General features: G+C 45.0%; 4 protein-coding genes and 1 long non-coding RNA gene across 5 annotated transcripts in view; all 5 read right to left on the bottom strand.

Moving 5' to 3' along the window:
* The window catches only part of LOC148431230 (TOG array regulator of axonemal microtubules protein 1-like), a 23719-nt gene extending 16197 nt beyond the window's left edge, over nucleotides 1–7522 (bottom strand). Inside the window, exon 1 of the mRNA XM_088466190.1 lies at nucleotides 7397–7522. Within this exon, the coding sequence (XP_088322316.1) occupies nucleotides 7397–7522 (126 nt within the window). The remainder of the gene's footprint in view (nucleotides 1–7396) is intronic.
* Nucleotides 7523–12618: 5096 nt separating this feature from the next.
* Nucleotides 12619–22826, bottom strand: LOC148431229 (TOG array regulator of axonemal microtubules protein 1-like). The gene is made up of 6 exons (XM_088466191.1): nucleotides 22821–22826; nucleotides 22351–22586; nucleotides 21423–21581; nucleotides 19746–19822; nucleotides 15124–15239; nucleotides 12619–13415 (listed from the first exon to the last, which is right to left on the bottom strand). The coding sequence occupies exons 1-5, from the start codon at nucleotides 22824–22826 to the stop codon at nucleotides 15127–15129; spliced, it is 591 nt and encodes a 196-aa protein (XP_088322317.1). The 3' UTR covers nucleotides 12619–13415; nucleotides 15124–15126.
* On the bottom strand, nucleotides 22525–59289 carry LOC148431227 (TOG array regulator of axonemal microtubules protein 1-like). The gene is made up of 9 exons (XM_088466188.1): nucleotides 59164–59289; nucleotides 55676–55787; nucleotides 32675–32767; nucleotides 31142–31277; nucleotides 28767–28872; nucleotides 25729–25964; nucleotides 25449–25607; nucleotides 24893–25053; nucleotides 22525–22586 (listed from the first exon to the last, which is right to left on the bottom strand). Exons 1-8 carry the CDS (start codon nucleotides 59287–59289, stop codon nucleotides 24933–24935), a joined length of 1089 nt encoding a protein of 362 aa, XP_088322314.1. The 3' UTR covers nucleotides 22525–22586; nucleotides 24893–24932.
* LOC148431228 (uncharacterized) lies at nucleotides 33657–45590 on the bottom strand. The gene is made up of 3 exons (XR_015877236.1): nucleotides 45475–45590; nucleotides 44241–44347; nucleotides 33657–33735 (listed from the first exon to the last, which is right to left on the bottom strand). It is a non-coding gene; the product is annotated as an uncharacterized LOC148431228 (long non-coding RNA).
* Nucleotides 59290–67335: 8046 nt separating the features above from the next.
* LOC148431226 (TOG array regulator of axonemal microtubules protein 1-like) overlaps nucleotides 67336–72089 on the bottom strand; it is a gene marked incomplete at its 5' end in the record, with an annotated part of 8726 nt that continues 3972 nt past the window's right edge. Inside the window, 2 exon segments of the mRNA XM_088466189.1 lie at nucleotides 67336–67446; nucleotides 68233–68359. Coding sequence (XP_088322315.1) covers nucleotides 67336–67446; nucleotides 68233–68359 — 238 coding nt within the window.

Genomic DNA, 72089 nt, shown 5'->3' with positions numbered 1-72089 from the left:
CTGAAGCAGCTTAGCATCCGGATAGACGCTCGTGTCGCCGTTCTTCTCCCCGGCCGCAATGCTGGTGTGGGTACTAGAGCTTTTGGCGGGCTTAACCAGCCCAGGACTGCAACCGGGAACATCTGGGATGCAGGTAAGGGGTTTCCCGCGGCCACTGACATGAGAGACTATGTGTGGCAGTCTGTGCCTCTGACAGTGGAGACCGACCGGAGGACGCTGTAGTGCAGAGCCATGTGTAAACTGTCTCCGGCACTAGACCACCGGGACAGGAGGGATCCTGACAGCCAGGTGCTTGATGGCGGCGCCCATGTCAGTGTGTTAGGTGGATACGTACAGCATAAGGGGAGGTACACTATCCCCTGGCAGCCCCTCCCCCGACCTGGACGCTGGTTCAGTTGCAAAACTTCCCGGGTCCTGGTTGCTCCTCCCAGCCTCCTTCTATATGAGTTGGCCGGAGACCACTCTCATGTGCTCTCGGTGGCTAGGTTCTCAGGAGGTTGGGTCAGTCTCCCTGTATACCTCTCTCTATGGTGATCAGGTCATACAGAGCTCAATAGATTACCTGGGCTATACAGTAGTTGCTAAAAGAGCTTGGTGGATATAGTTATAATATATATCAACTATGTATCTATGTGCATTGTATGTGACTTTGTTTTAAATCTGCTGTGTTTTGCTGCCTTTTTCTGAATAACTGTCAGTCATAATCTATCACTGCTGTTTCTCCTCATTAACCCTCTGCTGCAGGTGTGGGATATATTGGGTGTAAAACATTGTCACATTTATACTCAGACTTTGCATATCAATAGAGATATTGTTATGTCCTTGGAAGCTGAAAGACAGGTGGCTGAGTCTCCTGTGCTGGTGTCATGTATGGCCTGTAAAGTGGGGTTGTCGCCACAAGATTTCATACAGGATGGATTATGTGGCCACTGTGTTAAGGAGTCGCCACATCTGTCAAATTTACCAGCTTCTGGGCTGGAGCCCCCGTGGGCTTCCTTTTCCCAGATTATGGCACAGGTTGTGGATAGATTGGCGGCCCCTGGGCCAGCCGCAATACTGGGGTCCTCTCAGCAGCTGCAACCTGCTATATTTTTTCCCCCGATGCATGCATCCAGGTTGGATATGTATGCTCACTCAAGTCAGAATGTGGCTTCATCTTTAGCAGCTTCTAAGCAGCCTAAACAGACAACTAAGCCGATATAGCCAAAGTCTTGGAGATGGTCGGCTTCACACACTGTCCAGCCTTCAGATTCTGGTACATCTTCTGATGAGGGGGGATACACAGGGTTCCTCTCAGGAATCCCCCTCAGATGAGGGAGACCATTTTCCAACTGCAGATGTTCCTTATCTGATTAGGGCGGTCAAGGCAGTGCTAAACATTGATGAGGAGGAGCCAGTGCAAAGAAAGGCTCCAGGATTTAAACATCAGAGGGTTATAAAACCTGAGTTTCCAAGATCTGAGCACCTTTTCGGATCTTATGGGGGAAGCGTGGAAGTAGCCAGATAGGAAATTCCATATTACTAGAAAGGTTGAAGCCTTATACCCCTTTCCAGTGGATCACTGCACTAAATGGGAGGTTCCTCCATCAGTGGATGCACATGTGGCACATCTAGCTTGCAATGCCACATTGCTTATACCGTCTGCATCCTCACTTAATTGTCCCACAGATAGGAAACTGAAACCTGCATTTAAGGCAATATTTTCTCTGTCGGGTACTGTTACTCGCCCAGCCATGGCTACAGCTTAGGTCTCCAAGGCCATTGAGGAATGGATGAAGACACTGGAAAATGCTCTTCCAGAAGCTTCCAGGGAACAGCTGACAATTATCTCCTATGTTAAGGAGGCAGCATCCTACTTGGGAGAGACAGCTTTGGATGCTGGTATATTACCCTCTAAAGCACAGTTTCTCAAACTTGGTCCTCAGGACCCCAAACAGTACATGTTTTGCAGGTCTCCTCACATAATTACTAGTGAAACAGTTAGCTGCACCTGTGGATCTTTTTAAACGTGTCAGTGACTAATGGATACACCTGTGCACCTACTGGGTGACCTGCAAAAAGTGAACTGTGTGGGGTCCTGAGGACCGAGTTTGAGAACCACTGCTCTAAAGCATCAGCAGTCTCAGTTGTGGCTCGGAGAGCACTTTGGCTGAGGGACTGGAAAGCAGATGCAGGATCTAAGAGAGCCCTGGAATCCCTTCCATTCTTGGGGGGCATTTTGTTTGGCACAGAGTTAGACAAGGTTGTTGCTACGGTGGCAGCCTCTAAAATGGCTGGTCTACCTTTGGCATCCACTGCTAGACCTAAGCGGTCAGCCTTTTGGGCCTTTTGGCCCGCAAGGAAAAGAAAGAGGTCAGGCTTCCGCTAAAGCCAGCTCTCATAGGAAACCACAGTCTAAGAAGTCCTGGCCAAACAGACATCCGGCTGTCAAGTCTGATGTTAAGCCTGCAGCTTGATTGGACGTGCCTCCCTCTGGGGGATCCCAGGATAGGAGGCTGACTTCTTCAATATTCAGACACCTGGCATTTTACAACAGATGCCTGGGTTCGGGAGGTAGTCTCCCAGGGGTACACCCTTACTTTCTGGAGTCCCCGCAAAGGTTTTACAGCATAACTTCAGCAGCAGATTCTGCGAAAGCCCTGGCCCTCCAGCAGGCTATAAACTCCCTGCTGGTGTCAGGGGTAATAATCCCAATTCCAGTGAATCAACTAGGAAAGGGATATTATTCCAACCTCTTCTTGATTCAAAAACCCAACGGATCCCACCGGCCTATTCTAGACCTAAAAGGTCTCAACACATTTATTGAGTTGCCCAAGCTTCGCATGGAAACTCTGCGTTCGATAGTGTTGGCCATGGAACCAGGGTATTTCATGGTATCCTTGGATATTCAAGATGCATATCTTTATGTACCAATTGCACCGTCCCACCATCAATTTCTGTGATTCGCAGTCATCAGTAGACCTAAAGTGGTTGACAGCGAAGACGGTTTTTCTTCTGGCTATTGCTTCGGCCGGCAGGGTCTCCTATTTGCAGCCCTATCTTTTCACTCTCCTTTTTTAATATTCCTAAAGTAGGATCCCAGTTTCATATGAATGAAGAGATTGTGGTTCTGGCTTTGCAAGCTTCTGGCCTTTTGGCTGGTGAAGCATCACTGGATGTTGTGCAGGCTCTATGTAGACAGCACCAACTCCATTAGAAAGTCAGATTCTTTATTTGTGTTGTATGGCTGTCACAAGCGAGGCTGGCCAGAAAACAAACAGACTTTGGCCAGATGGTTGTGTATGACAATTTCTCAAGCTTATACACAAGCTGATCTTGTTGTTCATGATATAGTCACGGCGCATTCCCCGAGGTCTGTGGGACCATCATGGGTGGTGCGATGGGGTGCCTCTGCTGAACAGATTTGCAAGGCAGCCATGTGGTCTTCCGTCCACACCTTTGTCAAATTTTATGCGTTTGACACGTTTGCCTCTCAGGATGCTTCCTTTGGGTGTAGGATTTTCCTTTCTACTGAGACCCAGGAGCATCCCCACCCCTAGGAGGAACTGCTTTGGGACATCCCAAGGTAATTTCTGTGGACCCTATGGACCCTGAAGAAGAAAATAAGAGTTATGGTATAACATACCTTTGTTAACTCATTTTCTTCGAGGTCCATAGGGTCCACAGAGCACCCACTCTAACGCACATGTTGTTGTTGGGAAATTCTTTTCTTTTGTATTTCTATGATTCCCTCTTCTTACAGAGAGTGTGTCTGAAATGCAAGGGTCCTTTCTTCGTTTTCAATTTTTTCTTTCCTGCTCCTGCTTGGGCTTGATAACAAACTGACTGCCTGTAGCTAGAGGTGGGGTAGGTATGGATGAGGACCCAGGGCATCCTGGGAGCTAAAGCTTGTTGGCTGTTTGGTGCCAGGATCACTCCAGGCACGAACTCCAGCTACATAACCAAAGTCATTTCTGTGGACCCTATGGACCTCGAAGAAAGAGAGTTAACAAAGGTATGTTATACCATAACTCTTATTTTCTTCGATGAATCCCTTTTTAAATTGTTTGGGGCATCAGGAAAAACGCTTGTCCGGAGAAGAAAAGGTGAGCACTACCATCAGTCCTGTGTCCTGCCAACAGTAAAGCATCCTGGAGACCATTCATGTGTGGTCTCCAGGATGCTTCTCACCATTTTGCCTAAGGACACAGCCATGAATAAAGAATGGTACCAAAATATCTTCCAAGAGCAACTTCTCCCAACCATCCAAGAACAGTCTGGTGACAAACAATGCCTTTTCCAGCATGATGGAGCACCTTGCCATAAGGCAAAAGTGATAACTAAGTGGCTCGGGGAACAGAACATCAAAATTTTGGGTCCATGATCAGGAAACTCTCCAGACCTTAATCCCATTGAGAACTTGTGGTCAATCCTCAAGAAGCAGATGGACAAACAAAAACCCACAAATTCTGACATACTCCAAGCATTGATTAGGCAAGAATGGGTGGCCATCAGTCAGTATGTGGCCCAGAAGTTGATTGACAGCATGCCAGAGCGAATTGCAGAGGTCTCGAAAAAGGAGGGTCAACACTGCAAATATTGACTCTTTGCATAAACAATGTAAATGTCAATAAAAGCTTTGACACTTATAAAATGCTTGTAATTTTACTTCAGTATACCATAGTAACATCTGACAAAAAGGTCTAATAACACTGAAGCAGCAAACAAAGTAGGAAACGTCCAGGTGCCCTCCAATAGGGTCACATAACAGTCCGCCCAAATATAACTCTGGTCTGGCAGGACTCTAGTCAAAGATAACAGCTGGACACAGAGATATCAACGTTTTATCGCTCCATCATCAAGGTCAAGATTACATGACAAACAATAAACATTTATAGATACACTTGTGGTCATGTGTAAGTATCTATAACTGTTTATTGTTTGTCATGTAATCTTGACCTAGATGATGGAGCAACAGATAGCTCCGAAACGTTGCTATATCCCTGTGTCCAACTGTTATCTTTGACTAGAGTGCTGCCAGACTGGAGTATGTATATGTATATATACACACATACATACATATATATATATATATACACATACAGTATATATATACTGTATATAATGTATATACTAGCTGATGAACCTTCAAGTTATTATGTTATGTGATGTTGTCCAAACCCATCCGGTGTAAGGCCCAGAACAGGCTCCCTGGGTCAAAGTACTGACCGGCGCACTCCGCTGTGAGGTCTGACTGGGACCCCAACCACTGAATTAGGGATCCCAGATCATCCAAATCCATCTAGTGTAAGGACCAGAACAGCCTCTCCGGGTCAACATTTTGACCAGCGTACACCAGCGGGAGGTCTGACCGGGAATTCAACCACCTAGTATGTATTATGGGGGGTTGTGCATGGGATTCCGGCGGCTGTGATGCCACCAGTCAGAATATTGACAGTGGCATCCCGACAGCCAGACTCCTGATACAATAAGGTAAGTATCCTACTATTAACTAACCCTTACCCATAACCCTCCTCCCTGGTGCCTGAACCTAACCTCCCCCTAGTGTCTAAATCTAACCTCCCCCTCCCCACACCTTAAACCTAACCCTCCCCTCTTAGATCCCAACCCTTCCCCTAGTGCCTAACCCTAACCCTCTTTCCCCGATGCCTAAACCTAACCTCCCCCTTCCCACACCCTAAATCTAACCCTCCCCTCTTAGATCCTAACCCTCCCACTAGTGCCTAACACTAAACCTGACCCTCCGCCTAACCCAGCATTTCCCAAACTGTGCGCCGCGGCACCCTGGGGTGCCCCAAGACACTTGCAGGGGTGCCTCAGGTCAGTTGTCCAGCATCAAATCTAATTTTTTATGGTCAATGTAATGTAAATATGTGGATAAACAGAAGTGCAAACCTGTCCACCACCACATAACTGACCCTAAGGATGACAGGAAGCACAATTTACTTAGCTTTACAAAAATTTATTCTGAATTTCTCATTAACAAACTACTGGCTTAGGGGTGCCGTGAAAACAATGATGATACTCTAGGGTGCCGTAATTCAAAAAAGTTTGGGAACCACTGGCCTAACCCCTGATACTTACCTTCGGGAAGCAGGCGGTCGAGATTCGGGAGCCGGGATCCCGACGCTGTATTCCAGCGTCGGGATCCCGGCTATTCCAGTATTTTGACCATCGGCATCCCACCTGCTGGGATGCTGACTTCATCCCCTTCTGTGATCCAATGTTACCACTCTATGAAGTTTTCATCCAAATCCATCCAGTGGACGGCTCAGAACAGGCTCCCTGAAATAACAGAATCTCCCTGACTCCCTGAAGAGTCCAGCATCTCCCTGATTACACCTTACCCCCTTTATGTAGCTGTTATATAAAGAAAAAAAAACAGAGCTATATACATTCAAGTGGGATAATTAGTATAATTTCCCTGCATTGGTTATAAGGCACAATGGCCCTCATTCAGAGCCGTACGCTCTGAGCAGAGCGCACGCTCTGAATGAGGGCCGCCCTCCATGAAAATGGAGCGTCCTCCTGGACGCTCGTATAGCTGTGGGTCACCACCCACAGGCTATACAAGCGTGCAGTTTGATGGCCGCGATGGTCTTGACCATCGCGACCATCGAAACGGCGAGCCGGAGCCTGCGTTTGAGGTTTTCAACCGCAAGCTCCGGAGTGATTTTGGTTCTATCAGAGCCAAAATCACTCCCACTGACATCACTAGTGATGTCAGTGGGCCGGCTTCTGACGGGAGGCGTTCCCGTGGGAACGCCCCCGTCAGGGAGGCACGCCCCCAGCATGCCCACCAAAGGGGGCGTGCTGTCAATCAACATCGACAGCACGCCCCCTTTGATCAGACACAACGAGCGAAGGACTTTCCTTCGCTCGTCGCGTCTGGCGCATGCGCACGACGGAGCTCCCACCGTCGTGCGCATGCTCAGTGCAGAACATCGACCCACTTGCGAGCGGACAGCCGCTCGCGAGTGGGTCTGAATCAGGGCCAATGATCCCTATGGTTACATGCATTTTCTGATAAGTATTAGTGTGTTTTCATCAACAAGTAGATCTAACTGCTTTGGGGCTTGTTTACATATATTTAGTTTAAGTACATTTTATGACACGCCTCTCAGATGTAGCAGTACACGCCCACTTTACCGCGCACTCACAGCTGTTGCTTTCACAATCTCCCTGAAATGCTTTTGCAAAAGTAGGAAACTATGTTTATGCTGCAATAACGCTGTAATTGTGCATTACTATAGCGCCATCAGCCCGTGCTCCACAGTCATTACAGTCACTATGTATCATATATCTATGGGGTGAGATCCTGCCCAGGTCACAGACATATTGTTGTGAGGAAAAAATAAAACCAACAGGGGAAAGACATGAAATGATCAGGACTCACCTGGTCACAGGTCTGAGGGCCTGGAAATACATCAGCTGCCTGTCCTGCACGATCCCAGGGAAATGCATATTTCCCCTTCGCAGTGCTCAACATTCGATGAGCATTCGGCTTAATTTGAGGGAACATCCCTCAAGCACAGTCGCACTCTCCTTTCTCCTCAACTCGACAACTAGCACTGACCTATGCTTTGGCAGTTGGTCAGCTGATTCCGTGACATCACAATGCAGTGACATCACCAGACATTCTATTCCCTGGCTGTGTGAGACACATTATACAGCCATCTACTTAGCACCATGTAACACATAGGGGCAGATTGGGAACGTAATATAGCCTTTGAAAATATTTTAAACGTGATATCATGTAGGCAAGAAGGGCTGCAATAGCTTATTATAAGAAATCCCCCTGATCGCCCATCATCAACAAGGTTATAGTCAAGGTACTATACAAAATGGAGGCTTTTGGTGTCCCAGACTCTACCTCAGTCTCTTGTCCTATCATTATTTGGCACAAATTAGTAATGTAAGGAATACTCTATGGTTAATCCACCAAATAACAGCTCTGACCCCTCACTCATTACTGAAATTGCATTTCAATACACTTACACAGGTATCATGGATTGTAATGTTTGGATGTATGGGACATAAACATCTCATATTTTAGCACAGTTATAACTTTGGCCCTGTTCCCCCCCCCTGTATCCACTTTTTCCAGAGTTATTATACTTTTGCCCTCTTTTTGTTTTGTTGTCTTCTGTAGCCTCAAAACTTTGAGAGGTTTATCAATAAACAATATTGATAATACAGATTAATAAATACGATTTTATGGCTGAATACATATTGATCCAAATTAACATTAACACTGGGGGAAATTACTAAGTGGCCGAAATACATTATAAGACGTACAGTAATTACTAATTACCAATGACCATGTGATTACTAGTTTATGATCCATCTGAGAGCTGCACTCTCTGCCTAATATCTATGTAGACATTATTAATATATTAGGTAATATATTTTATATAAGAATCATGATTGATGTAAATACATTGCTGACATATGATATTTTGAATCAGATCAAGAGAAGGATACAATCTCTGATTTATATAGTTATTAGTTCTTAACAGGACCTTAATTGCATTTGAAACCTCATTAATTATCATTTGGGGATAAGGATACAAAGTCTTATGACAAAACAGTGTTTTAGAAGCAAAGTTACACATACGTTTGTCACACAAAGGGGCAGAGTAAATTACGCACAGTCGCTGTTGCATCGGACTCCGGCAGCTGCGCGCGGTAACTCATAGTAACTGATTTCTGTTTGCAGCCTATGGAGGTGCGAGCAGAAATTCGCTACCGTAAACAACTGGAAGATTCCAATTAATGTCCTTATAGTAAGACAGTCCACGTGTTATTGGCGTTTTTCTTAGAGTGCAGCTTCCCATTGAGATTTCTATCACCACCAAAATCTCCATTGATAGATAATTCTAGGAAAGAAATATAGGAGCGCACACTGTAGTAAAGTTGTACATTTTATGTAATAAAAAAAAATAAAAAAAATCATAAAAAACGTACATTGAGGAAAACATTAATGAACTCACGAAAAAGCCTGATAGCCTTGTGGATTGCCCGTCACTCCATATACTGCCGTTTAACCGCTTATTCAGCTCTAAGCCAGACTTTGGCTCCGATACTCAACGGGGATTCTTTTCAGCAGCCGCCGTCAGCGCAATAGATGTGTCGCTACGGAGTCCTCACATACAGTGCTATAGATTATATATATATATATATATATATATATATATAGCTGTGTTCCCAGGACGAAACTCCTATCTTTTAAACCACCAAATAACAAACCCACTGGGACTGAGTGGTGTATACAGTGTAATATATATATATATATATATATATATATATATATATACACACATATATATACAGTCAGGTGCACAAATATTGGGACATTGCCGGAATTTTCTTATTTTGGCCTCTATTCACCACCACAATGGCTTTGAAATGAAACAAACAAGATGTGCTTTAACTGCAGACTTTCAGATTTAATTTGAGGGTAATTACATCCAAATCAGGTGAACGGTGTAGGAATTACAACGGTTTCTCTATGTGCCTCCCACTTTTTAAGGGGCCAAAAGTAATGGGACAAACTAAACAATCCTAAATCTAACTTTCACTTTTTAATACTTTGTTGCAAATCCTTTGCAGGCAATTACAGCCTGAAGTCTGGAACGCATAGACATCACCAGACGCTGGGTTTCATCCCTGGTGATGCTCTGCCAGGCCTCTACTGCAAATGTCTTCAGTTCCTGCTTGTTCTTGGGGCATTTTCCATTCAGTTTTGTTTTCATCAAGTGAAATGCATGCTCAATCGGATTCAGGTCAGGGGATTGACTTGGCCATTGCATAACATTCCACTTTTTAGCCTTAAAAAACTCTTTGGTTGCTTTTGCAGTATGCTTCGGGTCATTGTCCATCTGCACTGTGAAGCGCCGTCCAATGAGTTCTGAAGCATTTGACTGAATATGAGCATATAATATTGCCCGAAACAATTCAGAATTCATTCTGCTGCTTTTGTCAGCAGTCACTTCATCAATAAATACAAGGGAACCAGTTCCATTGGCAGCCATACATGCCCACGTCATGACACTACCACCACCATGCTTCCCTGATGAGGTGGTATGTTTTGGATCATGAGCAGTTCCTTTCCTTCTCCATACTCTTCTCTTCCCATCACTCTGGTACAAGTTGATCTTTGTCTCATCTGTCGATAGGATGTTGTTCCAGAACTGTAATGGCTTTTTTAGATGTTGTTTGGCAAACTCTAATCTGGTCTTCCTGTTTTTGTGGCTCACCAATGGTTTACATCTTGTGGTGAACCCTCTATATTCACTCTTCTGAAGTCTTCTCTTGATTGTTGACTTTGACACATATACACCTACCTCCTGGAGAGTGTTCTTGATTTGGCCAACTGTTGTGAAGGGGTTTTCTTCACCAGGGAAATAATTCTTCGGTCATCCACAACAGTTGTTTTCCATGGTCTTCCGGGTCTTTTGGTGTTGCTGAGCTCTCCGATGCGTTCTTTCTTTTTAAGAATGTTCCAAACAGTTGATTTGGCCACACCTAATGTTTTTGCTATCTCTCTGATGGGTTTGTTTTGATTTTTCAGCATAATGATGGCTTGCTTCACTGATAGTGACAGCTCTTTGGATCTAATATTGAGAGTCGACAGCAACTGATTCCAAATGCAAATGTCACACCTAGAATCAACTCCAGACCTTTTACCTGCTTAATTGATAATGAAATAACGAGGGAATAGCCCACACCTGTTCATGAAATAGCTTTTGAGTTGATAGTCCCATTACTTTTGGCCCCTTAAAAAGTGGGAGGCACATATAGAAAATGTTGTAATTCCTACACTGTTCTCCTGATTTGGATGTAATTACCCTCAAATGAAATCTGAAAGTCTGCAGTTAAAGCACATCTTGTTTGTTTAATTTCAAAGCCATTTTGGTGGTGAATAGAGGCCAAAATATGAAAATTCTGTCAATGTCCCAATATTTATGCATCTGTGTATGTATATATATATATATATATATATATATGTACACACACATATACACACACACACACACACCATTTCTCTATTTTCATTTACTAGTATACCTTTCTGGTCATCATTTGAAATAAGACGCCAAAGACAACAGACATCCAAAAATATTCTTTATTATTATAGATCATTAAAAATATATAGGTAAAACATACATTGAGTGTCATTTTCACATATAATGAACTGTGCCCTGTGAAGTTCGACATAGATGGAAAAAAAACAAAAACACAATATAAAAAAATAAATATAAAATACACAGCCCAAGTCACAACATGTAAAAATAATATTTCTGTTAGGTGCACTCCAAACATTTCATAAGTACAGATGTGAAAATGTCTCAGATAGTAACAATATACAATATAAGACGAGTAAATTGAGCTGTCACAGATTGCAAATAGTATCCAATACTCATAAAGGAGATACATATAGCCATAGACAATGCTACAAAGAGCAATAAGGCTTTCTGTACATATGTTCATTCACATTCGGTTACTCTGCATCTCTTAATAAATGATTATGGGTGGGGTACATGCCGCCACTCACCAAAAGCATAACAGCGTTTAGTAATACCGTATAATTAAAGCAAATAACACAGGACATCTCTCGGTAAGGAATAGTCCTTTGCGATAGAAGGATGTCTGTGTTTAGGACCCGGGAGTCACGCGCCATAGTGGATGCTGGGAGGGTTACTTTTGGATCCCCCTCAGGGTGAAATGCAAACAGAAGCCCATAGGCTTCTATCAGGTAACGCCATAAAAAGATGGCGTTGCCCCCAGCATCCAAGCTCCGGGAATCTATAACATTCCAGGGCTTGGTGCATATATGGAAAGCGGCCAAACCTCCAAAAATGTCATTCTTCCGTGGTATGACTGCAAAATATGCTTTCATATATCCCGCCCCCTAGGTAATAAACTCTGTAAGGAGATGGAATTATGTATATATGTGCTATACATTGTATGGTCTGTTCTCCTTTGTATGTTCTGATGTAACATGACACCAAAATAGCAAGTTAGGAATATAAGTAATTCCGCTATGAGCCAATATGGACTGCATGCCATTTAGTGGGAGACAATGCCTGAGCCTGAGACTTTAACGTACATCACAACCGATGTGATTTCTGCCGCACAATCTCTATTTCTAGGGACGTTTGTTTCCGATTTCTGGGGGTCTATTGTACACAGCGAAGGCTTCTCCTTCCTAGTAATGGGAATTAGAACTTGCTAAAGTGCCAGTGAAAACCGTATTGAAGCTCCCCAAATTCTATAGCAGGGAGTGGGGTCAGACATCTGGGGTATTTTCCTGGTTTTGACGGTGACAGGGAAGCTCACAGTGCGGTTTCTTTCCAGCTAAATTAAAATCATAAAATGCTAAAAGGGTAACAAATGTAACCTAGTTATTGTAAAGCAGATATTCATTCTTATTGAATATAATATTAAAAAGCAGCTTGTGTCATGCACCATAAAATGAGAGATTTCTACAGTTTGTTACAGAGTTTCCCATATAGCATGGAAATAAGGACAAGCCGTATAGATGTTACAGTAATCGGGTATCTTCTGTCACAATGAGCCCAATCCACTGTGTACCATGAGAACTTGCCAGTAACTACTTCTAACTGCGGGGTGTTGCCTGGCAAAACATCCAACGGATCACGTCATAAGGGTGACAGCCAAAAATACAGCAAGAAGCGCCCATGGCCTATTTGGGAACTTCCAAAACTACAGTAACATAAGTCATCATGTAATTCAACTTTTTGACGCTGTCGCTTTGGGAATAGGAAGCAAAAGATAATTACGGACATTTATACTGTTGTTTTAAACAGAATGAACAAAAGCTATTATGTTGCAAAATAATTACTTGAAAGGCACAAATCCACATGAACGGTGATAAACTTCCCTATACAAAGGGCACAATCAATAGTTTTTGTTTGCTTTTGTACAGCGTGTTAGCTTGGTTTACGTTCACCATTAGTAAAAGTTACTTTTACTTGGTAGGCAGAAAAATAAAATACCATGCAAATAAGAATAAAAAAAATAGTCCCAAATATGTACCTATATAAGCCTTGTGGCTACTGTCTGGTTTAGGAGAAGGAGTCTAGAAATCTCTACATGACACAAAACAGTCACAGCAACACGTTGTAAAAGGAGACGTTACAGGGTCATCACCCTTTAATACTCTTCTGGTTATTTTAACAAATAAGAGGACGAATGTGAAAAATATTAGTGTCTCTTTAATAGTGTCACTTGCTGATCTATCTTTATCCATAAAACATGTGGCACACAGATTGCCAGAGACTGATTTCCACGTACGTGGGTTGATCACATCATCTGCGCCACCGATTGTCAGTCCAACTGTATATAGCAGGAGCTAGCTATTCACTGCGATGTCTTCTCTGTGTGACGCACTGTACACAAATAAGAAAGTCATTAGTAAGGGGGATGAATGGGCAAAACAGCAAAAAAAAAATGTACAAGAAAAAAAGGTTATTCATAACAATTACTCTGCAAATGACTAATATCATAACAGTCAGAAAGACTAAATCAAACTTGATTAGGGAGTAAGAACAAATGCGTAAACACAGAAAACTCCCCGTGGATCTAGAATTCAGCCCTGGTGTCATTACGTTAGTAGCAGCCCTTTAACTGGCAGCACAGGTGATCAGTGCTCATGTGACTAGCTCTCAGCGCTTACAGTGTCTGCTTTATGCAGGCAGATGGGTTCTCTAAGCACTGGGTATTGCAGTACAGGGTTACACAAAGCTGTGCCGCCATATATGATAGATTATTTATTTTCTCAACAATTATCGTGAACCATTTCAATTGAGAAGGAGGAGTATATTATTTCATCAAATATGCTAAATCGATAATCAAAGTCACGGGCTGTGCGCCTATTGTTTATCAAAGTCTGTCTTTCTTTTTTTCAACGTAATATAAATCCAAGAGGAAAAAAGAAGATAGTACATTGTCCGCAAGTATACAATGAGCGAACAGGAGAAATAACATCTCTTTCTCTAAGGACTCTATTTACTAAGCAGTGTTAGGAGACAGAGTGAAAAGTGATAAGGTGCCAGCCAATCAGCTCCCAACTGTCATTTTTCAAACACAGCCTGTGAGATGACAGTTAGGAGTTGATTGGCTGGCACCTTATCACTTTTCACTCTGTCTCCTAACACTGCTTAGTAACTAGACCCCTAAGTCTTTTGTATTGTGCACATTCCTGAAAGTGGCTGAAGGGAAATTCCTCTCTTTGGAGGAATGGGATTGAAATAATGGCGGATGTTTAGTCACCGGTTCAAATACCGACAGCGGATGCCCGACAGGATGAAGATCACGACTGGGGCAGGTAAGTACCATAACCCACCCCTGCCCCCGCTCTCCCCCTTAACCCTCCCTTAGTGGTGCCTAACCCTAACCTCCCCCCTAGTGCCTAACACTAACCTCCCCCCAAGGGTGCCTAACCCTAACCTCCCCCCAGGGGTGCCTAACCCTAACCTCCCCCCGGGGGTGCCTAACCCTAACCTCCCCCCAGGGGTGCCTAACCCTAACCCCATCTTACCGCTCCCTAACTCTCCCGGGGGGGTGCCTAACCCTAACCTACCCCCTAGTGCCTAACCCTAACCTCCCCCCTAGTGCCTAACCCTAACCTCCCCCCGGGGGTGCCTAACCCTAACCCCCTCTTACCGCTCCCTAACCCTCCCGGGGGGTGCCTAACCCTAATCTCTCCCTGGGGGTGCCAAACGCCCCCTTCCCCCTCCAAAAAACCTAACCCCGCTAGACTCCCTAATCCCCCCAGCCCGCAGCTAACGCTATGGGTGCCCCGGACTTACCTTCGTTCGGTGCTGGCGTCCTTGGCGTTCTGGCATAGGGATTAAGATAGGCGTCAGTATTTCGATGCCTATCTTAAATACCTTGCCAGGATTCCGATGTCGTGATTGAGACTGGCAGGCTTGCGGCCGCCGGTCTCAGAACTTGCCTATATACAGAGCACATACTTAAAAGGGATATAGTTATGAGTACAAATCTCTGCAGCTCTAAAGGTTTCTGTAATAGCTGCTATATAGAAGGACTAAGCAAGTCCTCCTACTAGCTCTTAATGATAATGCTTCCACCCACCTTTCAAGTGTAACGTGAGCGTTCTGCGAGACGGAGGAAGCTCTCAGGCAGCCGACACTGCCATGGTAAGATCTTCTCCCTCGGGCTGAGGGGGCATCTTGGATCTCCCCGACACCCTGTAAGATATAAAGATAAGGAATGGTTAGTGTATGTCAGGACAGTACGAGCAAATCATCTGTAAATTACTGATTAAACACAAGGTTATGAAGAGAGGATGGAAGTACAGATGTATGTGGGAGGGTGGGCACAGTTCTGTGATTGAAAGATATCACCCTACGACCAGTGTAATCAGTTTGCCAGATATGGGGAGGCTGTGTCGGCAAATATTGAAACTGGGACATTTAAGGGTTGATTCAAGTAAGTTTAAGGTACCGGTGTAGAAACGTTTCTAAGATAATGCAGTAAGAAATATTGATTATTTTTGCCCAAATGATTTGTTATTTGCTATAAATCCCAGAAATGTGCACAGCTGTACAATATGAGTGAGGTTCTAGCAGGAGCTAGCAGCTAATTCATACTGCCCCCTAGAGGTCAGTGCAGTCTGTGCAGCAGGAGCGTTTAGCATACAGGCGTATCACATTTTGTGAGAATTACAAATTTGCCAAGAAAACCGTTGATGAACTACAGCTACAATGGTGGTCATGTATATCATCAACTTCAAAGCTGAAGGAAGCCATTTAGTGTACTCTTATTTATTCTAAATGGATGAGTGTATTGTATTCTGAGCCTTAAGCACACTACACAATGTGTACCCAGAACGACATCGCGGGCGATGGTACCCTGCATGCGGCAGTACATACACACTTGCCGATGCCGGGTCAGACGGTGGGAAGCTAAGTGTCATGGTGCATTCTGATTCTGCAGCATGGCATAGTTAGCGACATACCCCGGCGGCCCTGCAGTAGGGTCGACAGGCGATGACGCTAGCGCGCATATCATTAGTATACACTAGACGATGTATCAGATAGGTTGCTCTGATCCGCTGGATTGAACATCATATCGTCTAGTGTGTCCCCAGCTTTAGACTATCTGATATTACATCTACACCATTATTCATTTCTAGAATTTCACTACACTGTAATATTAAAAAACAAGCGAGAAAGGGAGCAGGTGCTGTGTGACAGCGAGGCAGAGAACGTAGGGCTCCATTTACAAATAAATATGTCCTGCTATGTTATTTAGCGTTACCGCTCAGCTTTTGGTTTGTTGTTTTTTACTGGAATTTATTAATGGTTTGATCACCGGCGAGCGGTAACGTAAAAATCCTGTCAGGCTGGTTTTTTCTCTCCAAACAGCGCTGATGAATGGAAGTTCTATATATTTCTTTACTGTAATGGGCGCACGTGCCCGCCGGCTGCAGTGTGAGGGTGGAAGGGGATGCTGGCTGCTGTGGGAAGGAGGGAGGGAGGAAAAGGGGGGGGCAAGCCGGCTGCTGAGACCTGGATGCTGGCCAACAGAACCACAGCACTCGTGAGCGCAGTTTAGCAGAAGCATGAGGCTGGAGAGTTTCAATTAAGACAACGAGCGGTAAGTGAGAAATACCGCTCGTTGTTCAATAGTATCACGCTGCTATTTCTTAGAGAGACATGAAATTAAATAGCGCTGCCTAAAAACCGCAATATCTGTCATGATAAATACCTCTGGCTATAATTAACATACACAACGAGTTTGTAATGATTCAAACTCGTTAGTAAATGGAGCTCTTAGATGGCCAAGTAGCAAGGCAGGGGCCTGAGGCGGTCCAAGTAGCAAGGCAGGGGCCTGAGGCGGTCCAAGTAGCAAGGCAGGGGCCTGAGGCGGTCCAAGTAGCAAGGCAGAGGCCTGAGGCGGGCCAAGTAGCAAGGCAGGGGCCTGAGGCGGGCCAAGTAGCAAGGCAGGGGCCTGAGGCGGGCCAAGTAGCAAGGCAGGGGCCTGAGGCGGGCCAAGTAGCAAGGCAGGGGCCTGAGGCGGGCCAAGTAGCAAGGCAGGGGCCTGAGGCGGGCCAAGTAGCAAGGCAGGGGCCTGAGGCGGGCCAAGTAGCAAGGCAGGGGCCTGAGGCGGGCCAAGTAGCAAGGCAGGGGCCTGAGGCGGGCCAAGTAGCAAGGCAGGGGCCTGAGGCGGGCCAAGTAGCAAGGCAGGGGCCTGAGGCGGGCCAAGTAGCAAGGCAGGGGCCTGAGGCGGGCCAAGTAGCAAGGCAGGGGCCTGAGGCGGGCCAAGTAGCAAGGCAGGGGCCTGAGGCAGGCCAAGTAGCAAGGCAGGGGCCTGAGGCGGGCCAAGTAGCAAGGCAGGGGCCTGAGGCGGGCCAAGTAGCAAGGCAGGGGCCTGAGGCGGGCCAAGTAGCAAGGCAGGGGCCTGAGGCGGACCAAGTAGCAAGGCAGGGGCCTGAGGCGGGCCAAGTAGCAAGGCAGGGGCCTGAGGCGGGCCAAGTAGCAAGGCAGGGGCCTGAGGCAGGCCCGGTAGCAAGGCAGGGGCCTGAGGCGGGCCAAGTAGCAAGGCAGGGGCCTGAGACGGGCCAGGTAGCAAGGCAGGGGCCTGAGGCGGGCCAAGTAGCAAGGCAGGGGCCTGAGGCTGGTCAAGTAGCAAGGCAGGGGCCTGAGGTAGACCAGACTTTGCCATTGCAGTCCAGGTTTTAAGGACATCCATGCTTGAGTCCAGATCGTTAAATCAAATTGACTGGTGAACTAATTACGACACCTGTGCTCAAGCATGGTTATCCTTAAAACCTGGATTATAATGGCTGAGTTTGAGATTCACAGATGCATCTTAAAATTTAGAGCAAGAAAAACAGTTTTAATCTCCATTACCATGTGCAATGATAATGGTAGCGCTGTTGTAACTGGTCTTTGAATTTTGAAAGGTATCCTTGCCAAAAGGAAGGGGCCTGAGGCGTAGCAAGGCAGGGGCCTGAGGCGTAGCAAGGCAGGGGCCTGAGGCGTAGCAAGGCAGGGGCCTGAGGCGTAGCAAGGCAGGGGCCTGAGGCGTAGCAAGGCAGGGGCCTGAGGCGTAGCAAGGCAGGGGCCTGAGGCGTAGCAAGGCAGGGGCCTGAGGCGTAGCAAGGCAGGGGCCTGAGGCGTAGCAAGGCAGGGGCCTGAGGCGTAGCAAGGCAGGGGCCTGAGGCGTAGCAAGGCAGGGGCCTGAGGCGTAGCAAGGCAGGGGCCTGAGGCGTAGCAAGGCAGGGGCCTGAGGCGTAGCAAGGCAGGGGCCTGAGGCGTAGCAAGGCAGGGGCCTGAGGCGTAGCAAGGCAGGGGCCTGAGGCGTAGCAAGGCAGGGGCCTGAGGCGTAGCAAGGCAGGGGCCTGAGGCGTAGCAAGGCAGGGGCCTGAGGCGTAGCAAGGCAGGGGCCTGAGGCGTAGCAAGGCAGGGGCCTGAGGCGTAGCAAGGCAGGGGCCTGAGGCGTAGCAAGGCAGGGGCCTGAGGCGTAGCAAGGCAGGGGCCTGAGGCGTAGCAAGGCAGGGGCCTGAGGCGTAGCAAGGCAAGGGCCTGAGGCGTAGCAAGGCAAGGGCCTGAGGCGTAGCAAGGCAAGGGCCTGAGGCGTAGCAAGGCAAGGGCCTGAGGCAGACCAGACTCTGCCATTGCAGTCCAGGTTTTAAGGACATCCATGCTTGAGTCCATATCGTTAAATCAAATTGACTGGTGTACTAATTAAGACACCTGTGCTCAAGCATGGCTATTTTTAAAACCTGGATTGTAATGGCTGAGTTTGAGATTCACAGATGCATCTTAAAATTTAGAGCAAGAAAACCAGTTTTCATCTCCATTACCATGTGCAATGATAATGGTATCGCTGTTGCAACTGGTCTCTGAATTATGAAAGGTATCCTTGACAACAGTAAAGCAGATTAAACCAGTTAATAAACTTTGAATATTAAGCAGGATCTATACAGCATGTCCTTAATGACAGGGAATGTTTTCACTGGTGAGCTGTAGGGATATGTAGCTTAGAGAGATAGATGGGTAGGATGAAATCCAAAAGGACTTTTGAAGAAGAGTGAAATAAAGTAGAGTGGTGGTTCTGGCTACAATAGGAGTTGTGTTGTATACATACAAATATAACAGATTTAGCTCATGTGCACACAGGCATCAATCACTTTCATCTCTTCTCTGTTCAATTGCGGACCTCCAAATAAAAAGTTACACACAAAAAGCACCATGCATCTTTAGAGAAAAATGATCTCATTCCAAGATTATTCCAGACCTCAATCGACCGCACAAAAACACAGCAGAGGAGCGATGGAAAAATATATTAATGCCCGTGTGCACAGGCTTATATACACATATATATGGTTAGCATTACTGCCTTACAGCACTGAGGTCTTGGGTTCAAATCCCACTAGGGCCCTAACTGTGTGGAGTTTGTATATTTTCCCTGTGCTTACATTCGTTTCCTCCCACAATCCAAAAATATACTGGTAGGTTAGTTGGCTTCTGACAAAAACAACAACACTAGTGTGTGTGTATATGTACATGTAGTAGGGAATATAAAGTGTAAGCTCCACTGGGGCAGGGACTGATGTGAATGGCTAAAAATTCTCTGTACAGCGCTGCTGAATATGCGTGTGCAATATAAATAACGTAGAAGACCACTTTGTCTTGCCTTGATTTGTATATGTCTAATAATTTCCTTTATATAAGGCAAATCCTTACTTGGGACATATTTTTCCAGCATTTTGTCAAAGTCCGGATGGGACATCAGATAGTGAAGCATCTTTCGGCCATAGAACCTGCAATAAAAAACACATTCGTGGAAAGAGGTGTTACGTTACGCTAAATAAAAAAGACCGGATAATTAAAAGAACACAATAAAAACTGTGGGCAGTCCCACCCCAGCACTGCCTGTGTTCAATGTTTTCTACACATTAGCACATCGGAAAGAGCATGCCAGAATGAAGGGTGTGAGATATTTTGTTGACATGCATGACATGTTGACTTTGACCATGTCGACATGATTCGAATGTTGCCAAAACATCCCTGGTGGTCTAGTGGTAGTACAGGGGGGTCCTGCTGCTCCAGCGGCGTCTTCCAGGTCCGGTGGCTATGTCCCGATGACTTTCGGCGGATCCTGCTACTGGCGGAGAGTATGGCTAACCCTAACCCCTAATCCATATCACCTAATGCTTAACAAACCCATAGCCTAACTCTAACCCTTCACTTAGTGCCTTACCCTAGCCACTAGATGAGCAACCTACATGTTTTCGGAGACAGATCAAGGCAATTATACGGCTTGTCATATTTTGTCTTTTAAATTACTGCAGCTTTAAATCTAGCAGCCAATATCTGATGGCTGCCTGCAACTTGCAGGACATTGCATTTACCCCATAGCCGAAATGTATTGTGATGTTCGGGTTTGGTCCACACATAATAGAGCAATTCCTATAAATGTGGGTAAGAAGGAAAGTAGTGCTAGTCTCTACAGATTCCTCGCTATCCTGGATGTCTAGTACCCGGGGAACTGCCCTCACAGATACATCCATCCGATGTCATGCAGAGTCCTCTTCAATCTGCCAGGAATCCTCACAGTCATATACCTCTACTACCTCACCCACTTGGGAGGAGCACTTAGAATGTGACTGTCCGCAGGACTGGATTGAGACACAACTAAGGCGTTTGCCTAACTTAGCCAGTGAGGAGATCCCAGCATGCCTTGCCACAGTTTCAGCTTGGCCACCTCTATCAGATGAGAAGCGACCTCTTTAGGTGTGCGCGACAATGGACTGCCCAACCCGCAAGTTGCCTAGGTCTGCGCCCATCACCCACAGGGTCTAGCACATCAGCAGCCACTGCCCCAGAGGATGGCGGCCCCCTCTCCCCATCCTCAAATTGTGCCTATGCTCTGCAGCCTCGCAGACCATGAGTTCCACCAGAAGCCAATGGTTGCTTTCTTCCAATAACAAGCACCGGGAATGAGGAGGCACTTGGCTGCTTACGGTACTTACAGTCTGAGGCAGATGCACTTGGCTGTTGGCATGGTAGCAGCGCAAGACAGCCTGATCCCTACCAGAGATGCCAGAAATGGTCCCAGGAGACATCCCACGTTGGCAGTGGGTTACAGAAGCTTGTACTGAGACAGTAGTGAGATTGTCTGCTATATGTAACTGGTGCAGCAGTCAATGCAAATAGGTGGGAAATAAAAATAAAAACACAACATCTCATGCAGCCTAACCTAAAAACTTCCCTGAATCCCCTGAAGGATGGGAGTTCTGAGAGGTAAAAGCATAACAGACTTTCTATACCCTATGGACTGGTGTCCCCCATGAGGAAGAGAGAAATACCAGGATAGAGAGAGAGAGAATGAGAGCAGAAGACAATTAGCGGAATACTAACCTGGTTTCCTGAGAACTATCCTGTGCAAATTTTGTTATAGCAGGAAGAGTTCTATCTGTGATGTCCTTTATCCCAGACAAAATCCGCCCTGGTCCCATCCTCTCCACCAAATCACACATGTGCTGTGCCGTACATTTTTTGACCGCGGTGTTCAAGTGGCTACAGGTAAAACATGAACCCAAATAAGCACCAACCAGACAAAGGTCCTCATTCAGAGCCGTTCGCTATTTGCGTTCGTTCAAAAACAAGGGGTGGCTATGCAAATGATCCGTTCGCACATTGCAGTCTGTTCACACCTCTAAGTCTGAACGAGCGAGCAAAACATACGCTCGTTTATTTGATAAAAACGCCCCCTGGCCGCTCGCACCATACGTCATGTCCGCTATTTATTAGATTAATCGAGTACATCGAACAGGATATAAACTGCTCGCTATTCTTGTGGTTGGTTTTTTCAACCGCTATTTTGCGAGCAGTTCTGAGTTAAAAAAAAACAAGTGACGTGGTCATTGACACTGCTGTATTAATTATGCACACCCATAAAACGCCCGTTTTGACCTTTAAGCACGCCTGCAAATGGATCTCCACTCCCCATTTTCAAGCACCTTCCCCTGTTACCACCCACATACGCCTCATTCTGTCACTCAAAATAGCAGGCACTCGCTATATAGCGTACAAATGATTTTCGGCCGCACTGACTGGTTCGCGCATGCGTACTAAAAACCGTACGCATGCGCAGATGTGCGAACATCGCTCGGAACGAGCGTACTGCCGCTAGCGAGTGGCTCTGAATGAGGGCCAAAGTACCAACAACTAAACATAAAAAAAATTATAAAAGTGTAGAAAAAAAAAAAGAAATAAAAAAAAAAAAAAAAAAAAAAGGGGGTAATTTTACAGAATAAACGTTAAAGGTTACCCAGTGTAACGTTACCTGTGCCCTCCATTTGTGAGGGAGGTGAGAGCTCGCACTGTTGTGACATTCTGTACCATTGCATCAAGCGCCTTGTCCACATCCTCACGCATGAAGAGATTTGATTCCCCCGCCTTGGATAGAAGGACACGTACACAATTGTCCAGTTCGTTGTCCATGTTCTTCTTCAGATGTGTGAACATGTCCCCTAAACAGCCAATTGCTGCTCGGGAAACACTGGAGCGCAAGTTCTTCACCTAAATAAAAGAATAAAATATAAATAACTTAAAAAGGTTTTTACTACAAACGGAACAGAACAAAGAAATTCATGCCAGGTTTCTTTCATATGGGGGATGGGGGAGCAGAGGACAGATGGATTTTGATTAAAAGCAGAAAGCCCCTTCCCCCAGTAACTGCCTAGCAGTGGCAGTAGCTCCCTAATCACTTGCTGGACAGGTAGTCCCAGGGGAGATGATTTATCCCCCTGGGACCGTCATGGTAGAGAGTGCTTCAAATTGGAAGCCACTCCCCTGGTATCAGGCCACTCCTACACAGCTTCTAGGGGCTGCAGCTCAAGCAGTCCCTCGAAGCCGGCCTGCTTGTTGAATTGTGCATGTGTGGGATCACATTTACAGACCCCTCTCCCGGCCAGACAAGGTAGGATTTGCCACTGGGCAGTAGAGTTTTGACTGTTAATTTACTGCCGAACAGCTTCCATACGTTTAAGACTCTATCTTAGCGATTTAATTCCAATAGGTGGCAGCAGCTCACATGTGAAGACCCATAGATACAGATAAACAAAGAAAGGATCTTCTAGAAGAGTCTAGAGGCTTTATGACTGACTACGTCTCCAGAAAAAGTGATTAAGAAAATGTTTGTGTGAACGTGCAGGATCTGCGTTACATGAAAAATAAAAAAATACTAAAAAAGATGCATCTAGGAGCAGGGTTGGATTAACAATGGGGAATGTGGAGCTGCAGCTCCAGGCCCTACCATTAAAAAAGGGCCAGAGGATCCAGTCAGTGCTGCGCAGACCAGAGAAAAAAAACTTTCTCTGTCACTTCTCACAGCATTCCAATGCCCTGCCCATGTTCAAGGGAGATAGAGCTGATGGTGCATGCACAGATTTAGCAGGACAATATAAACTATAACAATATCGTTTATCATTAGAATGTCCATATCACGATTTATATGTGTAAATATATCTCTTGGAAGATGTATATTAAATAGCCATATTACAATCCCAATACTTATAGTATCTTGTATCTATTAAGAACCATGAGATGGACAAAAATAACAGTGAGAGGGAGTGAGGGTAACCAGTGAGTGTGGTGTGATGGTGATGAGGACACAAATAACACTAAGAGGGAGTGAGGGTAACCAGTGAGTGTGGTGTGATGATGGTGAGGACACAAATAACAGTGAGAGGGAGTGAGGGTAACCAGTGAGTGTGGTGTGATGATGGTGAGGACACAAATAACAGTGAGAGGGAGTGAGGGTAACCAGTGAGTGTGGTGTGATGATGAGGACACAAATAACAGTGAGAGGGAGTGAGGGTAACCAGTGAGTGTGGTGTGATGGTGATGAGGACACAAATAACACTAAGAGGGAGTGAGGGTAACCAGTGAGTGTGGTGTGATGATGGTGAGGACACAAATAACAGTGAGAGGGAGTGAGGGTAACCAGTGAGTGTGGTGTGATGATGGTGAGGACACAAATAACAGTGAGAGGGAGTGAGGGTAACCAGTGAGTGTGGTGTGATGATGGTGAGGACACAAATAACAGTGAGAGGGAGTGAGGGTAACCAGTGAGTGTGGTGTTATGATGGTGAGGACACAAATAACAGTGAGAGGGAGTGAGGGTAACCAGTGAGTGTGGTGTGATGATGAGGACACAAATAACAGTGAGAGGGAGTGAGGGTAACCAGTGAGTGTGGTGTTATGATGAGGACACAAATAACAGTGAGAGGGAGTGAGGGTAACCAGTGAGTGTGGTGTGATGGTGAGGACACAAATAACAGTGAGAGGGAGTGAGGGTAACCAGTGAGTGTGGTGTAATGATGATGAGGACACAAATAACAGTGAGAGGGAGTGAGGGTAACCAGTGAGTGTGGTGTGATGATTATGAGGACACAAATAACAGTGAGAGGGAGTGAGGGTAACCAGTGAGTGTGGTGTGATGATGGTGAGGACACAAATAACAGTGAGAGGGAGTGAGGGTAACCAGTGAGTGTGGTGTGATGATGGTGAGGACACAAATAACAGTGATAGGAAATAGGTACAAAGTCAGCAGATGAGTAGGGAGTGTCCAGCCAATGCAAACATCAGCTGCACGAGGTGGAGGCTGCAGGGACACACAGGAGAATGGTGGATGGGGTCCTCCTGTAGCAGTGGTATCAGGTACAGTGCTCCCTCTCCTTTATCTCCTTATTGAGCACCTCAGTAACTATTGCCATGATATATAAATCTGCACACACAGTTATAACAACCCCACACCAGCTATACAGCCCTACACTAGGGTCACAGCCTACACAGAATGAGTATTTAGGTTAATGGACACTTACCACAACAACACATGAAACCACAAGTTATATGAAAAAAAATCTACAGATGTTTTATTATATTCTTTATGTATGGCAAATCCTTGCCGGGGACATAGGTTCCCAGAGATTTCTCAAAATCCGGATGGGATTTCAGGTGGTGCAACATCTTCCTGCCATAGAACCTGCAACAGAAAAACGTGTGTAAATAAGTAATAAGCCATTCTGGGACCAGGGATGTAACCTGACATAAGCACATGAAGGCTCAGGCCTGGACCATCACCTACAGACAATACATTCTTTATGATTTGCTTTACATTTGCTCCAAATTCTCGTGTACATTTATCCAGCGGAGGATAAGGGCTGTTGCTATGACTGAGTAACCGGCAAACACTGCCCTGTAATACATTAGGCTAAATAAGGGAGAGCGGATAATTATAACTATTCTATAACATCTCTGAGCAGCTCTCTCTCTTGTTGAACCTTATGAGAATGATTTGTAGAACTGATCACATCACCACAGAGCATGGGCTGTATAATATCAGTTATTTCCCTTCTGGGAGCAGAGCAGACTACTAACCTGGTGTCCTGAGAGCCATCCTGAGCACACCTGGCTATAGCGGGTACAGCTCTCTCCGTGATGGTCTTTGTCCCGGATAAGACGCGCCTTTGTCCCATTCTCTCCACCAGATGACATAAATGTTTGGCTGCGCAGCTCCGGATGGCAGCGTTCACATGGCTACAGATAGAACATGAATGGATATCAGCACCAACATGACAAATGACCAAATACTACATATACAAATACAAATGAGTAATTCTACATAATATAATCTAGATGTAGACTATAAAGCCATTACCTGAGTCCTCCATTTATGAGGGATGTGAGAGACCTGACAGATGTTACATTGTCCACCATGGCCTGTAGTGCACGGTCCACCTCCTCCCGTATAAACAAGTTGGAGTCTCCCGCCCTGGAGAGCAGGACACGTGCACACTGCTCCACCTCTCTATCCATGGCCTTCCCCAGCTGTATGAACAGGTCAGCTACACAGCCAATGGCAGCCCGGGACACTTGGGAGCACAAGTTCTTCACCTACAATGTATAAAATAGAAGATTTTACTACAGAACGTACACAAAGGAAGTTAGGGGGAATTAATCCCAGTTTGAACATCAATCCTTCATATGTAATAGGAGCAGTGGTGGGCTGGGCCGGGGGGCAGGGTGCCATGTGCCCCCCGGGCCACAGCGCCATGCGGGCTGTGGGCAGTCTGTGTCACTGTGACAAAGGCTGCACCGCACGTGTAGCGCTGACCGGACGGAGTTCGGTCAGCGCTACACAAAGACAAACACACAGCCGCTGATTTCGGCAACTGTGTGTTTGTTTCAGCAGCTGATGAGAGTCTGTCAGACTCTCATCGGCTGCTGCTGCTCCCACTGTGGGAGCCATCTTCCGGCTCCCGCAGTGGGTAATGGGAGAGACGACATGATGTCTTGACGTCTCTCCCATAGTGCAAAGCGGTCCGGGAGGACGGACAAGCTGATAGCAGCGGCGGGACAGGAGCGGGGTTTCAGGTAAGTGGTTTTTTTTACGTGTCTCTCTACTGCGGGGGGCTACTACTGGGGGCACAACAAGGGGGATTACTACTGGGGGCACAAGGGGGATTACTATTGGGGGTACTACAAGGGGGGCTACTACTGGGGGCTCTACAAGGGGGGAACTAGTACTGGGGGCACTACAAGGGGGGAGCTACTACTGGGGGCATTACAAGGGGGGGACTACTACTGGGGGCACTATATAAGGGGCTTACTACTGGGGGTATAAGGGGTACTACACAGGGCGGACCACTACTGGGGACACTGTATAAGGGGCACTGCATATGGGCACCACTACAGGTATTTTAACTTTACATTAATTCCAAATGGAGCCGCCTCCTCCCTGGAACACTTGAGGGGGGGGGGTGCCTAAGCACGCACGTGCTCCGGGGACCCTGGGTACACGCTACTCCTCTGCCAGGGCCACCTGCATGCATTTGTCCCCCCAGGCTAAAATTGCCAACCAGCCCCTGAATAGGAGATATATTATATGAGACAGAAAAAGAAACACAGCAAAGCAGCCATTTTTCAGCTCTACAAACACCTTATTAAACCAATTGTTAGTTTACATTGGTCAAATTTATTTCTAATCAACATTTTACCATCCAGAACTTACTTTTACTTGCTCTGGCTAAATGGATCAACGGCAATACTGTGTCAGTAAGTAATAATTCCCCATATTTGCTGCAGTCACTATACAGAACCAAGTAAGGCACCTATATCGCAGGGACCGTAAGAAGGGGATGCAAAGCTCATGTTAGACTGTAAAGTATTAGTGACTGTTAGTAACTGTGCCCAGTACATGTGATTGTTCCAACACCTGACAACCCTCTTCCACATTTACTGTGACACAAACATCGGTGGTTGGTGATCACAAAGGGGCGATGCTGAGATGGACGCAAATCATCCGTAAGTGCTCCCACGCACATATATATTATTATAGAGGCATCTGATAGTATTCTGAGAAAATAATATTTGGAACATCTTATGGGGATTATTCTGGAACATGAATTGTCCCTAATGCAGGTGATTTCCGATCTTAATTTGAGCGATCTGATAGAGACCAGCCAGATAAGTAGCAAATGGTACTGAGCAATACGGGATCACTTCCAAAGGCAGAGGATGTATTCCAGCACCAGCAAATCATCAATGCTCCCTATGCTTGTACCTTATCTGTCCATTTGATAAATGCAACCATACCTACTTATACCTAGGGGTGCTAAGAGGTGTTGGGGCAGGTAGAGATTACATATGCTCAGACTGCCTGAGGGGAATGGCAGGGCAGGGGTGTATCTAGGGATCCGAGTGCCCCTTGCAGAATAAGGGACTGGCTCCATCCCCTCTAGGGTGAAAGAGCAGAGAAAGGGGGCTGGGTCACCTGTCCTCTCTCCCCTTGCAGGACTGACATTGCCCTGGCGTCTTTGGGAGCTGCAGCCGTTCTCCAACACACAGGTGCAGGTACGCAGCCGCTCTCCCTTCTCTTTACTTCACCTAAGATCCCCACCTCCTCTGGCCACACTTTATTTAATAGCTGGAACCAGCGCTGAGCTGCTCCTCTGACCTGTAAGAGATATAGCAGCAGGCGTCTCCGTCCTCCTCACTGACTGACGGGGATTCTGTCAGTCTGACATGTCAGCACAGGCAAGTGTCTTCCCGACTCTAGAGCTTTACTGTCTCACGTTACTATGGCGCTGCGCAACAAACGGCCCTTATCCCTTGGCTGCTACCCTCTCTGGGGACTCTGGCTGGTGGCGTGATGGCACCCCCCCCCTCTGACAGCTCTCCTGGCAAGTGCCATCCTGGCCAAGAGGTAGATACCCCCTGCAGCGGGGCCCCAGCTCAGCTGGGTGGAGAAGCAATTCCATCCCCATTGGCACATTAGGATCAATACGTAGTCAGACAGAGGCACACACCCCCAGGATTGCCATGGCCACACATCAGACACGGGGCCTGCTGGATGCCTCGCCAGCCCTGCTTATAACCTCCCTCCCACACTCACACCTTGTAAGAAGGGGATTTAATAGAAAATGTCACCTTTGAACCATTCATTATGCAAGTTTATGACAATTCTTATGGTATCAGGATATATCATGATAGGCAGCATGGTTTTGCCTGTTACGATACTGATGAGCAGTCTGTCTATAAACTACATTTTATTCATGGAGAAGATCTAGGAGAGGATGGACAATGAGACCCAGAAGGATGTAATGTACTTGTGTTACACATACCAAATACTGTAACAAACACTAAGGACACCACACACCTGTCAGCCATACACATATATATGTAACATATATTTACCTCTTTTGTCAGCACAATGCTGAGGGCATGAAGTCTCTCCAGGACAACTGTGGGATGGGACATGGACAGTGACCTCACCAGATTGATGCCCTTAATCTTCTTCTCCCTGGAAACAATTAAACAACGGATCCTGGTCACCAAATGATCACTCTCTATCTCTATATATAGACACACACATATAGATGTGTATCTGTATCTATATAATAATCCACTACCATCTGTCCCATCTCCGTCATATGCCGTAGGAGCTGGAATGCGCAGCCCACATCCCGCCCTGCCTACCGTACCCAATGCAGGGGGCAGTGAGGTGACAGCCCCATCAGTGTAAGGGGGTGAGATGTGGCAACGCTGGAAGCTGGGAATTGGCTGAGAGTGGTGATAGCTGGGGTGAGTGTAAGGGGGGGGAGAGAGACAATATGCCAGTATAAGTATAAGTGGGTACAAGGCTGCCGATAAGCAGAAAGTCTGTCTCAGCAATGCGGAAAGCCAGAATTACATATATAACAATCAGAAGCATGTATAGTCAGGATACATGAGATAGCAGCAAGTACCAAATATACTAAGCAGAGCATCAGTACTTCCAATAAGAACAACAGGCTTTAGGTACAGATGGGATATAAACTACTGAAATAACTGGTTCTTTTCCAGCAAGTGTAACAGGTCATTGTGTAGTGTTATTATGGTATTTCTCATGTTACCACCAGGCAGCACTGTCCTGCTCCTCCTCAGGCACCTTCCTCAGTTACAGCCCCTGACAAAGGCATCTGAGGAGCACCTACAGTATACACTGCCTGGGCTTATTGTGTGTAAGTGACAGACGGGCAGGATCTCATGGTTGGACCACCAGAGGCATCGCCATGGTCAGACTGGCCAACAGGGATGGATACAGGGGAAACCCCCAGAGGGCCCCACTGCCTGAGGGCCCATACTCTCCTCTAGGGATCCGGTTCCAGACTGTGCACTTGAATATTACATTATACATAACTTACATTATACTGCACAGTACTATAGTGTATTTTCTATAATGCATTGCTGTTATTAGTCTGGTACATTATCATGCATGCACTACAAGTATTTACTATATTTTTAAAGTGATCCAGACTATGCACTTTCCTCTGTGGAAGCTGGCCACACCCCCTCTGGAGCTTGGCCACACCCCTAAGAATGGGCCCCTACCACTGCATTCCCCCGGTGGGGCATCGTCACGTCTAAGGGGGGTAGGAAAGTGACATTCCAAATTAATCTATGTGCAATTACTTCCACCGAGAGAAATTCTCAGAATATTCCCTGAGAATCTCTGATCTACTGTAGATGACTATGGGGGAGATGTACTAAGCCTTGGAGAGTGATAAGGTGGAGAGAGATAAAGTACCAGCCAATCAGCTCCTGTCACTTTTCAAATTCAGCCTGTAAAATGAGAGTTAGGAGCTGATTGGTTTGTACTTTATCTCTCTCCACTTTATCACTCTCCAAGTCTTAGTACATCTCCCCCTATGTATGGATGGATTTACTTACAGTTCATAGCAAAGGATTCATGCACATTACTAATTAATAATAACTCCACTTATTTATATTAATTTTTGACTAACTTATAGATATCACAGTGGCTAGTGACGATAGATAGATAGATAGATAGATAGATAGATAGATAGATAGATAGATAGATAGATAGATAGATAGATATTAGATAGATATTAGATAGATATGGGATACATAGATAGAGAGATAGATAGATAGATAGATAGATAGATATGAGATAGATAGATATGAGATAGATAGATAGATAGATAGATATGGGATACATAGATAGAGAGATAGATAGATAGATAGATAATGAGATAGATAATGAGATAGATAATGAGATAGATAATGAGATAGATAGATAGATAGATAGATAGATAGATAGATAGATAGATAGATAGATAGATAGATAGATAGATAGATAGATAGATAGATATGGGATACATAGATAGATAGATAGATAGATAGATAGATAGATAGATAGATAGATAATGAGATAGATAGATAGATAGATAGATAGATAATGAGATAGATAGATAATGAGATAGATAGATAATGAGATAGATAGATAGATAGATAGATAGATATATAGATAGATAGATAGATAGATAGATAGATAGATAGATAGATAGATAGATATGAGATAGATAGATATGAGATAGATAGATAGATAGATAGATAGATAGATAGATAGATAGATAGATAGATAGAATGGAGTCTGTACAGAAATATTGTGCTATCTGACACTAGTTTATAATCACAGAATGGGAATGACACTACAGTAAGTAATATAATAGCATAAAATAAAGAAGGTAACAAGCAGTAACACTGACCCTCCCCAGTCCCTCACTTACCAGTCATTGTTAGAAAGCAGATTAAATGCATCATTCAGAGATGGGTCCGGTCTGGGCAGCTCTCTGGGCACAGATGGGCAAGTGACCTCTGTGCAATGATGAGCAGACAATTGGACTTTGCTGGAGCTTTTTGGTGCTAAGAACAATACATAATACAGGTCAGACAGTGCAGGGCCAGTGCTCACATGCAGCAGTTACTGTACATGTAGTTATCTGTAGGAAGATGGACTATGCTGCCAGATCTCACATGAGGCCTCTCCCTCACCCAGATAGTTCACGTGCTTATTAGAAAACCATGTAATACCGTGATACTCATCCTGTGTTATGCAGAGAATTACAGGAGATGTCAGCTCACAAAGCCTCAGTAACTCAGTGACATCATGTTTGCAGGTGTGCAAGTAGGTAGCGTTACTGTACTTAGATGTGTGATAATTATCAATGACAGGGAGGGGGTATCATCATGGCCCGTATCCCACCCACATCACTGGGGAAGGGGCCTGCTCTACTCTCCCCCAGCCATGTGAACCTCCCTTTTGGCTAGAATTACACAGGGACTCATAATGTTATAGTGTGACTGGATGTTCTCACAAAAGAACTCATAATATAATTATTGCTAATTCACTGTTTTACCTGAGGATTTTACCTGAGGATTTTACCTGAGGATTTTTTTTAACTCAAAACCCTGATTGGGGGGGGGGGGGGGGGTGGCCTTATATCTAGTATCTATCTAATATGCAGTCTCACAGCATAAGGGACATACAGAGGGGTGAGCAACCAGTTCCGCCACCCAGGGAGTACAGGGGTGATGGAGCACTAGTACTGCCCAGTGGCACTTTGTAGTCTGGCAAGGAACTTGGCAGCACAGCCATAAGATGTGTCCAGCTACCTGCTCCTGACCCAACCCTCTCTTTATGAGGTCATGATGTATGGGGGGTCGGGGTAAGACAAAATACCCCGACCCCCTTACATACTCAACTAAAACCATTTCCCACTGACTGTATTATCATTATTATTATTATTAGATATGTACTCCCCACTATACACTATATGCAAATGGTAATACTGTACATCATAGCTCAATAGAAAAATAAAACCAGCATTGGGCATTCCGTAGGAAGATATGCTTGGTGAAAATAATATTTGGTGCCCATAGCTCTGTTATGGTTAGGCTCACTGACATACTGCTAGGCCATCTAGTTCAGAGTAGACCAGAGTTTCCCAAATTCCGCCATTACAGTCCTGGTTTTAGGAATATCCCTGCTTGAGTCCAGATGGCTAAATCAAATTGACAGAGGTACTAATGAACTCATCTGTGCTCAAGCATGGCTATTCTTAAAACCTGGACTGCGATTGGGAAACTCTTGTATAGACAATAAAAACAAATATCTTACTGGCTGGTACCACAATTAGATAATAAATGTATGGTCAGGGCTGGAGCGGATTATCCCTGGAATAAATCTCAATTGTCAACACAAAATATTAAAAAAATTTGTTTTCAAAGAGGCAGAGGTTGAAAATGTTTTTAAAACTTACGATCTTTGGCCATCTTAGCTTTTGGAGGCTCAGGTTTGGACCACTTTATTTCTGTCTGTCCTGATGTTCTCATTCGTACTGGATTATATATCTCTGCAGATGTAATATATACAGAGAATTGACAAACACACATAATAGATGAAAAAAATAAATACATTAAAAAAATGGAAAAAGTAAATAAACACAGATTGTAAGGAAACCACACTATTGTTGGTACATATGGAGTGTGCTACTGCGCCTCCGCCATAATGCTCCACTACATGAAGCATCTGATCCTTTACCAAGATGGCCACCATTCTTTAGTCTGCGCATGTGTGACACCATTTGAGTCACTGCGTTTGAGCACCACTACTTAGCTCTGTGGGGACCCTGCTGAATCCTGTGCTCCTGCCTACATAAATGACCGGATAGTCCGCTGTATGCTCTGCTCCATCACCGCTGCCTGTATACATAACTGAGTATGGCTGTACTGAATCTGTGCACTACTATAATTACATGCTCCTGGTTAAGTCTATCCAGCTGGAGTATATAGCAAACCGCTGGTGTCTGCTATTTAATAACCGTGTACAGCACAAAATAGTAATAGTATACACATATCAACAATGATGACATAGATCTTTGGGCGAATGTTTGGGTACCAGAGTCCCTGTAGCTTCTGAAAAGCTATAGGGACTGGCAGAACATACAACATTCTGGGAGCCACTGGCGGAACATACAACATTCTGGGATCTATACAAGCTTAGGGTAGATCAGGGCTGTACAACGGGCAGATGCTGCCTTCCTCACCTCGGTGGACCAACGTTCTCTGACCGCCTCCATAAACTCTATTGTATGGTATTGTCTTATTACATAGTATTTGGCCTGCGAGCACACATACAAGACTCACTACCCAGGCTGCACTGGGCTATATAAATGCTGCCCAGAGACAGAAGAATAAAATTGTATTTACCAGACAATGTAGGCAAAGTCTCCAGCTGGATGTTATAATAGGCAGAATTCCGCCCTCCAGCGTTTGGGCCTCTTCCAGTACATTTAGGGGGAACATTAGGAATTGCAGGCAGCTGTAAGCACAGAAACATACAGGACCCAGTGTAATAATAAGTGATAAGAACAAACAATATTATAATAACAACACATACAGTATAACAGAGAGGATGAAGTAAGGAGAAGCCCAATAGGACAATAGAAGTTAATATGTAATGTGATGTCTTAGGGTTTATTAGCTCGGCAGAGGGTAAATGGGTGCAGTGTTTAGGTGCTTAATGAGGGTCCACACACAGCTTTCAGGTGAAATAAACAGGGTGATGCTTTACTGCCAGCATATGAAATCAGGAAACAGAAAATAACAAACAAACCTAGCCCCTGTTTGGGGCGACTAACTCACTTCTTCAACCCTCTCTCTATAAGGGAGCAACTAGTCTGCAAACAGAAGTCCCAAGTCAGCTTAGCCCCACTTCCTGCAGGTTAACACAGGCTCCGGCCTGGTCTTTAGTTGGCTGACACAACTACACACACATAGTCTGTCTCTATGCCTTCCCTGTATCCTCCAGGGTAGGCCTTGGCTTCCTCAGCCTGCAGCTCCACTGCCTTCTCGTCACAGTCTGAGAGTTTGTGGTCCCCCCCTTGCCTCCTGCAAGATTCGGACACCGGCCTCCTGGCCTCCCAATGGCTCACTCATCTTCACTGGGCTCTCTGACTGGTTTGTCTCACCAGCCCACACCTGAGCTCTCTCCACCAGTCAGCCCATACCCACCTTCCCAGACTCCTTTTCTTCTCTGTGTGGGCGGATCTATCCTGCCTCACACTGAATCTGCTGCTCACCAGTGCCACCTCTGGTGATACTGCCACAGTAATAATATAATACAGGGATCATCAACACACTCATATCAGAAAAGGTTCACTGCACACTGACTTATAGAGAAATATATATATATATATATATATATATATATATATACTACTGTAAGTCATTCACACACATTGTACAGTGTCATGTGCAATGTTTGACTGTTTTACACTACAGAACTTAAATTCTTATTAGCGTTTGATTTTATATTTGGTATAGATGACTCTCTCTCTAGTTAGATAGATAGATAGAATACTGACAGCGGAATCCCGACAGTCAGAAATTAATCCCATTACTATTACTTACAATAAGTATCCTAGGCTTCCACTAACCCTTACCCCTTCCTGTAACCCTCCCTCCCCAGTACCTGAACTTAATCTCCCCCCTAGTGCCTAAACCTAACCTCCCCGCACCCTAAACCTAACCCACCCCCTTAGTGCCTTACCCTAACCCTCCCCCTAGTGCCTAACCATAGCTCTAAACCTAACCCCTGATACTTACCTTCGGGAAGCAGGCGGTCCAGATTCTGGAGCTGGGATCCAATGTTACCACTCTAAGAAGTTTTTGGCCAAATTCATCAAATGGAAGGCTCAGAACAGGCTCCCCGGGTTTAAGTTCTGCCCAACGTTCACCAAGGTAGGTCCAAACAGGACCATAACCCCTAAATCCTGGCCAGGATCCAACTGGACCACTTGGTTTCATGCCAATCGGTGCAGGAGTGTCCGAATGCATAGTTGTCCGAATGCATAGTCAGACAAGCAAACAAACAGACAGACAGACCAATATATATATATATATATATATATATATATATATATATATATATATATATATATATATAGAACATGTAGAGGGGCACTCAGTATTCCAATGTGATAATGCCTGGGTGCCTTCCTAGGAACAATGTAGAAATACGATGTCTGTTAAGAAACAGCAACAGGCGGCACTCCACGGACTTTATAGTTGAAGTAAAGTGACTTTATTTGCCAACGTTTCAAGACCTGGGCGGTCTTGTCATCAGGGTGTTCAAGTGTAACATACAAAAAAGCTTACCTTAAATAGCTGTATACAAACGGAAATGTCCATGAGAATCCTCACGCGCCGTCATGCAGGGAGGCGCGCAGTGTGTGGCGTCACCAGCACGTGGCAACCCGGAACATGTGTGGATGCAGTCCGGGGGTGGGTAACCAGGGAAACGCTGGACGCTGGAAAAAATACGGTGTGAGAAATGAGCCATAAAGCTACACTGCGCGGCTACCTGCATGAAGGGGGGGGGGGGCTCAGGGACGTGACAGTTAAACAATAATAACAACAAAAACAAAATTAAAACAAAATTAACAACAAAAGCGAAGAGTGCATTAATGTGTGCACACATGATATGCAATTCAGCAAATATAAATATAAACCAAGAAATCAGATAATCGATGAAGCAAACTAAAGCACGATGGTGCCATGAACTTTCACTGAGAAAAAATGGTATCGCTATGTAACAGATGTCACTGAATAAAAATTATGAAAAATGTGAAAAATATAGAGGCATATGATAAACTATGCAGACCCTTAAAGTATATGGGATGCCAAATGAACCCCAATGTATGTCTACTTAGCTACTAATTGAGCTGCGCAACATGAAACAACAATATATGAAACAACGATATATTAAAAAGCACATAATGGCCAAAAGAGGCTATAGTGTGTGGGAACAGAAAACTGGTTACCCACTGTATATATGCTACACAGGAAAAATGTCTAAGAGGTGGAGTTGAAAAATAGCAGGGTATACGCTATGCAAATGCATTCCAGGAAATTTTATCATTTAGCCCTCGCGGATGGATGGTATCAAGCAGATGAATCCACTTGGCCTCCACTCGTAACAGCTGCTTAGTGCGATCGCCACCCCTGATTTGTGCTGGAACATGGTCAATGACCTTGTAACGTAAGGATGCCAGTGTATGACGGGCATCCTTGAAGTGTCGAGCTACAGGTTGGTCGGAATCTTTTCCTGCCAAAGCTGCTCTGATAGAGGAGCGATGCATGGCCATGCGCTCTTTAAACATGCGGGACGTTTGGCCAACATAAGCAAGACCACAGGGGCATGTAATAAGGTATATAACGAATCGCGTAGAGCATGTAAGTACATGCTTGATGTAATACCTCTTGCCAGTGTGCGGGTGGTTAAATGTATGCCCCACTTCTAAGTAACCACATGTGACGCACGAAGGACAGCGATAACACCCAGGTTTTTTATGTGACACATCACCTTTATAAGAGAAAAAAGGAGTGATATCTGTTTTCACTAATATGTCTTTGAGGTTGCGACCTCGTCTGTAACTAATGAGGGGTTTACAATTGGCTAATTTGGGTAACTCTGGATCTGTGGATATTATCGGCCAGAGAGCTTTGGTAGCTTTTGAAATTACTGGACTGGCCAAGGTGTATTCAGAAACAAATGGAATGTGTGTTTTTAAGGGTTGTTTCCGATTGGGGTTCAATAGCTGTTCTCTGGGTATTTTCAATACTTCTTCCTTTTGTTGTTCTAAAAAGGCCGGGTCATAGCCTCTTTGTATGAACCTATCTATGATTTTGTCTAACTCAGAATCAACCTTGCTTCTATCGCTGGTTATACGAGCTACTCGCACCATATGAGACTTGGCCAGGCCCTTTTTAAGGGCCGGAGGGTGAAAGCTACTTGAAATCAACATGGTGTTTCTGTCAGTATCTTTGGTGTATATTATTGTTTAACTGTCACGTCCCTGAGCCCCCCCCCCCTTCATGCAGGTAGCCGCGCAGTGTAGCTTTACGGCTCATTTCTCACACCGTATTTTTTCCTGCGTCCAGCGTTTCCCTGGTTACCCACCCCCGGACTGTATCCACACATGTTCCGGGTTGCCACGTGCTGGTGACGTCACACACTGCGCGCCTCCCTGCATGACGGCCGTGAGGATTCTCATGGACATTTCCGTTTGTATACAGCTATTTAAGGTAAGCTTTTTTGTATGTTACACTTGAACACCCTGATGACAAGACCGCCCAGGTCTTGAAACGTTGGCAAATAAAGTCACTTTACTTCAACTATAAAGTCCGTGGAGTGCCGCCTGTTGCTGTTTCTTAACAGACATCGTATTTCTACATTGTTCCTAGGAAGGCACCCAGGCATTATCACATTGGAATACTGAGTGCCCCTCTACATGTTCTAAATATTGGGCCATTGCTGTGGTCCTAAGGAGTGGAGGCACCGCATCCGTTTAAACCACTTAGCTGTAATCTTCAGGAGTGTATTAATCACTTATTGCACTGGACACCTGTGTGTTTTTTCACATTGCACTTTAGCACCAGTGCACTTTTACAGCTTATTGCACCTGATACGCAGTAACTTCATTCTGATTATCGGAGTATTTATTCACCATGGATTCTATGTCTTTTGTCAATATGGAGTTACCAAAAGGTGAAACTTTGAGCTTCACTGAGGCACAGATTTCGGCTATTTTATTCAAGGATTCAGATGCACTGAACTTTGAGCCTTCTAATGCTGATGATATTTACCATCAATTACTTAAAATGAAAAAAAGAGAAGTTGATTACCAGCTACACGGCAGCACGTTGTCGGATTACTTTCGTTCTAAAATGATCCCTAGAGGATTTAGGGTTAAGAACTGCCCAACAATCGGTAGGCATAATGCCGAATTTTGCCGTCGCTGGATAGCTATCTTAAATAAGTGCAGTCTAGATCTCATGATACTGGTGGTTGAAGAAGCAGGCAGAGAACTTAACATCACAAGATCTAAAATTGAAACCTTTACTGAGTTACATACAGATATCCTGCACGATTCTACTCATCAACAACTTTGGAATCGCTTAGTCGCCCAGTGTGATCAATACAGAAAAGATCTTATCAAGTATAAAAAGAATAAATTACAAACAGTCACTTCTGACTATGAACAGAACCAAGTTTATAGATGGTTGAGCGGCACTGATCCTGCACAATTTACATTGCGTAAGAATTCACGCCAACCTTGGCGTAACAGAAAATTTCATGGCCGCAGAAATAATCCATCCTCTAATAGTGACAGTGACTATCGTGTTCAGGAGTCTGACGATCCATCGACACCTAGACTGGTCCCTTTAGGCCCAGCAGCACACAAAAATATGGACGTCCCGCCCTCAGGTGTACCCGCCGTGGTGGACAAAACAAAAGGCACCACCAGAGCACAGAAGAAAAAAGTGTAATTTACAACCTATCCTCCAGAATGCTTTCAGAAGCAGAAATCAAAGTACTAAGCCGAGGTTTATCGTTCATACCTACTAATAAACATCGGGACTTTGAATGGAAAATCGAAAACCATCGTTTTGCACGTTCATTGAGACGTAAAGAATTTTTTCAGCATAAGAATCCATCTATTACGCCCACTGAAGATATCACCCCTATATTTGGCAAAAAGATTTCCAACTTTGATCCCCCCTCATATAACTCTTCAATAAAAACCTTCACACGTTTGATGGATGACTCGGTTCAAAGGTACAATTCTGCTCAACCTCGCATCTATCATAATTTGTCTATTACTGAACAAAAAGCTTTGCAATCTCTATCTAAATACACGGACATCATCATCCGCCCGGCGGACAAGGGTGGTGCAATCGTCATTCAAAATATTTCACAGTACAAACAGGAATTAGATAGCCAACTTTTGGACACTGCGGTTTATGAAAAATTGACACATGACCCCACTTCAAAGTACAAGTTGGAACTGGATTCCATTTTGCACACGGCGGTGCTCAACCAGCAATTAAGTTCTAATTTGTTTAAACAACTGGTGCAACCATTTCCAAGGGTTCCGGTGATTTATACAGTCCCGAAAATCCACAAAAATTCCGAACAACCCCCGGGTAGGCCAATAATATCAGCCAATGATTCCTTATACCAACCCATTGCACAATTTTTGGACATTCTTATCCAACCCTACATTGTGACGCAGTCCACATATTTGAAGGACACCACCACTTTGTTAAATCTCATTAGAGCATTGGATAACATCCCTGATAATGCTATCTTGTGTACACTGGATGTACACAGTTTGTACACTGTGATACCCCACCAAGAGGGTCTAAATGCTGTGGATACTTTTCTGCATAACTGCATGTTTGATAAATTGGACATTAACTTGTTTTTGAATTTACTTGAATTGACACTCAAGAGGAATTACTTTCTACACAATGGAACATTTTATTTACAAATCAGCGGATGCTCTATGGGATCTAATGTATCGCCTTCGTTTGCTAATATTTTTATGTTTTCACAGGAACATTCTTTTTTCTTCACTGATCCGGATATTTTCCAACACATTTTATTTTATAAACGATACATAGATGATCTTCTGTTGATCTGGACAGGTGAAAGGGACACATTGATACATACCATCGATAATATCAACGCATCGTCCAATGCTATCAAATTCACCTATCAGTGTAGTGACACCAATGTTCATTTTTTGGATGTCAATTTAATTTTAAATAACAATCGTATTGAAACTTCAGTATACACCAAAGATACTGACAGAAACACCATGTTGATTTCAAGTAGCTTTCACCCTCCGGCCCTTAAAAAGGGCCTGGCCAAGTCTCAAATGGTGCGAGTAGCTCGTATAACCAGCGATAGAAGCAAGGTTGATTCTGAGTTAGACAAAATCATAGATAGGTTCATACAAAGAGGCTATGACCCGGCCTTTTTAGAACAACAAAAGGAAGAAGTATTGAAAATACCCAGAGAACAGCTATTGAACCCCAATCGGAAACAACCCTTAAAAACACACATTCCATTTGTTTCTGAATACACCTTGGCCAGTCCAGTAATTTCAAAAGCTACCAAAGCTCTCTGGCCGATAATATCCACAGATCCAGAGTTACCCAAATTAGCCAATTGTAAACCCCTCATTAGTTACAGACGAGGTCGCAACCTCAAAGACATATTAGTGAAAACAGATATCACTCCTTTTTTCTCTTATAAAGGTGATGTGTCACATAAAAAACCTGGGTGTTATCGCTGTCCTTCGTGCGTCACATGTGGTTACTTAGAAGTGGGGCATACATTTAACCACCCGCACACTGGCAAGAGGTATTACATCAAGCATGTACTTACATGCTCTACGCGATTCGTTATATACCTTATTACATGCCCCTGTGGTCTTGCTTATGTTGGCCAAACGTCCCGCATGTTTAAAGAGCGCATGGCCATGCATCGCTCCTCTATCAGAGCAGCTTTGGCAGGAAAAGATTCCGACCAACCTGTAGCTCGACACTTCAAGGATGCCCGTCATACACTGGCATCCTTACGTTACAAGGTCATTGACCATGTTCCAGCACAAATCAGGGGTGGCGATCGCACTAAGCAGCTGTTACGAGTGGAGGCCAAGTGGATTCATCTGCTTGATACCATCCATCCGCGAGGGCTAAATGATAAAATTTCCTGGAATGCATTTGCATAGCGTATACCCTGCTATTTTTCAACTCCACCTCTTAGACATTTTTCCTGTGTAGCATATATACAGTGGGTAACCAGTTTTCTGTTCCCACACACTATAGCCTCTTTTGGCCATTATGTGCTTTTTAATATATCGTTGTTTCATATATTGTTGTTTCATGTTGCGCAGCTCAATTAGTAGCTAAGTAGACATACATTGGGGTTCATTTGGCATCCCATATACTTTAAGGGTCTGCATAGTTTATCATATGCCTCTATATTTTTCACATTTTTCATAATTTTTATTCAGTGACATCTGTTACATAGCGATACCATTTTTTCTCAGTGAAAGTTCATGGCACCATCGTGCTTTAGTTTGCTTCATCGATTATCTGATTTCTTGGTTTATATTTATATTTGCTGAATTGCATATCATGTGTGCACACATTAATGCACTCTTCGCTTTTGTTGTTAATTTTGTTTTAATTTTGTTTTTGTTGTTATTATTGTTTAACTGTCACGTCCCTGAGCCCCCCCCCCCTTCATGCAGGTAGCCGCGCAGTGTAGCTTTATGGCTCATTTCTCACACCGTATTTTTTCCAGCGTCCAGCGTTTCCCTGGTTACCCACCCCCGGACTGCATCCACACATGTTCCGGGTTGCCACGTGCTGGTGACGTCACACACTGCGCGCCTCCCTGCATGACGGCGCGTGAGGATTCTCATGGACATTTCCGTTTGTATACAGCTATTTAAGGTAAGCTTTTTTGTATGTTACACTTGAACACCCTGATGACAAGACCGCCCAGGTCTTGAAACGTTGGCAAATAAAGTCACTTTACTTCAACTATAAAGTCCGTGGAGTGCCGCCTGTTGCTGTTTCTTAACAGACATCGTATTTCTATATATATATATACATATATATATATAAAAATATATATGCAAACATCAATTTCAACTAAATGGCAGAAGAATGGCTCAGGCTGACATATACAATGTGGTGTCACTGGCAGTTAGGCCCAGGATAGAAATATGTTGAATAATAGTGAAACAAATAGTTTTTATCCCATGGTGAATAGAATAGGGATAATTGCAAATGTAACATTTTCTAAATTCATTGGCAATAGCACAATATCCAGTAGAGTCTGAGGATATGACTTTAATCAGATATTTAACCATTTATATATTTATGTATCACTCCTGCGGAATTGTTATTCTCTATATCAGAGTTTAGTGGCAGCGCAGAAGGTGTCAGAATTAAGGCTGTATTGTGATGTGTAGTCCAGCAAGTTGTTCAAACAAAAGACACGACTACTATTAATCTGATCCTCAGCTACTGTATTAATAATTGAACCACAAATGTAGTTTATACAACGTGTGTATCTGTAACGTTATCACTCATTAAAACCACAATATTGATAAATAATGATTTCCCTTTTTACTGATGAAAGCTTAGTGCAGTGTGACCTGGCACTGTTAGTAAGAGACTACTCATAGCTGCTCATGTACCTGTGAAATGACATGTAAGTGATGCTGGTCACATCCCCTCCAGCAGCTCGAATGCTAACAATAGGCCCTGTATATTTCCCAGCTCCAGGCCCCTGTGGCCCTTATCTGGCCCAGCCCAGACAGGACAATGTTCTCTGCTTTATCCTCAGTCTCTATGGACAGCATGAAACTGAAAATGATGGACCATGGGTGCATAACTAGTTCCTGTGTGTATGCGCCCTTAGTGTAAGGGTCATGGGCGCTGTATATTGTATTAGGTGAACAGCAGGTCCGGATTAAGGCCTGTGGGGGCCCCTGGGCAACAAACATGTGGGGGCCCCTAATAAATGTGGATGAACTGGGGGTATGCGCAATGGGGACCTTATGCAGAGCCCACAGTAGTGGTGCCCCTTATGCAGTGCCCCCAGTAGTGTCAGTGTCCACAGTGGTAATGCCCCATTTGCAGAACCCACAGTAGTGGTGCCCTTTATGCAGTGCACAAAGTAGTAGGGCTCCCAGGAGTGGTGCCCCCTATGAAATACCCCCATTAGTAGCCTATGCAATACCCACATTAGTAGTGCCTCCAGTAGTCATGCCCCCTATAGTCATGCCCCCTGTGGTAGTGTCCCGTGTGGTAGTATCCCCAATTGTAATGCCTCAATAGTAATGTCCCCTGTATAAATGCCCCCAGTAGTAATGCCCCTGTCGTAGTGCCCTCAATAGTAATGCTCCTTGTAATAGTGCTCCAGTAGTAATGTCCCAAGTAGTAGTGCCCCCTAGTAGTAGAGCCCCCAATAGTAATGCCCCCTGAGTAATGCCCCCAGTAGTAGTGCCTGCAATAGTAATGCCCCCAGAAGTCATGCCCCCTGTGGTAGTGTCCCCTGTGGTAATGCCCCCACTAGTAATGCTCCTTCTGTAGTAGTGTCCCCTGTAGTAGTGCCCCAGTAGTATTGCCCCGCCCCCAAGTAGTAGAGCCCCAATAGTAATGCCCCAGTAGTAGTGCTCCCAATAGTAATGCCCCAGTAGTAGTGCTCCCAATAGTAATGTCCCCAGTAGTAGTGCTCCCAATAGTAATGCCCCCTGAGTATTGCCCCAGTAGTAGTGCCCCCTAAGTAATGCCTCCAGTAAGCTGCTTGCACAAAAAAAACCCCAAAAAATGAATACTTATCTTAAGCCAGTCCGCTCGGCTGCTCCCCTGACTATGGAAGAAACGTCATGACGTCTCTCCCATACTGCACACTGCGTGAGCCGGAAACTGGGGCTCCCGAGTGAGCTCCAACCACCGGCTCCGGCTGCCACTGCAGGGAGGGAGCCTCGTGCCCACTGGTTACAAAATAGCAGTGGTCATCTGGCAAATGGAGCCTCCCTGTGGCGCCGGGTTTAGGTGGGTCGGAAGAGGCGGAACTGGTTCCGTCTCCTTCGGCCCACTTTAACCCCGATGGGTGTGGGGGACCTTTACATGTGTAGGTCCAGGGATGACCGCCCTTGTCACCCCCTGTGAACAGAAGAGAACAAGACACTAACAAACACAGAGCATCCATCATACAAATCCTATGTACATACTGGCAGATCTCCAGGTAACCTGACACTGTATAGGTACTTATGCTGCAATAACGCTGTAATGGTGCATTACTAGTGCCATCAGCCCGTGCTCCACAGTCATTACAGTCACTATGTATCATCTATCTATGGGGTGAGATCCTGCCCAGGTCACAGAAATATTGTTGTGAGGAATCAATAAAACCAACAGGGGAAAAACATAAATATGATCATGACTCACCTGGTCACATTTCTGAGGGCTTGGAAAGCTTAGCTTAGGCTTTGGAGGCTCAGGTTTGGACCACTTCACTTCAGTCTGTCCCAATGGTCGTACTGGGTTATATATCTCTGCAGATGTAATTAATATATACGGGGTATTTTACATATAATAAATGAAAAATAAATACATTAAAAAAGTGGAAAAAGTAAATAAACACAGATTGTAAGGAAACCACACTATAATTTCAAGCTCCTGGTTAAGTCTGTCTGGCTGGAGTATATACCAAACCGCTGGTGACTGCTATTTAATAACCATGTACAGCATGTACAGCACAAATTAGTAATAGTATACACATATCAACAATTATGATTATTATAGATCTTTGGGCAAATGTTTGGGTACCAGAGGGCCTGATTCTGACCCGCTCGCGAGCACTGTACGCTCGCAAGCGTGTCGATGGTGCCTAAGTGCGCACGACGGAGGGAGCTCCGTCGTGCGCATGCGCGAGACCCGGCGAGCGACGGGCAATCCGATGGTGAGTGACAGCACTCCCCCTTTGGTGGGCATGCCGGGGGCGTGGCTGCCAGATGGAGGCGTTCCCATGGGAACGCCTACCGTCTGAGTCCGGCCCCACTGACATCAGTAGTGATGTCAGTGGGAGTGATTTTGGCTCTGATAGAGCCAAAATCAATCCAGGGCTTGTGGCAGCGAGACCCTACCGCAGGGTCTCGTCGCAAGCACGATGGTCGCGATGGTCTTGACCATCGCGACCATCATCATGGACGCTCGCTATAGCTGTGGGTGGTAACCCACAGCTATGCGAGCGTCCATGAGGCCGCTCCAAGTTGAGGTAGGAGGGCCTTGATTCAGAGCGAGCGCTCTGGTCAGAGCGTCCGACTCTGAATCAGGCCCTGAGCACACACGAGACCCTCTACCCAGGCAGCACTGGGCTGTATACAAGGCTGGAGTAAGGTATCTCGGCACCCTTGGGTAAAACTTCAGCCCCCTCCCTCTCCCACCACCACCTCCCAGACCCTCAGGTGAAAGTGAGGTGGCATCTAAGAAGTTCCACAGCCATCACCTGCATTTAGTACAACAAGAGTATCTCTCAGACACATCATTAATATTGTGATAGGCAGACTCTGTGGCGCCCCAGATCCTGGCACCCTAGGCAGCAGCCTAAAGCTGCCTAACGGTACAGCCGGCCCTGGCTATATAAATGCTGCCCGGAGACAGAAGAATAAATTGTATTTACCAGACATTGTAGGCAAAGTCTCCAGCTGGATGTTATAATAGGCAGAATTCCGGCCTTGAGCGTTTGGGCTTCTTCCAGTACATTTACGGGGAACAAAAGAAAGTGTGGGCAGCTGCAAACAGAAACATACAGGACCCAGCGTAATAAGTGATCAGAACAAACAATATTATAATAACTACACATACAGTATAACAGAGAGGACGAAGTAAGGAGAAGCGCAACAGGACAATAGAAGATAATGGGCTTGATTCAGACCCACTCGCGAGCGGCTGTCCGCTCGCAAGTGGGTCGATGGTCTGCACTGAGCATGCGCACGACGGAGGGAGCTCCGTCGTGCGCATGCGCCAGACACGACGAGCGAAGGACTTTCCTTCGCTCGTTGTGTCCGATCAAAGAGGGCGTGCTGTCAATGTTGATTGACAGCACGCCCCCTTTGGTGGGCGTGCCGGGGGCGTGCCTCCCTGACGGGGCGTTCCCACGGGAACGCCTCCCGTCAGAAGCCGGCCCACTGACATCACTAGTGATGTCAGTGGGAGTGATTTTGGCTCTGATAGAGCAAAAATCACTCCGGAGCTTGCGGTTGAAAACCTCAACCGCAGGCTCCGGCTCGCAATTTCGATGGTCGCGATGGTCACGACCATCGCGGCCATCAAAATGCACGCTCGTATAGCCTGTGGGTGGTGAAAATGGAGCCCGGCCCTCATTCAGAGCGTGCGCTCTGCTCAGAGCGTACGGCTCTGAATGAGGGCCAATATGTTAATATAAAACTGGGATCAACACACTCTATACATATATATATATATATATATATATATATATATATATATATATGTCGTAGCCAAAAGTTTTGAGAATGACACAAGTATTGGTTTGCAGTTGCACAAAGTCTGCTGCTTCAGTGTTTATTATGGCAATTTGCATATACTCCAGAATGCCATGAAGAGTGATCAGATGAATTACAATTAATTCAAGAAGGGCAGCAAAGACGCCACTTCTCTCCAGGATAACATCAGGGACAGACTGATATTCTTCAAAAGGTACAGGGATTGGACTGCTGAAGACTGGGCAGGCTGGCTCCAGGGGTTGGAGCACCCTGTGCCGGCCCTTGATAATGTGCCCCATACATCGCAAAATTTGGGGGTGTGGTTTAATCATAGGCCACGCCCTCTATATGACGTTACTTGGAGGCATGCCCGCATGGCACGCCTCCAAATAACGTCAGGCTGGGGGTAAAAGATCAGCACTCAGTCACTGGCTGGGCTTCCCCCAGCCCTCTCCCACCAGTGAATGGATGCCACACGGCATCCATTCACACTCCGGGGGTCCGGAACCGCCGCACAGCTGTGGCGGTGGGGGTCCCCAACCTCCCGATTTGACAGCGGGACAGTACAGTACAACCTCCCGATTTGACAGCGGGACAGTGACAGTACTGGAACAGTGGGACAGTACTGTCCCACTGAAATCGGGATGCTGGGGAGGGGTGCGCTCTCTACGGGTGGTCCCCCTGTGTGACCGCACTGGTCAAACACCCCTAGAGCCAGCCCTGGGACTGGGGTAAAGTTATTTTCTTCTTCGGGCCCATAGGGTCCACAGAAATTACCTTGAGTATGTAGCTGGAGTGATCCAGGCACCAAACAGTCAACAAGCTTTAGCTCCCAAGATGCCCTGGGTCCACCTCCATATATACCCTGCCCCTGGCTACAGGCAGTCAGTTTTTTGCTGTTTGGTGCAGGAGCACCATGTGGTCAGTGGGACTGATGGAGGGGAGACCTGAAGCAGCTTAGCATCTGGATAGACGCTCATGTCGCCGTTCTGTCTTCTCCCCGGCCGCAATGCTGGTGTGGGTACTAGAGCTTTTGGCGGGCTTAACTAGCCGAGGACTGCAACCGGGAACATCTGGGATGCAGGTAAGGGGTTTCCTGCGGCCACTGACATGGGAGACTATGTGTGGCAGTCTGTGCCTCTGACAGTGGAGACCGACCGGAGGACGCTGTAGTGCAGAGCCATGTGTAAACGGTCTCTGGCTCTAGACCACCGGGACAGGAGGGATCCTGACAGCCAGGTGCTTGATGGCGGCGCCCATGTCAGTGTGTTAGGTGGATACGTACAGCATAAGGGGAGGTACATTATCCCCTGGCAGCCCCTCCCCCGACCTGGACGCTGGTTCAGTTGCAAAACTTCCCGGGTCCTGGTTGCTCCTCCCAGCCTCCTTCTATATGAGTTGGCCGGAGACCACTCTCATGTGCTCTCGGTGGCTAGGTTCTCAGGAGGTTGGGTCAGTCTCCCTGTATACCTCTCTCTATGGTGATCAGGTCATACAGAGCTCAATAGAGTACCTGGGCTATACAGTAGTTGCTAAAAGAGCTTGGTGGATATAGTTATAATATATATCAACTATGTATAGCCCAGGTACTGTATGTATGTGACTTTTTTTTAAATCCGCTGTGTGTTTTGCTGCCTTTTTCTGAATAACTGTCAGTCATAATCTATCACTGCTGTTTCTCCTCATTAACCCTCTGCTGCAGGTGTGGGATATATTGGGTGTAGAACATTGTCACATTTGTACTCAGACTTTGCATATCAATAGAGATATTGTTATGTCCATGGAAGCTGAAAGACAGGTGGCTGAGTCTCCTGTGCTGGTGTCATGTATGGCCTGTAAAGTGGGGTTGTCGCCACAGGATTTCATACAGGATGGATTATGTGGCCACTGTGTTAAGGAGTCGCCACATCCGTCAAATTTACCAGCTTCTGGGCTGGAGCCCCCGTGGGCTTCCTTTTCCCAGATTATGGCACAGGTTGCGGATAGATTGGTGGCCCCTGGGCCAGCCGCAATACTGGGGTCCTCTCAGCAGCTGCAACCTGCTATATTTTTCCCGCCAATGCATCCATCCTGGTTGGATATGTATGCTCACTCAAGTCAGAATGTGGCTTCGTCTTTAGCAGCTTCTAAGCAGCCTAAACAGACAACTAAGCCGGTATAGCCAAAGTCTTGGAGATGATCGGTTTCACACACTGTCCAGCCTTCAGATTCTGGTACATCTTCTGATGAGGGGGGGGATACACAGGGTTCCTCTCAGGAATCCCCCTCAGATGAGGGAGACCATTTTCCAGCTGCAGATGTTCCTTATCTGATTAGGGCGGTCAAGGCAGTGCTAAACATTGATGAGGAGGAGCCAGTGCAAAGAAAGACTCCAGGATTTAAACGTCAGAGGGTTATAAAACCTGAGTTTCCAAGATCTGAGCACCTTTCGGATCTTATGGGGGAAGCATGGAAGTCGCCAGATAGGAAATTCCATATTGCTAGAAAGGTTGAAGCCTTATACCACCTTTCCAGTGGATCACTGCACTAAATGGGAGGTTCCTTCATCAGTGGATGTACATGTGGCACATCTAGCTAGGAATGCCACATTGCTTATACCGTCTGCATCCTCGCTTAATTGTCCCACAGATAGGAAACTGAAGCCTGCCTTAAGGCAATATTTTTTCTGTCGGGTACTGTTACTCGCCCAGCCATGGCTACAGCTTAGGTCTCCAAGGCCATTGAGGAATGGATGAAAACACTGGAAAATGCTCTTCCAGAAGCTTCCAGGGAACAGCTGACAATTATCTCCTATGTTAAGGAGGCAGCGTCCTACTTGGGAGAGGCGGCTTTGGATGCTGGTATATTACCCTCTAAAGCACAGGTTCTCAAACTCGGTCCTCAGGACCCCAAACAGTACATGTTTTGCAGGTCTCCTCACATAATTACTAGTGAAACAGTTAGCTGCACCTGTGGATCTTTTTAAACATGTCAGTGACTAATGAATACACCTGTGCACCTACTGGGTGACCTGCAAAAAGTGAACTGTGTGGGGTCCTGAGGACCGAGTTTGAGAACCACTGCTCTAAAGCATCAGCAGTCTCAGTTGTGGCTCGGAGAGCACTTTGGCTGAGGGACTGGAAAGCAGATGCAGGATCTAAGAGAGCCCTGGAATCCCTTCCATTCTTGGGGGGCATTTTGTTTGGCACAGAGTTAGACAAGATTGTTGCTACGGTGGCAGCCTCTAAAACGGCTGGTCTACCTTTGGCATCCACTGCTAGACCTAAGCGGTCAGCCTTTCGGGCCTTTTGGCCCACAAGGAAAAGAAAGAGGTCAGGCTTCCGCTAAAGCCAGCTCTCATAGGAAACCACAGTCTAAGAAGTCCTGGCCAAACAGACATCCGGCTGTCAAGTCTGATGTTAAGCCTGCAGCTTGATTGGACGTGCCTCTCTCTGGGGGATCCCAGGATAGGAGGCTGACTTCTTCAATATTCAGACACCTGGCATCTTACAACAGATGCCTGGGCTCGGGAGGTAGTCTCCCAGGGGTACACCCTTACTTTCTGGAGTCCCCGCAAAGGTATTACAGCATAACTTCAGCAGCAGATTCTGCGAAAGCCCTGGCCCTCCAGCAGGCTATAAACTCCCTGCTGGTGTCAGGGGTAATAATCCCAATTCCAGTGAATCAACTAGGAAAGGGATATTATTCCAACCTTGATTCAAAAACCCAACGGATCCCACCGGCCTATTCTAAACCTAAAAGGTCTCAACACGTTTATCGAGTTGCCCAAGCTTCGCATGGAAACTCTGCGTTCGATAGTGTTGGCCATGGAACCAGGGTATTTCATGGTATCCTTGGATATTCAAGATGCATATCTTAATGTACCAATTGCACCGTCCCACCAACAATTTCAGTGATTCGCAGTCATCAGTAGACCTAAAGTGGTTGACAGCAAAGACGGTTTTTCTTCTGGCTATTGCTTCGGCCGGCAGGTTCTCCAATTTGCAGCCCTATCTTTTCGCTCTCCTTTTTTAATATTCCTAAAGTAGGATCCCAGTTTCATATGAATGAAGAGATTGTGGTTCCAGCTTTGCAAGCTTCTGGCCTTTTGGCTGGTGAAGCATCACTGGATGTTGTGCGGGCTCTATGTATCTATGTAGACAGCACCAACTCCATTAGAAAGTCAGATTCTTTATTTGTGTTGTATGGCTGTCACAAGCGAGGCTGACCAGAAAACAAACAGACTTTGGCCAGATGGTTGTGTATGACAATTTCTCAAGCTTATACACAAGCTGATCTAGTTGTTCATGATATAGTCACGGCGCATTCCCCGAGGTCTGTGGGACCATCATGGGTGGTGCGATGGGGTGCCTCTGCTGAACAGATTTGCAAGGCAGCCATGTGATCTTCCGTCCACACCTTTGTCAAATTTTATGCGTTTGACACGTTTGCCTCTCAGGATGCTTCCTTTGGGTGTAGGATTTTCCTTTCTACTGAGACCCAGGAGCATCCCCACCCCTAGGAGGAACTGCTTTGGGACATCCCAAGGTAATTTCTGTGGACCCTATGGACCCTGAAGAAGAAAATAAGAGTTATGGTATAACATACCTTTGTTAACTCATTTTCTTCGAGGTCCATAGGGTCCACAGAGCACCCACTCTAACGCACATGTTGTTGTTGGGAAATTCTTTTCTTTTGTAGTATTTCTATGATTCCCTCTTCTTACAGAGAGTGTGTCTGAAATGCAAGGGTCCTTTCTTCGTTTTCAATTTTTTCTTTCCTGCTCCTGCTAGGGCTTGAAAACAAACTGACTGCCTGTAGCTAGAGGTGGGGTAGGTATTGATGAGGACCCAGGGCATCCTGGGAGCTAAAGCTTGTTGGCTGTTTGGTGCCAGGATCACTCCAGGCACGAACTCCAGCTACATAACCAAAGTCATTTCTGTGGACCCTATGGACCTCGAAGAAAGAGAGTTAACAAAGGTATGTTATACCACAACTCTTATTTTCTCTGATGAATCCCTTTTTAAATTGTTTGGGGCATCAGGAAAAACGCTTGTCCGGAGAAGAAAAGGTGAGCGCTACCATCAGTCCTGTGTCCTGCCAACAGTAAAGCATCCTGGAGACCATTCATGTGTGGGGTTGCTTCTCACCATTTTGCCTAAGAACACAGCCATGAATAAAGAATGGTACCTAAATATCTCCAAGAGCAACTTCTCCCAACCATCCAAGAACAGTCTGGTGACAAACAATGCCTTTTCCAGCATGATGGAGCACCTTGCCATAAGGCAAAAGTGATAATTAAGTGGCTCGGGGAACAGAACATCAAAATTTTGGGTCCATGATCAGGAAACTCTCCAGACCTTAATCCCATTGAGAACTTGTGGTCAATCCTCAAGAGGCGGATGGACAAACAAAAACCCACAAATTCTGACAAACTCCAAGCATTGATTAGGCAAGAATGGGCGGCCATTAGTCAGTATGTGGCCCAGAAGTTGATTGACAGCATGCCAGAGCGAATTGCAGAGGTCTCAAAAAAGGAGGGTCAACACTGCAAATATTGACTCTTTGCATAAACAATGTAATTGTCGATAAAAGCTTTGACACTTATGAAATGCTTGTAATTTTACTTCAGTATACCATAGTAACATCTGACAAAAAGGTCTAATAACACTGAAGCAGCAAACAAACTAGGAAACGTCCAGGTGCCCTCCAATAGGATCAGACAACAGTCCGCCCAAATATAACTCCGGTCTGGCGGGACTCTAGTCAAAGATAACAGCTGGACACAGAGATATCAACATTTCGGAGCTATTTACTGCTCCATCATCAAGGTCAAGATTACATGACAAACAATAAACATTTATAGATACACTTGTGGTGATGTGTAAGTATCTATAACTGTTTATTGTTTGTCATGTAATCTTGACCTAGATGATGGAGCAACAAATAGCTCCGAAATGTTGCTATATCCCTGTGTCCAGCTGTTATCTTTGACTAGAGTGCTGCCAGACTGGAGTTATATATGTATATATACACACATACACATACATATATATATATATATATATATATATATATATATATACACACATACAGTATATATATATACTGTATATTATGTATATACTAGCTGATGTACCTTCAAGTTATTATGTTATGTGATGTTGTCCAAACCCATCCAGTGTAAGGCACTCCGCTGTGAGGTCTGACTGGAACCCCAACCACTGAATTAGGGATCCCAGATTATTTGCCACCCCTCGGTGACGTTTTCATCCAAATCCATCTAGTGTAAGGACCAGAACAGCCTCTCCAGGTCAACATTTTGACCAGCGTACACCAGCGGGAGGTCTGACCGGGAATTCAACCACCTAGTATGTATTATGGGGGGGTTGTGCATGGGATTCCGGCGGCTGTGATGCCACCAGTCAGAATATTGACAGTGGCATCCCGATACAATAAGGTAAGTATCCTACTACTAACTAAACCTTACCCATAACCCTCCTCCCTGGTGCCTGAACCTAACCTCCCCCTAGTGTCTAAACCTGAACCTCCCCCTCCCCACACCTTAAACCTAACCCTCCCCTCTTAGATCCCAACCCTTCCCCTAGTGCCTAACCCTAACCCTCTTTCCCTGATGCCTAAACCTAACCTCCCCCTTCCCACACCCTAAATCTAAACCTCCCCTCTTAGATCCTAACCCTCCCACTAGTGCCTAACCCAGCGTTTCCCAAACTGTGCGCCGCGGCACCCTGGGGTGCCCCGGGACACTTGCAGGGGTGCCTCAGGTCGGTGGTCCAGCATTAAATCTAATTTTTTATGGTCAATGTAATGTAAATATGTGGACAAACAGAAGTGCAAACCTGTCCACCACCACATAACTGACCCTAAGGATGACAGGAAGCACAATTTACTTAACTTTACTACATTTTTTACTGAATTTCTCATTAACAAACTACTGGCTTAGGGGTGCCGTGAAAACAATGCTGATACTCTAGGGTGCCGTAATTCAAAAAGGTTTGGGAACCACTGGCCTAACCCGATACTTACCTTCGGGAAGCAGGCGGTCGAGATTCGGGAGCCGGGATCCCGACGCTGTCGGGATTCCGGCGCCAGTATTTTGACCATCGGCATCCCACCTGCTGGGATGCTGACTTCATCCCATTCTGTGATCCAATGTTACCACTCTATGAAGTTTTCATCCAAATCCATCCAGTAGAAGGCTCAGAACAGGCTCCCTGAAATAACAGAATCTCCCTGACTCCCTGAAGAGTCCAGCATCTTCCTGATTACACCTTACCCCCTTTATGTAGCTGTTATATAAAGAAAAAAAAAAGAGCTATATACATTCAAAAGGGATAATTAGTATAATTTCCCTGCATTGGTTATAAGGTACAATGATCCCTATGGTTACATGCATTTTCTGATAAGTATTAGTGTGTTTTCATCAACAAGTAGATCTAACTGCTTTGGGGCTTGTTTACATATATTTACATATGTTTAAGTACATTTTATGACACGCCTCTCAGATGTAGCAGTACACACCCACTTTACCGCGCACTCATAGCTGTTGCTTTCACAATCTCCCTGAAATGCTTTTGCAAAAGTAGGAAACTATGTTTATGCTGCAATAACGCTGTAATTGTGCATTACTATAGTGCCATCAGCCCGTGCTCCACAGTCATTACAGTCACTATGTATCATATATCTATGGGGTGAGATCCTGCCCAGGTCACAGAAATATTGTTGTGAGGAATAAATAAAACCAACAGGGGAAAAACATAAAAATGATAAAATGATCGCACTCACCTGGTCACATTTCTGAGGGCTTGGAAAGCTTAGCTTAGGCTTTAGAGGCTCAGGTTTGGACAACTTCATTTCAGTCTGTCCCGATGGTTGTACTGGGTTATATATCTCTGCAGATGTAATATATACAGGGGCATTTTACATATAATAAATGAAAAATAAATACATTAAAAAAGTGGAAAAAGTAAATAAACACAGATTGTAAGGAAACCACACTATTGTTGGTACATATGGAGTGTGCTACTGTGCCTCCTCCATAATGCTCCACTACATGAAGCATCTGATCCTTTACCAAGATGGCCGCCATTCTTTAGTCTGCGCATGTGTGACACCATTTTGAGTCACTGCGTTTGAGCACCACAGTAGTACACAGTCATTTACTACTTAGCTCTGTGGGGGACCCTGCTGAATCCTGTGATACTGCCTACATACATGACCGGATGGTCTGCTGTATGCTCTGCTCCATCACCGCTGCCTGTATACATAACTGTGAGTATGGCTGTACTGAAACTGTGCACTACAATAATTACATGCTCCTGGCTAAGTCTATCCAGCTGGAGTATATACCAAACTGCTGGTGTCTGCTATTTAATAACCGTGTACAGAACACAATAGTATACAGGACCGTAGCTAGGGTAGTGCGGCCGATGCCATCGCACAGGGCACCATAGGTCAGGGGGCGCATTTTAGGCCTGTCAAATTTCTGTTTATTATCATTCTTGCTTGTAGCTTCCTCTTATTTCATCCCCAGCATCTCCTGGCCTCCCCTATCCCTTCCTTGGCCCTACCCCATGAAGCCATGGCCCTTTTTTGGCTGCATTCAGTGGCGCCGAGAGGGGGGGGGAGCGGGTACAGATTACCCAGGCCCGGGCTTCCTGAGGGGCCCAGCGGGGGCTCGGGTTTGGAGCCGCTCCCCCCCTCACAGCAGCCCAGCACATAGCGTGTGCTGAGCTGCAGTTGGAGACTGCTCGTGGCTGCTGAGTAGCAGCCACAGCAGTCTCCTATGCCTGTGTGAGGGAGCGATCACACTGATCATGCCCCCCCTGGCTTTGTGCCGGGCTGAGGGAGCTCAGAGCGCCCCCCTCCCCAGCGCGCAGCACCGCTAAGCGGCGCTGCAAATCTTTGTTGTTTTTTTTCTCAGCTAGGGGGCGTGGCCACGCCTTCCCGATTAGACCACGCCCCCTATTACCAGGGCCCGCTACAGCTCTTGGCAGGCCTGGCTGCATTATGTCCCTTTGAAAAATGAGGGCGGCACCAACGCTGTTTCTGGCACAGGGCATAAAAAAGTCTAGTTACAGCTCTGATAGTATACAGTTACACATATCAACAATTATGACATAGATCTTTGGGCGAATATATACAAAAGGGTGGTGGAACATACAACATTCTGGGATCTACACAAGCTTAGGATAGATCAGGGCTCGACAACTGGCAAATGCAGACCAACGTTCTCTGACCGCCTCCATAAACTCTATTGTATGGTTTTGTCTTATTACATAGTATTTGGCCTGCGAGCACACACACAAGACTCACTACCCAGACAGCACTGATCTATATAAATGGTGCCCGGAGACAGAAGAATAATAATGTATTTACCAGACAATTTCGGCAAAGGCATCAGGTGGATGTTATAATAGGCAGAACTCCGGCCTCCAGCGTCTGGGCTTCTTCCAGTACATTTACGGGGAACGTTAGGAATTGCAGGCAGCTGTAAGCAAAGAAACATACAGGACCCAGCGTAATAATAAGTGATAAGAACATACAATATGATAATAACAACACATACAGTATAACAGAGAGGATGAAATAAGGAGAAGCGCAATAGGACAACAGAAGATAATATGTAATAATATAATACAGGGATTAACACACTCATATCAGAAAATGTGCATATTAACCTATATAGCAAAGCTTTGCCCAGCGCACTCCGTCGGGAGGTCCGACTAGGACCCCAACCACTACATTAGGCATCCCAGACCAATAGCCACCCCTCTGTGAAGTTTTCATCCAGTGGAAGGCCCAGAACTGGCTCCCTGGGTAAAAGTTCTGCCCAACGTACACCAACGGGAGGTCCGACCGGTACCCTAACCACCCTTAAAACAAATTCAGTCATTTCAACCAGTGGCGTAACTAGGGTATATGGAGCCCAGGGCAAATTTGAAAATGGAGCCCCCCCCCCCCCCATAACACACCGATATGCGTGTGCGCTGAAGGCACCCGCGCGGGGAAAAATGGGCGTGGTCACTTAAAAATGGGGCGTGTCAACATGACACACCCCTTTATTTTCACGCTGAACATTCCTATCCATATGCACCTTAACCCCAGTAGTACCCCTTATACAGTACCCCCAGTATGCAGTTGTGGTCCCTCTTATGCAGGCCCATAGTAGGGCCCCTTATACAGTACCCCCAGTAGTGGCCCCCCCAAAAGCAGTGCCCCACGTAGTGTTCCCCTTATACAGTGCCCCCAGTAGCAGTCCCCACAATGCAGTGTGCCCAGTAGCAGTATCCCCTTATGCAGTGCCCTTTATATGGTGCCCCCAGTAGTAGTCCGCCCCCTATGCAGTGCCCTTTATATAGTGCCCCCAGCAGTAGTCCCCCCCCATGCAGTTTTCCCAGTAGTGGTCCCCTTATGCAGGCACCCTGTAGTGGCCCTTCCTATTATTGCCCCCAGTAGTGGTCCCCCCGAGTGCAGTGCCTCTAGTAGGCCCCTTTCATAATGCCCCCAGTGGCAGTTCCCCCCCAAGTAGTAGTCCCCTTTCATAATGCCCCCAGTGGCAGTTCCCCCCCAAGTAGTAGTCCCCAGTAGAGTAGGTGCTCCCAATGGTGCCCCCAGTAGTAGCCACCCCTCCCCCAGTAGAGGTCCCCCCAGTAGTAGTCACCCCTCCCCCAGTAGAGGTCCCCCCAGTAGTAGCCACCCCTCCCCCAGTAGAGGTCCCCCCAGTAGTAGCCACCCCTCCCCCAGTAGAGGTCCCCCCAGTAGTAGTCACCCCTCCCCCAGTAGAGGTCCCCCCAGTAGTAGTCACCCCTCCCCCAGTAGAGGTCCCCCCAGTAGTAGCCACCCCTCCCCCAGTAGAGGTCCCCCCAGTAGTAGTCACCCCTCCCCCAGTAGAGGTCCCCCCAGTAGTAGCCACCCCTCCCCCAGTAGAGGTCCCCCCAGTAGTAGTCACCCCTCCCCCAGTAGAGGTCCCCCCGGTAGTAGCCACCCCCCTCCCCAGTTGTGCAGATAGGTTACAAAAAAAAAAATATATATATATATATCTATAAAAATATACTTACCTGAATCTCTGCTCCTGCTCCTGGTCCTGATCGCGATGCCGCTCCCGCCCGGGCGGGCGCGCTCAGCATTATGGGACAGACGTCATGACGTCAGTCCCATTACCCACTGCAGGAGCCGGACGGAAGTCCGGCTCGTCGAGTGGGTGCTGCAGCAGTCAATGAGAGTCTATCTGACTCCCATTGGCTGCTGTTTAACACACGCACCGCCGCCAGCGCTGGCGGCGATGCGTGTGTTATGCACAGCCTGAGCCCGCCTCCTGGGGGAGGGAACGGGCTCAGGCTTGCAGCACAGGACCTGCGCTGGAAGCCTAGCACCGGTCCTGTGTAAATGTGTAGCGCTGACCGCACTCATTGCGGTCGGCGCTACACTGGCTAACTAGGGCGGGCGGGCCGGTACCGTGGCCGGCGGCGCCCCCCGCGCCGCCGGTCAAACGGCGCCCAGGGCACGAACCCCGCCCGCCCTGCCCTAGTTACACCACTGATTTCAACTAAATACATTGTAATTTTTACAGTTACTATTGTAAGTCATTTACATACATTGTAAAGTGTCATGTGCAATTTTTGACTATTTTATACTACAGAACTTAAATACTTATAAGCGTTTGATTTTATATTTTCTATAGGTGACTCCATAGGCATATATATATATTATATAGATATTAATATATTACTTTCTAACAGGGGTGTATTAAAAGAGGCGGTGGTCCGTGTGCATTCCCCGTCCGGGGCCCCCTCCTCTCCCCCCGGCCTCCGGCAGCAGACTGACGCCTGACCGCAGCAGCAGTATACTCTGGGTACTAGTCTGTGCCCAGAGTCTACTGCGCATGCAATTTCCTCACTGCGCATCCGCAAAAATGCAATGGCAATGGCCGCGGCTGCCATTTTCCGGTATTTTGTGCAGTGCTGAGACACCTGACGCAGAACCTCGGATAGGTAAGTATTAGAGAATAAGAGTGCAGGGTGTGCGCCCATTATAAATACGCCCCTGCTTTCTAACTAACAGATATCTCTTTAGTGATTCTCTAATGTTACCAGAATAATGACTCCTGGGGTAACAGATGGACATTTGTTTTTGTTTGTTTTGGATGAAACATAAAAAGTAAAATATTGTAAAAACTTGGCTCTGTCTGGTCGGTGGGCAGGTGTTGATGTCACTTGTCATAGCAAGCTCAAGCCTTCATGTGCTTTAGGAGTTCCTACAGTAATGCAGCTATTTAAGCAGAGTGAATGGTTCTATTAATGTTCTATATACTGATCAGTGACAAGTGCTTCTAATTTATCTCTTCTAATATCGTGTGCAAGTTATATACATATAGTCACATTTTCAGACTATGAAAATCATATAGAATAATGGAATATTAAGTACATATTTCCAGGGAGAAGTGGGGTTTTTTTTCTCCTCCCCACTGTATGGACCTTTATTAATCTGAAAACGATGGACCATGGGTGAATAACTAACGCCTGTGTGTATGCTCCCTTAGGGTCAGGGCCAGGGGAGCTGTATATTGTATTAAGTGAAGAGAAGAGAATAAGACCCTAACAAACACAGAGCATCCACCATATAAATCCTATGTACATACTGGCAGATCTGTGCATTCCAGGTAACCTGACACTGTATAGGTACTTTATGCTGCAATAACGCTGTAATGGTGCATTACTATAGCGCCATCAGCCCGTGCTCCACAGTCATTACAGTCACTATGTATCACCTATCTATGGGGTGAGATCCTGCCCAGGTCACAGAAATATTGTTGCGAGGAATAAATAAAACCAACAGGGGAAAGACATAAAATGATCAGGACTCACCTGGTCACAGGTCTGAGGGCCTGGAAATACATCAGCTGCCTGTCCTGGACGATCCCAGGGAAATGCATATTTCCCCTTCGCAGCGCTCAACATTCGGTGAGCATTCGGCTTAATTTGAGGGAACATCCCTCAAGCACAGTCGCACTCTCCTTACTCCTCAACTCGACAACTAGCACTGACCTATGCTTTGGCAGTTGGTCAGCTGATTCCATGACATCACAATGCAGTGACATCACCAGACATTCTATTCCCTGACTGTGTGAGACACATTATACAGCCATCTACTTAGCACCACGTAACCCATAGGGGCAGATTGGGAACATAATGTAACGCTTGAAAATATTTTAAAAGTGATATCATGTTGTAGGCAACAAGGGCTGCAATAGATTATTATTAGAAATCCCCCTGATCTCCCATCATCAACAAGGTTATAGCCAAGGTACAATACAAAATGGAGGCCTTTGGTGTCCCAGACTCTACCTCAGCCTCTTGTCCTATCATCATTTGGCACAAATTAGTAATGTAAGAAATACTCTATGGTTAATCCTCCAAATAACATCTCTGACCCCTCACTCATTACTGAAATTGCATTTCAATACACTTACACAGGATTCATGGATTGTAATGTTTGGATGTATGGGACATAAACATCTCATATTTTAGCACAGTTATAACTTTGGGCCTGTTCCTCCCCTGTATCCACTTTCTCCAGAGTTATTATACTTCTTCCCTCTTTTTGTTTTGTTGTCTTCGGTATCCTCAAAACTTTGAGAGGTTTATCAATAAACAATATTGATAATAAAGATGAATAAATCCTATTTTATGGCTGAATACATATTGATCCAAATTAATATGAACACTGGGGGAAATTACTAAATGGCCGAAATACACTATGAGAATTACAGTAATTACTAATTACCAATGACCATGTGATTACTAGTTTATGCTCCATCTGAGAGCTGCACTCTCTGCCTTATATCTATGTAGACATTATTAATATAATATTAGGCAATATATTTTATATAAGAATCATGATTGATGTAAATACATTGCTGACATATGATATTTTGAATCAGATCAAGAGAAGGATACAATCTCTGATTTATATAATTATTAGTTCTTAACAGGACCTTAATTGCATTTGAAACCTCATTAATTATCATCATTTGGGGATAAGGATACAAAGTCTTATGACAAAACAGTGATTTAGAAGCAAAGTTACACATACGTTTGTCACACAAAGGGGCAGAGTAAATTACGCGCAGTAGCTGTTGCATCGGACTCCGGCAGCTGCGCGCGGTAACTCACAGTAACTGATTTCTGTTTGCAGCCTATGGAGGTGCGAGTAGAAATCCGCTACCGTAAACATCTGCAAGATTCCAATTAATGTCCTTATAGTAAAACAGTCCACGTGTTATTGGCGTTTTCTTAGAGTGCAGCTTCCCATTGAGATTTCTATCACCACCAAAATCTCCATTGATAGATAATTCTAGGAAGAAATATAGGAGCGAACACTGTAGTAAAGTTGTACATTTTATGTAATAAAAAAAATAAATCATAAAAACGTACAGTGAGGTAAACATTAATGAACTCACGGAAAAGCCTGATAGCCCTGTGGATTGCCCGTCACTCCATATACTGCCGTTTAACCGCTTTTCGGCAGCCGCCATCAGCGCAATAGATTTGTCGCTACGGAGTCCTCACACACACACATGTATATATATATATATATATATATATATACAAGTAGCCGTGTTCCTAGGACGGCACTCCTATCTTTTAAACCACCACATAACAAACCCACTGTGACTGAGTGGTGTATATATATATATATATATATATATATATATATATATAAATATATCTTTCTGGTGATCATTTGAAATAAGACACCAAAGACAACAGACATCCAAAAATATTCTTTATTAATATAGATCATTAAAAATATATAGGTAAAACATACATTGAGTGTCATTTTCACATATAATGAACTGTGCCCTGTGAAGTTCGACACAGAGGGGAAAAAAAAAACACAATATAAAAAAATAAATATAAAATACACAGCCCAAGTCACAACATGTAAAAATAATATTTCTGTTAGGTGCACTCCAAACATTTCATAAGTACAGATGTGAAAATGTCTCAGTAACAATATACAATATAAGACGAGTAAATTGAGCTGTCACAATTTGCAAATAGTATCCAATACTCATAAAGGAGATACATATAGCCATAGACAACGCTACAAAGAGCAATAAGGCTTTCTGTACATATGTTCATTCACATTCGGTTACTCTGCATCTCTTAATAAATGATTATGGGTGGGGTACATGCCGCCACTCACCAAAAGCATAATAGCGTTTAGTAACACCGTATAACTGAAGCAGATAACACAGGACAGCTCTCCCGGTAAGGAATAGTCCTTTGCGATAGAAGGATGTCTGTGTTTAGGACTCGGGAGTCCTGTGAGGCAGGCACCATAGCGGATGCTGGGAGGGTTACTTTTGGATCCCTCTCAGGGTGAAATGCAAACAGAAGCCCATAGGCTTCTATCAGGTAACGCCATAAAAAGATGGCGTTGCCCCCAGCATCCAAGCTCCGGGAATGTATAGCATTCCAGGGCTTGGTGCATATATGGAAAGCGGCCAAACCTCCAAAAATGTCATTCTTCCGTGGTATGACTGCAAAATATGCTTTCATGTATCCCGCCCCCTAGGTAATAAACTCTGTAAGGAGATGGAATTATGTATATATGTGCTATACATTGTATGGTCTGTTCTCCTTTGTGTGTTCTGATGTAACATGACACCAGAATAGCAAGTTAGGAATATAAGTAATTCCGCTATGAGCCAATATGGACTGCATGCCATTTAGTAGGAGACAATGCCTGATCCTGAGACTTTAACGTACATCACAACCGATGTGATTTCTGCCGCACAATCTCTATTTCTAGGGACGTTTGTTTCCGATTTCTGGGGGTCTATTGTACACAGCGAAGGCTTCTCCTTCCTAGTAATGGGAATTAGAACTTGCTAAAGTGCCAGTGAAAACCGTATTGAAGCTCCCCAAATTCTATAGAAGGGAGTGGGGGCCGACATGAGGGGTATATTCCTGGTTTTGACGGTGACAGGGAAACTCACAGTGGGGTTTCTTTCCAGCTAAATTAAAATCATAAAATGCTAATAGAGTGATAAATGTAACCTAGTTATTGTACAGCAGATATTCATTCTTATTGAATATAATATTAAAAATCAGCTTGTGTCATTTTGTTGCAAAATAATTACTTGAAAGGCACAAATCTACATGAACGGTGATAAACTTCCCTATACAAAGGGCACAATCAATAGTTTTTGTTTGCTTTTGTACAGCGTGTTAGCTTTATTCACGTTCTCCATTACTAAAAGTTACTTTTACTTGGTAGGCAGAAAAATAAAATACCATGCAAATAAGAATAAAAAAATTAGTCCAAATATGTACCTATATAAGCCTTGTGGCTACTGTCTGGTTTAGGAGAAGGAGTCTAGAAATCTCTACATGACACAGAACAGTCACAGCAACACGTTGTAAAAGGAGACGTTACAGGGTCATCACCCTTTAATACTCTTCTGGTTATTTTAACAAATAAGAGGACGAATGTGAAAAATATTAGTGTCTCTTTAATAGTGTCACTTGCTGATCTATCTTTATCCATAAAACATGTGGCACACAGATTGCCAGAGACTGATTTCCACGTACGTGGGTTGATCACATCATCTGCCCCACCGATTGTCAGTCCAACTGTATATAACAGGAGCTAGCTATTCACTGCGATGTCATCTCTGTGTGACGCACTGTACACAAATAAGAAAGTCATTAATAAGGGGATGAATGGGCAAAACAGCAAAAAGAAATATACAAGAAAAAAAGGTTATTCATAACAATTACTCTGCAAATGATTAATATCATAACAGTTAGAAAGACTAAATCAAACTTGATTAGGGAGTAAGAACAAATGCGTAAACACAGAAAACTCCCCGTGGATCTAGAATTCAGCCCTGGTGTCATTACATTAGTAGCAGCCCTTTAACTGGCAGCACAGGTGATCAGTGCTCATGTGACTAGCCCTCAGCGCTTACAGTGTCTGCTTTCTGCAGGCAGATGGGTTCTCTAAGCACTGGGTATTGCAGTACAGGGTTACACAAAGCTGTGCCGCCATATATGAGAGATTATTTATTTCCCCTTCTCATTTGAACCATTTCAATTGAGAAGGGGGCGTATATTATGTAATGATATATGCTAAATCAATAATCAAAGTCACGGGCTGTGCGCCTATTGTTTATCAACGTCTGTCTTTCTTTTTTTCAACGTAATATAAATCCAAGAGGAAAAAAAGATAACTTATTGTATACTTGCGGACAATTTACTAACAGGAGAAATAACGTCTCTTTCTCTAAGTCCTTTGTATTGTGCACATTCCTGAAAGTGGCTGAAGGGAAATTCCTCTCTTTGGTGGAATGGGATTGAAATAATGCCAGCTATTTAGTCACCGGTTCAAATCCCGACAGTGGATGCTCAACAGGATGAAGATCCCGACTGTTGCAGGTAAGTACCATAACTCACCCCTGCCCCCCCCTCCCCCCTAACCCTCCCTTAGTGGTGCCTATCCCTAACCTCCCCCCTAGTGCCTAACCCTAACCTCCCCCTGGGGGTGCCTAACTCTAACCCCCTCTTACTGCTCCCTAAACCTAACCCTCCCGGGGGGTGCCTAAACCTAATCTCTCCCTGGGGGTGCCAAACACCCCCTTCCCCCCAAAAAAACCTAACCCCGCTAGACTCCCTAATACCCCCAGCTAACGCTATGGGTGCCCCGGACTTACCTTCGTTCGGTGCTGGCGTCCTTGGCGTTCTGGCATAGGGATTAAGATAGGTGTCGGTATTTCATCGCCTATCTTAAATCCCTTGCTGTGATTCCGATGTCGGGATTGAGACTGGCGGGCTTGCGGCCGCCGGTCTCATAACTATATCCCTTTTAAGTATGTGCTCTGTATATAGGCAAGTTCTGAGTACAAATCTCTGCAGCTATAAAGGTTTCTGTAATAGCTGCTATATAGAAGGACTAAGCAAGTACTCCTACCAGCTCTTAATGATAATGCTTCCACCCACCTTTCAAGTGTAACGTGAGCATTCTGCGAGACGGAGGTAGCTCTCAGGCTGCCGACACTGCCATGGTAAGATCTTCTCCCTCGGGCTGAGGGGGCATCTTGGATCTCCCCAACACCCTGTAAGATATAAAGATAAGGAATGGTTAGTGTATGTCAGGACAGTACGAGTAAATCATCTGTAAATTACTGATTAAGCACAAGGTTATGAAGAGAGGATGGACGTACAGATGTATGTGGGAGGGTGGGCACAGTTCTGTGATTGCAATATATCACCCTACGACCAGTGTAATCCCTGTGTGACAGATATGGGGAGGCTGTGTCGGCAAATATTGAAACTGGGACATTTAGGGGTTGATTCAAGTAAGTTTAAGGTACCGTGTAGAAACATTTCTAAGATAATGCAGTAAGAAATATTGATTATTTTTGCCCAAGCGATTTGTTATTTACTGTAAATCCCAGAAATGTGCACAGGCACACAATGACTGGTGTTCTAGCAGGAGCTAGCAGCTAATTCATACTGCCCCCTAGAGGTCAGTGCAGTCTGTGCAGCAGGAGCGTTTAGCATACAGGCGTATCACATTTTGGGCTCTATTTATTAACATTATTTTTACTAAAATAAAGTGAAAAAGGGTGTTTTCACACCCATTTCACATTATTTTAGTTTCACCTGTATTTATTACAGGGCAATTGGAGTGGAATTAGTAAAATTCTACTCCAACCCCCAGTATCACTTATTTTTAGTAAAGCAGATCGCATTTCCCATAATTGTAATGGGAAATGTGATCTGTGTGCAAGTTACTAAAAATAAATTGTAAAAAAATACCGGGGGAAGCCCTGTGATAATAACGCCACCTGGAGGTGGCGTTATCCAGGGTCTCCCCCGGTTACCGGGCTCCCACTCTGCTCTAACTGGGAGAGCAGAGGCGGGAGCCGGTACCAGTAATCAGCTATGTGGTCTAAAGAGACCGCAAGCTGATTGCTGTAAAAAAAAGAAAAAAAAAATTAAACATTTTTTTTTTCACTTACCTGAATCCAGGGACCGGTGATCGGGGCTCCGGTGATGGCTCCTCTCCGGTCAGCTGGTCTCCCACAGTGCACTGGGGCCCGGTCATCAGGTGATCGGGCCCCAGTGCAGTATGGGAGATCACCTGATCGGGAAGCCCGGAGAAGACCACCGGAGGCCAGGAGGATGCAGGTAAGTGTAATAAAGGGAGGGGGGGTCGCGGGGGGGAGGGGGGGGCCGCGATCGCGGGGGGGGGGGCTTAGCGCCGGGGGCGGGGCTTAGCGTCGTGGGGGGGTAGTAGCGGTGGTCGGTCGGCGCATGCGCGTGCTCTTAGTCGCGGTATTTTTTCCTGTGATATTACCTGAATTCGCAATGCGAATTCACTCGGTAATATCACACTACAATCCGCATTCAATATGCGGATTGTAGTAAATAGAGCCCTTTGTGAGAATGACAACAATACGGTTGATGAACTACAGCTACAATGGTGGTCATGTATATCATCAACTTCAAAGCCGAAGGAAGCCATTTAGTGTACTCTTATTTATTCTAAATGGATGTGTATTGTATTCTGAGCCTTAAACACACTACACACAATGTGTACCCAGCACGACATTGCGGGCGATGGGACCCTGCATGCGGCAGTACATACACACTTACCGATGTCGGGTCAGACTGTGGGAAGCTATGTGTCATGGTGCATTCTCATTCTGCAGCATGGCATAGTTAGTGACATCCCCCGGCGGCTCTGCAGTAGGGTCGATGCGGATATCATTAGTATACACTAGACGATGTATCAGATAGGTTGCTCTGATCCGCTGGATTGAACATCATATCGTCTAGTGTGTACCCAGCTTTAGACTATCTGATATTACATTTACACCATTATTCATTTCTAGAATTTCACTACACTGTAATATTAAAAAACAAGCGAGAAAGGGTGCAGGTTCTGTGTGACAGCGAGGCAGAGAATGTAGGGCTCCATTTACAAATAAATATGTCCTGCTATGTTATTTAGCGTTACCGCTCAGCTTTTGGGATTTTTTTTACTTTCATTTATTAATGGTTTGCTCACCGGCGAGCGGCAACGTAAAAATCTTATCACTGTTGTCTCTTCTCTCCAAACAGCACTGACGAATGGAAGTTCTATATATTTCTTTACTGTAATGGGCGCACATGCCCGCCAGCTGCAGTATGAGGGTGGAAGGGGTATACTGGCTGCTGTGGGAAGGAGGGAGGGAGTAAAAGGGGGGGGCACGCCGGCTGCTGTGACCTGGATGCTGGCCAACAGAACCACAGCACTCGTGAGCGCAGTGTAGCAGAAGCATGAGGCTGGAGAGTGAGAAATACCGCTCGTTGTACAATAGTATCATGCTGCTATTTCTTAGAGAGACATGAAATTAAAATAGCGCTGCCTAAAAAACGCGGAATCAGTCATGATAAATACATCTGGCTATAATTAACATAAACAAGGAGTTTGTAATGATTCAAACTCTATAGTAAATGGAGCCCTTAGATGGCCAAGTAGCAAGGCAGGGGCCTGAGGTGGGCCAAGTAACAAGGCAGGGGCCTGAGGTGGGCCAAGTAGCAAGGCAGGGGCCTGAGGCGGGCCAAGTAGCATGGCAGGGGCCTGAGGCAGGCCAAGTAGCATGGCAGGGGCCTGAGGCAGGCCAAATAGCAAGGCAGGGGCCTGAGGCAGGCCAAGTAGCAAGGCAAGGGCCTGAGGCGGGCCAAGTAGCAAGGCAGGGGCCTGAGGCTGGCCAAGTAGCAAGGCAGGGGCCTGAGGCTGGCCAAGTAGCAAGGCAGGGGCCTGAGGCTGGCCAAGTAGCAAGGCAGGGGCCTGAGGCTGGCCAAGTAGCAAGGCAGGGGCCTGAGGCAGACCACACTCTGCCATTGCAGTCCAGGTTTTAAGGACATCCATGCTTGAGTCCAGATCATTAAATCAAATTGACTGGTGTACTAATTAAGCCACCTGTGCTCAAGCATGGCTATCCTTAAACCCTGGATTGTAATGGCAGAGTTTGAGATTCACAGATGCATCTTAAAATTTAGAGCAAGAAAACCAGTTTTCATCTCCATTACCATGTGCAATGATAATGGTAGCGCTGTTGCAACTGGTCTCTGAATTATGAAAGGTATCTTTGACAACAGTAAAGCAGATTAAACCAGTTACTAAACTTGAATATTAAGCAGGATCTATATAGCATATCTTTAATGACAGGGAATCTTTTCACTGGTGAGCTGTAGGGATATGTAGCTTAGAGAGATAGATGGGTAGGATGAAATCCAAAAGGACTTTTGAAGCAGAGTGAAATAAAGTAGAGTGGTGGTTCTGGCTACAATAGGAGTTGTGTTGTATACATACAAATATAACAGATTTAGCTCATGTGCACACAGGCATCAATCACTTTCATCTCTTCTCTGTTCAATTGCGGACCTCCAAATTAAAAGTTACACACAAAAAGCACCATGCATCTTTAGAGAAAAATTATCTCATTCCAAGATTATTCCTGCCCTCAATCGACCGGACAAAAACACAGCAGAGTGATGGAAAAATATATTAACGCCCATGTGCACAGGCTTATATACACATATATATGGTTAGCATTACTGCCTTACAGCACTGAGGTCTTGGGTTCAAATCCCACTAGGGCCCTAACTGTGTGGAGTTTGTATATTTTCCCTGTGCTTACATTCGTTTCCTCCCACAATCCAAAAATATACTGGTAGGTTAGTTGGCTACTGACAAAAACAACAACCCTAGTGTGTATGTATATGTACATGTAGTAGGGAATATAAAGTGTAAGCTCCACTGGGGCAGGGACTGATGTGAATGGCTAAATATTCTCTGTACAGCGCTGCCGAATATGCGTATGCCATATAAATAGCTGGTAATAAATAATGTAGAAGACCACTTTGTCTTGCCTTGACTTGTATATGTCTAATAATTTCCTTTATATAAGGCAAATCCTTGCTTGGGACATATTTTTCCAGCATTTTGTCAAAGTCCGGATGGGCCATCAGATAGTGAAGCATCTTTCGGCCATAGAACCTGCAATAAAAAACACATTCGTGGAAAGAGGTGTTACGTTAGGCTAAATAAAAAAGACCGGATAATTAAAAGAACACAATAAAATATGTGGGCAGTCCCACCCCAGCACTGCCTGTGCTCAATGTTTTCTACACATTAGCACATCGTAATGAGCATGCCAGAATGAAGGGTGTGAGATATTTTGTTGACATGCATGACATGTTGACTTTGACCATGTCGACATGATTAGAATGTTGCCAAAACATCCCTGGTGGTCTAGTGGTGGTACAGGGGGGTCTTGCTGCTCCAGCGGCGTCTTCCAGGTCCGGCGGCGATGTCCCGATGACTTTCGGCGGATCCTGCTACTGGCGGAGAGTATAGCCAGTAACTAACCCCTAATCCATATCACCTAATGCTTAACCCACCCATAGCCTAACTCTAACCCTTCCCTTGGTGCCTTACCCTAGCCACTAGATGAGCAACCTACATGTTCTCGGAGACAGATCAAGGCAATTATACGGCTTGTCATATTTTGTCTTTTAAATGACTGCAGCTTTAAATCTAGCAGCCAATATCTGACGGCTGCGTGCAACTTGCAGGCCATTGCATTTACCCCATAGCCCATATTTTTCTTGTTTTATATGTATTAATATATGGGACCTTTCACTATGGAATATTGGTCCATGTATATATCGATTGGCTGAGTATATAATTCATAACAAGGAACCAATACTAAAAGGATTTAGAACTCTGAACTGTTCTTATTGCCGGACTTTGAATTTGGAAATGATCGCTATGTGGTGAAACGCACAATGGATTATCTATGTCCGGCACTTATGGAGCTACTGATCAACTTCTGGGGACCATGGAACGCACGGCCATCTTGTTTCCGGGTGCCGCGAGAGGAGTACGCATGCGCTAAGACGCGGACAAGCGCCGACGAGTAGTAATGCAGTTCAGCTGAATGTTGGATTAGAGAGGGTATATATAGAGTACATCACAGAGCCTTCTTCACGCTTCTGACGAAGGACTACCTAAGTCTGAAACGCGTTAAGCATGGGCTCTTTTTCCAAGTGACTATACATTGGGGCAGTTAGTGGGTTCCTGAGGAACATCCAGTTATCCGGACCTGCGGTGTTATCCATTTCCTATATTTCATCTAGGACCGAGTGGACCCACTGCTTGCTGCTGAATTGCCACTGTGGATATTGCTTTATGTCTGAAAACTTTCTACATATTGTAAGTGGAATATATCATTAAAGTGTCTTTTAAACGATTGATCTGCACTATATCTATTTTTTCCTCCTGTCCATATGTATCCATTTATGCCGCTGCTGGCCTAACAAGCAAAAACGGAGGTGGAATAACCGTGATATTATGCATGAAGGACTTGTTATATGGACTATCTAAGGAGATTCATACATCAGTGTGGAAACTATCATCTATATGGTGATTATTATATGTTGAGTGCCAACTTGTATATTGGGAGAGCACTGTTAATTGATGTATCCACTTGATTTTGTTACATTTACCCCATAGCCGACATGTATTGTGATGTTCGGGTTTGGTCCACACATAACAGAGCAATTCCTGTAAATACGGATAAGAAGGAAAGTACTGTTAGTCTCTACAGATTCCTCGCTATCCTGGATGTCTGGTACCCGGGGGAACTGCCCTCACAGATACATCCATCCGATGTCGTCTTGCAGAGTCCTCTTCAATCTGCCAGGATCCACTTGATTTTGTTACATGATTTTGGAGTATTGGGTGTTTACTCTGCTTTACATCACCTACAGTTGCACTTCTTATTTCATTGCGCACCTGTTTGTCACCTTGTATTTTATTGTTATCCTTTTCACCTATTTTTACAAATAAGTGCTGCAAACATGTTTGCCTTTAGAGAGATGAGAAAGGAACTGATTGATAATACTTTCTCACAAAATTTGGATGAAACAGATATTTGTGATGATGATTTGGGTTCTGCATTTAAGAAATTAAAAAATCTGATGGTTAAAGAAAATAAATTGTGGTGGGAGGTAGTAACCTTAGAGCAGTACCAATCAGCACAAATTATTCCGAAATGGTTAAAGATTATCAAACCACCTTCTTTTGATTCATCAGATAATAGTTTTAAGAAAGAATGGGAAACTATTCTTGAAACTTGCTCCTTTTCCTTGATTAATCTTATAGTTAAGGAAAGGAGAAAATTACTGATGAAACTAAATGAGGAAATAACCATTTTACATACTAAGGTACATCCCTATAAAAATTTAGAGGATTTTGGAATAATGGAAAGAGAACTAATGTTAAAGATTAATAAAAGTACCAAAGAATTAAGGGAAAAGAAACAAAATAAATTTTTGAGAGATATTAAGTTATCTGGAGTTCCTATGATGGATGACTCCAAATTAAGCATGCTAAATGCTAAAAAAGATAAAAATGAAAAGAACAACAAGTCTATAGGTATGAAAACACCTTTCTGGAGGAAGAAACCTCATGAAAATCATTTTAATAAAAGTAGATATGTTAATTCATTTAGACATCAATATGCGAAATATGAAGGCCAAAAGAACTGGAGAAACAGGGATTATAAAGGAAAACCAAAATATATGGATAGATGGGGAAAAGATTATGCTTATGAGGATGTTGAAAATAGGAATGTTAGGAGACCAGTGAATATATCTACATCTAATAGTTTTTCAATTTTAGATAATATTGACAGTAATGGTCCTTCCACTTCTGACCACTGGTCTGTTTTGGAATGGGACCCCCGAACACCGAGGAAAAACAGATACCAAAACTGTTAAAAACATTTAAATTTCGTAGAGGGAAAAGAGCAGGAAAGAAGAAAGCTAAAAAATAACAACAAAAAAAGAATAATGTATCAGCTTATGATTCCTGTGAAAAATATGAGGGAAAAATCTTTAATTTATCTGACAGGGTTCTATCAGAATCTGAAGAAAAAGTTCTGGAAAAGGGCCTTAAGTTTGCTCCATCAAACTTACCAAATTCTTTTAATGTATTTCTCGACATACAAAAATATGTTCGTAAATTAACGATTAAACGATTCTTTTTAAATAAAGATAAGGATGAAGACCTAAATCAACAACAGTCTTCAAAAACAAAATTTAAACCACCCTCGAGTTTCAATCCTGTTCACGCTAGGTGAAGTCATATCGAGTGTTTTAACAAATTGGTGTCTGATGATATAGATAAGATGATCCAAAAATAGTGTAAAGGTCAAAAACAGAAATTAAACATCACTAAAAAGGAATTTGAGGCAGTTAAGGCTTTAAAGGATGATATGAATTTAATTATAAAACCAGCGGATAAGGGTGGTGGGGTGGTCCTTATGAAAAAAGAAACATATATGGAGGAGATTTTTAAACAATTAAACAATGGATCCACTTATAAAAAGCTAAAAAGTGATCCTACACTTAAAATAAAAAAGCTTATCATTGATTTAGCGACAAAAGCATTAAATGAGAATGTTATTAAAAAAAATGAATATGAATTTTTGTTAATTAAGGACCCATCAATACCGACTATCTATGTTCTCCCCAAAATCCACAAGGACCCCCTCCACCCTCCCGGTCGACCTATAGTGTCTGGTTGTAACAGTCTAACCAGTAATTTGTCGGCTATGGTTGATTATTACTTACAACCTCTTGTGAAAAAAACAAAAGCATATCTAAAGGATACAAATGATATATTAAGGAGATTATCCAATGTTAATTGGCAGGAAGGATAT

Source organism: Taudactylus pleione, unplaced genomic scaffold (genome assembly GCF_031769625.1).
Source record: "Taudactylus pleione unplaced genomic scaffold, aTauple2 ptg002621c, whole genome shotgun sequence".
NCBI classification, from domain to species: Eukaryota; Metazoa; Chordata; class Amphibia; order Anura; family Myobatrachidae; genus Taudactylus; species Taudactylus pleione.
The sequence above is the reverse complement of the archived record's forward strand: the minus strand, read 5'-3'. Positions and strand labels throughout refer to the sequence as shown.

What these genes read in the sequence shown, in the direction of transcription:
- LOC148431227 (XM_088466188.1), bottom strand. Translation starts at nt 59,289, where the DNA reads ATGTTCCCTCAAATTAAGCCGAATGCTCACCGAATGTTGAGCGCTGCG. An exon ending in CTGCTTTCTAACAATGACTG is followed by an intron (nt 28,873 to 31,141) that starts GTAAGTGAGGGA and finishes AATTGTTTCCAG; the next exon opens with GGAGAAGAAGATTAAGGGCA. An exon ending in CTCATAAATGGAGGACTCAG is followed by an intron (nt 25,608 to 25,728) that starts GTAATGGCTTTA and finishes TTCTATCTGTAG; the next exon opens with CCATGTGAACGCTGCCATCC.
- LOC148431229 (XM_088466191.1), bottom strand. An exon ending in GATAGTTCTCAGGAAACCAG is followed by an intron (nt 19,823 to 21,422) that starts GTTAGTATTCCG and finishes TTTTTATTGCAG; the next exon opens with GTTCTATGGCCGAAAGATGC. An exon ending in GCTGGAAAAATATGTCCCAA is followed by an intron (nt 15,240 to 19,745) that starts GTAAGGATTTGC and finishes TATATCTTACAG; the next exon opens with GGTGTCGGGGAGATCCAAGA.